This window comes from Carya illinoinensis, chromosome 3 (genome assembly GCF_018687715.1).
Source record: "Carya illinoinensis cultivar Pawnee chromosome 3, C.illinoinensisPawnee_v1, whole genome shotgun sequence".
Taxonomy (NCBI): Eukaryota; Viridiplantae; Streptophyta; class Magnoliopsida; order Fagales; family Juglandaceae; genus Carya; species Carya illinoinensis.
This window is the reverse complement of record NC_056754.1, coordinates 31,046,821-31,118,909: the sequence shown is the minus strand read 5'-3', so window position 1 is coordinate 31,118,909 and position 72,089 is coordinate 31,046,821. Positions and strand designations below refer to the sequence as shown.

Sequence of the window (72,089 nt, the reverse complement as noted above, 5' to 3'; positions counted from 1 at the left end):
TTGGGATACTCCTGAGCATTTTTTTTATATTTAATTTCAAAGTTTATAAAAGAGAAAGTCAAAGTCCAGTGAAATTCAAAGGAGGAGCTTCATGGGATTTGAGAGCAATTTGGATCAAGAAAAAAAAAATCACAAATGGAGAGACTGCAAGAAGTCCAAATTCAAAATTTGCTAGGAAACAGTCTGAACATATTTTAGTATTTTGACTGTAACTTTTTACTCACATATTAGATTGATGCGATTCTTGATGCATTAGAAAGTTATCTTAAAGGGCTATAAATTTGTCTCTACTAAGAATTTCCAAATTCGAAATCGTGAAGTACATACGTGGCTGCCAAGATGAGTCCTAAAATTTAGGCGATTATTTTATGCAGAAATTATGAATATATTATGATTTTTTTCCTACCCTATATAAGTATATCATTAGTATGAAAGAGGAGGGGAAGAAAGGCACAATAGGCAGATTTGAAGAGATGAGAAAATCATTTCTATGGCCGACTAAATTCTCAAGTAGGGCTAGCGGTCAACTTGCACATTAGATGGTATTTCTAATTTATTTTTAATTTATGTATTTAATTTTCAATTACTAAAACTCTTTTATTTTATCATTCTTAATTCATCATTGATGTTTTCTTCTCTGAAGAATCATAGAATTTATTCTGTTTATAGATTCAGTCATGTTTTTTCTATTGAATGGATTAGTTCTTTGATTATATTTGGATCAATTATTTATCTATATTGATTTAGCTCTTTGCTGCAATATCGTTCACTGAGTATATTGTCGTCGTTAGATTTTCTCAATTGGAATAGTAATTTACATATTTTAAAAGTGGTGAATGCTTTTTCAAAGGGTTACATTTGATTTAATTTTGGTTTATAAATCTATACCTTCCGATTGGGAATTTCGGGAACTGAGTTCCTAATTGAGTTATACAATGAATTAAAAATAATTAAAATACTAGAATTGTGCAAGGGATTCTTGAAACTCTACTATTCATCAAATTTGAGTATTTCTTCTGTTAGTAACTTTGCTTCATTTTAATTTGTATTTGAAATTAATCTTAGTTCTCCATTACTTATTTAATATTTTTTTTTAGTTTCTTTGTTCTTTTTGCTATTCTTTTAATTTGTCTCCCTGTGGAATCGACACCCTAAAGCTGTGCTACAACTATCGTGTTATTCTTTGGGCATAATTAAATTTTAGCGTCATTGCAGGGGAGACGGTAGAAGAATTGTTAGATAGTTTTTCTTTCCAGTCGTTTGTAAAGGCGGTAACTTCGTTCCCTCTTTTAGCTTGCTTCATCTTTATTTTCTTTTCTTTTCTCTTTTTATAGTTTTGGTTTTTTTTTTTTTTAGTGTTGTGTTTTTCTCTACCTTACATGCACAGGTATAGAGACGTCTTGGGTTGGTTTGTTTGTAGACCTTTGTTAGAGTTAGAGTCAGAGCCTATTTTTTCTAATCATTTGTTTGATAATTTTTTTTAATTCTGAGGAAATGAGTAAAAATGGAGATCAACCCACTAGGACCATTTAGAATTACCTCCACCCTACATGTACAACCACACTATCATGCATCATGTTTCCAGCTAATACTCGCCAATTGGATTTTAAAATAGGGATGATACAATTTCTCCCTACTTTTCATGGTTTAGAAAATGAAAATCCATATGTGCACATTAGGGAGTTTGAGGAAGTATTTGAGACTTTTCATGGTCAAAATTCAATTGATGACATTGTGAGACTTAAGTTCTTTCCTTTCTTTTTGAAAGATAGAGCTAAGAGTTGGCTATATTCACTGAGACCACGATCTATTGGGTCATGAAATGAGATGACTCTGATCTTCTTTAATAAATACTTTCCCCAATATAAGACCAATGCTTTAAAAAGGCAAATCTCCACTTTGGCACAAAAGGATAGTGAGACTTTGTATCAGTCTTGAGAGAGATTTAAGGAGCTATTGAGTACGTGTCCTCACCATGGGTATGAGAATTGGCGCTTAGTGAGCTATTTTTATGAGGGACTTACACCTAAAGAGCCCCAATTTGTGGAGATGATGTGTAATGGTGAGTTCTTACAAAAAGATCCTGATGAAACTATAGAATACCTCAATGAGTTACTGAAAAAGCTCACATTTGGACTAGACCTAGTGCTACTGAGAGCACAAATAAGTCACAACCTGCAAGAAATCTAAATGGTGATGGAATTTATTATCTCAGGGAAGAGGATAATCTAAAGGCTAAGGCTAAGATGCTCACTAGAGAGTTAGAGGTTTTATAGACTAAGGACTTAAAGCCAACACACGTGGCTAATCATGTAGAGTCTTTTGGACCATGTTTTGTGTGTAGCGGGGTAGATCACCTTGCCCAAGAGTGTCCCACATTTGTTGAGATGAGAGGGATGTATGAGGAATAATGTAATGCCTTAGGTATGTACAAGAAGCATTTTACACCTTTCTTTGATATCTACATTCCTGGGTGGCTTAATCACCCCAATTTTAGCTGGAAGTTTGAAACCCAACCACCTACACATCCCCCTAGATCATATCCTGCACCATATCATACTCCTTCATCTTCTAGGAACTTCATAAAAGATACTTTACATGCTTTTATTGGAGCACAGGGTAAAACTAATTAAAAGTTTGAATCTTTGATTATGCAAGTTGTTGAAGGAAACAAAGAGATCAAGAGTCATATATCCAAGATGATGAGCTCCTTGGGTGTGAATGAGCATGGCAAGTTCCCTTCTCAACCTCAATCTACACCCCAAGGTTAACATATGGCACAAGGAAATTTGAAAGAGGTTAATGCCATTGTGACAAGAAGTGGTAATTCCTTATACATCCCAACAACTGATAAGCCAGAGAATATTGAAGAGGGACAAAGTAATGATAATATCGAGTTGCCCAAGGAAGCCGAGGTAATCAAGAGCTCAGTTAAGGTACCATTTCCTCAAGCTTTAAAATCTAGTTTGCGAGCTTTGAATTCTAGTAGTGAAATCTTGGAGAACCTCAGGCAAGTAAAAATTAACCTTCCTCTTTTGCATGTTATTAAACAAGTTCCTACTTATGCAAAAGTTCTCAAAGATTTGTGTACTATTAAAAAGAAGCACCATGTTAAGAAGACAGCATTTCTGATAGAGCAAGTTAGTGCTCTAATTGAGCTGCGAATTCCTCCTAATTACAAGAATCCAGGTTGTCCAACCATTGCATGTAATATTGGAAATCATGAGTTTGGGCAAGCCTTGCTAGAATTAGGAGCTAGTGTTAATTTGATGCCTTATTCCATTTTTTTGCAGCTTTGTTTGGGTGAAATTAAGCCAACTTCTATTGTGCTTCAATTGGCTGACCATTCAGTTAAGAAACCGAGAGGGATAGTTGAGGATGTTTTGATTCAAATTGAAAAATTTTATTATCCTGTTGATTTCTTAATCCTTGATACCAGTTCTGTTGTTGACTCTAATTCTAAAATTTCCTTAATTTTAGGTAGACCTTTTCTCGCTACTACGAACGCTCTTTATAACTGCAAGAATGGTCTAATGAAGCTCTCTTTTGGGAATATGACTCTCGAGTTGAATATTTTTCATATTGAAAAACAACCAATAAAGGATGATGAGTGCCACCAAATTTACATGATTGACACACTCATAGACAATGGAGTTCACACAACTTATGATTTTGATCCCCTTGAATATTCCCTTGTTAATTCTGAATTTGATACTATTAGTGATTCATCTAATATTATTGATATTTGTGTTGTTTTTAATAAAACTCAGAATTATGGAACACAGGCATAGCAACCGAAATTTGAGGAGTTGCCTAAGAAAGGTGAAAGACAAATTCCTGTAAGTATGAGAGCACCAAGAGTTAAATTAAAATCTTTGCCTAAGTCAAAAATCTATAAGATTAAAATGAAAACGTTTCATTGTAAAAATATTCTTACGAAGAGGTTTGAGCCTAATGACCGAGTATACTTATATGATTTTGGACTTCACAAACACCAAGAAAAACTTCGGTTTAGGTGGACTGGCCCCTTTGTAGTGAAAAATATTTTTGAAAACAGGACAGTAGAAATAGAGGATCCTAAGAATGGCCGGATCTTTAAAGCAAATGGTCAACGCCTTAAAGTATTAATTGATAGGCAAGTTCAGGAAGTGGAAGACATTCCACTTGTGGATCCGGTCTATCAACCTTGGCCACACCACGCATATATGTTTTTCTTTATTTGTTTTGTTTGTTTTGTTTTATTTTCATTTTCTCTTATTTTATTTCTTTCCCTTTTTGTTTGTTGTTGTTTTCTTTGTTTTTGTTTGTAGGTTAGTTTTATTCTGTCATTTCAAGTTACCATCTTTGGTGTAGTTTTATTCTGTCATTTCAAGTTACCATCTTTGGTGCTTAGTGAGCTACCCACGTCACTCATCAGGTGTATTCCACCATTTTCAGTTACTCTCCATTCAATTTTGATTTTTAAACATTAAGGACAATGTTTCATTTAAGTTGGGGATGGTGATGCAAATTCAGTATTTAAAATACTTGTTGGAACTCTGCAGTATATTTTCATGTGTCAATTTTTTTAATTTGCATCACACGTGCACCATTTTTACATGTGTACTCATTCTCATTCATAGCCATCTTCATGAATTTACCAAACCCAGCATAATTATTTTCTACTGAAGCATTCACAAAATCCCTAATGCACTCATTTAAGCTTTGTGGTAAGATGGTGGTTTGACACATGTAGCTAGAGAACTCTTTTGCGCAAGTATTCATGTGAGTTTGGAGAGTATTGAGAGCATACAAATGTAATAAATTGTGATAAGCATTCATTGATCTGTTGAATTAGACACTTCTTTTGAGAATATCATTATATGGTTTGTGCTAAGATGGTGGATATACTTGGGATATAATGAAGGTCAACTTAGGATTAACATTTGAGCCTTTCAAACTAACCCTTTCCATCATAGACCCCTAGTAGCCAACTTTGAGCCAATATGTGACGACCCGCTTTTACGTGTTTTTTCACTGAAGGGTTGTTTTTAATTTAATTAATATATTGATTTATTTATTTTAAATTATTGTGTTTTAAATTGGTTTTTAATTTATTTGATGCGGTGTTTAATTTATTTAGTCGTTTTACAGTTTTTAATCTCGTTTTCGGTGGATCTGTTTTGTTTTCTGGAGTGAGGATTGAACCTCATTTCTTCCCTCCATCTTTTCTTTTTCCTTTTTCCTTTTTCTCTTTTCTTTATTTTTTCTGTTTTCTTTTTCTTTTTTTTCTTCCTTTTCCCTCCCCTCCCGCGCGACCCCCATCCCCCGTCCGTCTCTCTCTCTCTCTCTCTTCTCTCCTTCACGCTGAAAGCTTCATCTACCCAGACCCACTGCCGCCAGCCACCGTGCAGCACACCACCCCCACCAAAATCTTCCCCTCCCTCCAGTGAACCACCCCACCAAGTTTCATCCCCAACCGTGCCGCCGTTTAGCCGAAAAAAGCCCATCAAGCCAACCGGTTTTTGCTCCAATTTGCCGCCGTCGCTCCACCTCTGGCCACCACCTCTTCACCACTTCATCATCGACTCCTAGCCATCCTAAACCACCCATTTTCAGCCTCTAACAGTCACCGGAATAGCTCCCACGAGCTAGTTTCTGTTTTGGGCATTTCGGCCCTTCCTCCGCAGTTTTCGCCGTCACCCACGGCCAAACTCCACTTTCACTAGCTTCATAAACATCCTTAGGCTATTTCCTATCAATCCCGAGCCTTGGTTTGTCCCCGTTCAAAAGTGGGTATTTTACAACCCACGACCACAGTGAAATTTTACTGTTACGTTGCTTTCCTTCCGCCGTTTGCAACGCCGCGAGCTTTCTAAAAATACCATATAGTGCTGTAAGTATTTTCCAAACTCTACTTTTAGATTTAAATGTATTATACTCTTACAATATTTATTTATCTGCTGGTTGGTTGATTCTGGACTGAGTCCGAGGAGTTCGGAGGTCGGATGGATGGAGGACGGAGTTGCTTGTTTTATTGATTTATGGATGGTTGATTGTTTTGTGCATTGATATCGCATTTACATGGTGCATGCACGTGCGTTTTAATTAAATTGAGAAAAATCCTGTTTTATTGGCGTGAATAGATTTCGGGTGCGTGTGTCTCACGAGCCCAAGTTGGGATGGGTTATTATCTCGATGGAGCTCCTCTGGTCACTCGGGAGCGTAATATACTGAGTGACGTCCCCTGGGTTGTCGCTGGGCGACGACGGGAGTGGGGGCTAGAGGATGCTTGGCTACGAACGCGCCGGGAGCGGAACCGGGCATCGCTCTACGCACCGACTCTGTGGCCCTTCGCTGGCGAGGGCTAGAGGATGCTTGGCTATGAATGTGCGGGGCACGAAACTGGGTATCGCTCGTTTAAGCGTCACATGCGTGGTCGTTACATGCGGTGTGGCACTGGAGTCAGGGTGTGTGGATGACCCCTAGGGGAGGTCATGGTGCATACGGATTAATTGGTTAACGATTTGAGTTAATATGGGCCAAATGTGACTTTTGGCGTGATATTTGGAAAGTTTATGTTTTTGGGCCAAATGGGATTTTTGGCGTGTGTGGAAAAAATATGATTTTATGGGTTTTGTGCATTGGCATCCTTTCATGCATATTGTTTGAGTTTTATATGATTTTATAGGATGATGACCCGTGATGTCATCATCCGGACGTCTCGATTTCCCCGTGTCCGTGCATGGGGATTTGGGGCCGTCACAGGTGGTATCAGAGCGGTTTGGCTCTGGGTAAAACCACATGTCCCGTAGGTAGTACCAGAATGTTTTTTTAAGGTTGTGTTTTAAAAATTATGTTAAGTAAAGTTGCTATTTGATTTGTTTTATTTGTTTTATTTGTTTGAGCTTGTTTGCTTGTTTTTATTTATTTAGTTATGTTTTTGCAAGCTGGTTTCTTTTGTTTCTTGTTATGTGGTGTTGGTCTTTGGTTTTTATTTTTGTTTGTTGTTGGTTTTATGTGTTTTTGTTTTCTTAAAGGGGGTCAAAGGTTGTGGTGGCAGGAAAAAATGGTGAGACCAAGGAAATCTACTCAGGAGCCACAGGGTAATGCATCAAGAGATGACTCTATAGCCCAAGCAATACGACAGAAGACGGAGTTTATGCCGCAGAATTTTAGGCCATAGCAGACAGGGCCTTGGCCACAACCAGGAGGACCTTTGCCATAACAAGGGGGTCCCTGGCCGCAACAAGGAGGGCCTTGTCCACAACAAGGAGGGCTTTGGCCACAACCAGAAGGTCCTTGGCCACATCAGGGAGGGCCTTGGCAATACCCAGGAGGATCTAGTAGCATGGTGTAAGCCGAATGCACCTATGAGCACTTTCTGGCGCATAGGACACCACACTTCACTGGAGAAGAGGATCCACTTCAAGCTGGAAAGTGGATCAAGGATTTGGAAAGAACGTTTGACGTGTGTGGTTGCATCAAAGCGTAACAAGTACTCTACGTCAGCTATCTGTTGCAAGGCACCGCTTCTGATTGGTGGGATACCAAGAGGGTGATGCTGGAATCAGAATTGGGATCTTTCACCGCGGTGACCTGGCAGTGCTTCAAGAAAGAATTTAACGACCGCTTCTTTCCCGCTTCTGTAAGGAAGCAAAAGGCAAGAGAGTTCTCAAATTTGGTTCAAGGGAGCACGACAGTGGAACAGTACGCCCGAAGATTTATAGAACTTGGGCGATTTGCTCCCCACCTCATCGCCACAGAGGAGATGCGAGCTGAGCATTTCCAGGAGGGACTATGCCCTGATATACGCCGTATGGTGGTCAGTCACCGGATATCCACTTTTCAGGACTTAGTGGATGTGGCCACCCTTATAGAGCGAGAGAATAATCTGTGTATGGGCTCCCCTCCGGGTCATAAGAGGCGGAGTTTTTCTGGTGAAGGAAGCAGGTCGGATTCGACTCAGAAATTCATTCAGCGAACCGGAACTCGACCTCAAGCGTCCTCAGGTGTTCATATGGGAGGACGAGTGCCAATTTGTGGAGCATGTAATAGGGCTCATGAGGGCGAGTGTCGGCTGAGTGGTGGACCCTAGTGTTACCGATGCGGCCAAGTGGGACATATTGCTCGTGAGTGCCCCATCAGAGTTCAAGGAAGCCGTGGAGGTAGACGCGGAGGAAGAAAAAATCCAAGACAAGTAGTGCAAGCCCGGGTTTATGCTGTCACACTCGGAGATGTGGATGATGAGGCGCCAGTGACCCATGATGCTGGAGTAATTACAAGTATGGATTTAATTTAATTTTATGTTGGATTTAATTTTTGGTGTATTTGGTTTCTCCTTTGTTTTTTTGGATTTCATGGGTTAATGTGTTTGGTTCAGGGAGAGTCCATTTGTATGAGTTTTATGCTTGCACTTTGTTTAATTCGGGTGCTTCACAGTCATTTGTATCTTCCACATTTGCGCGGATGTGTAATTTGGTCACGGAACCTTTGCCAAAGTCATTGGTAGTGGCTTTACCCGATGGTGAAATGGTGTGGTGTTCCAAGGTTGCGTTGGGATGCCCATTAAATTTTGATGGAAGGTTCTTGGATGCTGATTTGATGGTGTTTAAGCTGTTGGGTTTTGATATCATTCTCGGGATGGATTGACTATACCGATATTCTGCGAGTATTAATTGTAGAAGTTGGGTAATTACCTTTCAGCTTCCAGATGGTGATTGTCTGGAATTTGCGGGGAGTAAGTTAAAAGAAAAGCCGGTAATTATATCGGCAATTCAAGCAATAAGAGAGATTGCATGGGGAGCAAATGCATTCTTAGTCCAGATGGTATCCATGCCATCTGAGAAGAAGTCTTTGGTAGACATTTCAATTGTGGAAGAATTCCCCGATGTGTTTGTGGATGACTTGCCTGGACTACCCCCTGTTCGATAAATGGAGTTTGTTATAGACTTGGAACCTGAAGCGGCTCATGTACATAAAGCTCCTTACCACATGGCACCAGCTGAATTAAAAGAGTTGAAGACTCAGTTGCAAGAGCTGGTGGATAAGGGGTTCATTCAGCCTAGTACTTCGCCGTGGGGTGCGCCAGTTCTGTTTGTTAAAAAGAAAGATGGAACCCTCCGTATGTGCATTGATTATCGGGAATTAAATAAGGTGACCATCAAAAATACATATCCTCTCCCGCGGATAGATGATTTATTTGATCAGCTTCAAGGAGCAACTGTGTTCTCGAAGATTGATTTGAGGTCGGGATACTACCAGCTGAGGATTAGAGACAAGGATGTGCCCAAAACTGCTTTCAGGTCAAGATATGGGCATTATGAATTTAAGGTGATGCCGTTTGGGCTAGCTAATGCCCTTGTTGCTTTTATGGATTTAATGAATCGAGTATTTTGACCTTATCTGGATTCCTTTGTGATAGTATTCATTGATGATATTCTGATTTATTCCCGAGATGTTGAAGAGCATGTGTATCATCTTCGTCTGGTACTTGGGAAATTGAGAGAACACCAGTTGTACGCTAAGCTCAGCAAGTGTGAATTTTGGTTGGAGGAAGTTAGATTTCTTGGGCATGTGATTTCCCGAGACGGAGTGGCTGTTGATCCTAGTAAGGTGGAAGCCATTTTGTCATGGCAGCGTCCGACTACAGTGCGCGAGATCCGAAGGTTCTTGGGACTTGCCAGATATTACCGAAAATTTGTGGAGGGTTTTGCTCGCCTAGCCGGACCTCTCACAGCTTCGACTCGGAAGAATACATAATTTGTTTGGTCAGATAAGTGTGAGAGAAGCTTCCAAGAATTGAAGCACAGGTTGACGACAGCACCAGTGTTAGTGCTTCCATAACTGCATAAGCCATTCGTAGTCTTCAGCGATGCGTATAAATTTGGATTGGGTTGTGTCCTTATGCAGGAAGGACGAGTTGTTGCTTATGCATCTCATCAGCTAAAGGACCATGAGAAGAATTATCCGACGCACTATTTGGAATTGGCTGCGATTGTTTTTGCTCTCAAGATCTGGCGGCACTTTTTGTATGGGGAAGCATGTGAAGTATACACTGATCACAAGAGCTTGAAGCATTTGTTTTCCCAGAAAAATCTGAACATGAGGCAGAGGCGATGGCTAGAGCTAATCAGTGACTACCAGTGCGAGATCAAGTACCATCCAGGGAAGGCTAATATAGTTGCTGATGCTTTGAGCCGAAAATCGCACTTGGAAGATGAAACCGAGCCGTCGGAATTGGATTCTTTGCTTTGTGGGATGAGAAGGCTCCTTATTGAAAGTTCACAGCAAGAAGAGATTCTATCTTCAGTTCTTGATATTCGGGTAACTGATTTTGAGGAATTGAAGACTCTTCAAAGGAAGGATCCGAAGCTGCTGAATATCAGAAAAAGAGTCAGAAAATCTCGAGGGCCGTTACACTATAGTATGGATAAAGATGGAATACTTCGGTTCCGAGATCGCAGAGTGGTCCCTAAAGATTCAGAATTCAAGGAGCGGATCATGGTAAAAGCTCATGCGGCCCCTTATTCAGTTCATGCCGGCAGTACAAAGATGTACCGGGACTTGAAGAAAAATAATTGGTGGGATGAAATGAAGAAGGATATTGCCTTGTATGTTGAGAAATGCCACACATGCCGTCAAGTGAAGGCCGAGTATCAAAGACCCGCAGGTATGCTCCAACCCCTCCCTATTCCTGAGTGGAAATGGGATGACATCATGATGGACTTTGTAGTGGGCTTGCCGAGGACGCCTAGTGGGAAAAATTCTGTCTAGGTGATTGTTGACCAGTTAACGAAGAGTGCTCATTTCTTGCCTGTTAATAACACCGATTCCTTGGGTAAGTTGACACGCTTGTACGTGAAAGAGATAGTGCGGCTGCACGGCATACCAAAGAGTATAGTGTCAGATCGAGACCCAAGGTTCACGTCGTAATTCTAGAAGAGTTTGCAGGCAGCTTTGGGTACTAAGTTGAAGTTCAGTACCGCATATCACCCGCAGACAGTCGGCCAATCAGAGTGCACCATTCAGACCCTTGAAGACATGTTGCGAACATGTGTCATGGAATTTCAAGGGAGTTGGGAAAACCATTTGCCGCTCATAGAGTTTGCATATAATAACAGCTTCCATGCGACCATTCAGATGGCTCCCTATGAAGCTCTTTATGGGAGGAAGTGCAGATCGCCCTTGTGTTGGGATGAAGTCGGGGAGAGTAGGATAATTGGACCCGAAATAATTCAAGAGATGCAAAGCCAAGTTCGGATCATCAGGGATAAAATGGCGGCAGCTCAGAGTCGTCAGAAAAGCTACACTGATACTAGGAGGAGAGAGTTATCTTTTGAAGAAGGTGATTGGGTTTATCTCAAAGTCTCTCCCATGAGAGGCGTTAAGCGTTTTGGTAAGAAGAGGAAGCTGGATCCGAGGTATGTCGGCCCTTTTTAGGTTCTAGAGAAGGTAGGGTCCGTCGCCTATAGAGTTGCTTTGCCAAAGTATTTTGGGGATATTCATGATGTCTTCCACGTATCATCCTTGAAGAAGAGCTTTGGACAACAAGACCCACGCTTTGTCAACCCAGAGAGTATTCAGTTGCAACCGGATCTCACTTATGAGGTTGTTCCGTTGCAGATCATGGATTGGAAGGAGCAACAGTTAAGGTCCAAGACGATACCTTTGGTTAAGGTGGCATGGGGAGATCCGTTAGCTCAAGACTTCTCTTGGGAGCGAGTAGCGGACATGAGGGTACAATACCCATACTTGTTTGAGTAAAGACGATAAGTTTCTTAATCTTAGTCACAGATGGTTTGTGTGATTATGTGGCTTGTTTTAAGTTGGTGGTTGATTTTGCAAATTTCGAGGACGAAATTTGTTTTAAGGGGGGAAGGATGTGACGACCCGCTTTTACGTGTTTTTTCACTGAAGGGTTGTTTTTAATTTAATTAATATATTGATTTATTTATTTTAAATTATTGTGTTTTAAATTGATTTTAATTTATTTGATGCGGTATTTAATTTATTTAGTCGTTTTACAGTTTTTAATCTCGTTTTCGGCGAATCTGTTTTGTTTTCTGGAGTGAGGATTGGACCTCATTTCTTCCCTCAATCTTTTCTTTTCCCTGTTTCCTTTTTCTCTTTTTTCTCTTTTCTTTCTTTTTTGTTTTTTGTTTTTCTTTTTTTTCTTCCTTTTCCCTCCCCTCCCGCGCGACCCTCCTCCCCCGTCTGTCTCTCTCTCTCTCTCTCTCTCCTCTCCTTCACATCGAAAGCTTCATCTGCCTAGATCCACCGCCGTCGGCCACCGTGCAGCACACCACACCCACCAAAATCTTCCCCTCCCTCCGGTGAACCACCCCACCAAGTTTCATCCCCAACCGTGCCGCCGTTTAGCCGGAAAAAGCCCATCAAGCCACACCTCTTTACCAGTTCATCACTGACTCCTTGCCGTCCTAACCCACCCATTTCCGACCTCTAATAGTCACCGGAACAGCTCCCACGAGTTAGTTTCCGTTTTGCGCATTTCGACCCTTCCTCTGCCGTTTCTACCGCCACCCACGGCCAAACTCCACTTCCATTAGCTTCATAAACATCCTTAGGCTATTCCCTATCAATCCCGAGCCTTGGTTTGTCCCCGTTCAAAAGTGGGTATTTTACAACCTACGGCCACAGTGAAATTTCACTGTTACATTGCTTTCCTTCATCCGTTTGCAACGCCGCGAGCTTTTTAAAAATACCATATAGCGCTGTAAGTATTTTTCAAACTCTACTTTTAGATTTAAATGTATTATGCTATTATAATATTTATTTATCTACTAGTTGGTTGATTCCAGACTGAGTTCGAGGAGTTCGGGGGTCGGATTGATGGAGGACGGAGTTGCTTGTTTTATTGATTTATGGATGGTTGATTTTTTTGTGCATTGATATCGCATTTACATGGTGCATGCACGTGCGTTTTAATTAAATTGAGAAAAACCCTGTTTTATTAGCGTGAATAGATTTCGGGTGCATGTGTCTCACGAGCCCAAGCTGGGATGGGTTATTATCTAGGTGGAGCTCCTCTGGTTACTCGGGAGTGTAATATACTGAGTGACGTCCCCTGGGTTGTCGCTGGGCGACGACGGGAGCGGGGGCTAGAGGATGCTTGGCTACGAACGCGCCGGGCACGGAACCGAGCATCGCTCTACGCACCGACTCCGTGGCCCTTCGCTAGCGAAGGCTAGAGGATGCTTGGCTATGAACGCGCGGGGCGCAAAACTGGGCATCGCTCATTTAGGCGTCACATGCGTGGTCATTACCTGCGGTGTGGCACTGGAGCCAGGGTGTGCGGATGACCCCTAGGGGATGCATACGGATTAATTGGTTAACGGTTTGAGTTGATATGGGCCAAATGTGACTTTTGGCGTGATATTTGGAAAGGTTATGTTTTTGGGTCAAATGAGATTTTTGGCGTGTGTGGAGAAAATATGATTTTATAGGTTTTGTGCATTGGCATCCTTTCATGCATATTGTTTGAGTTTTATATGTTTTTATCTGATGGTGTTTGGATTTTACTTACCTGCGACACCATTTTTGGTACCGTAGATTTTGGTGCAGAGATCGAGGATGAGGAGGAAGAGGCTGAGCCCGAGGATGCGGCTCCACCGGGGTGCTGAAGTTTATGTTTTGTATTTGGTTTAAAACTATATTTGTGTTTTGTAATATTTATTTATGTATGTTTTGAACAGCTTTGTATTAAACAAGAAAAATTCTGGTACTTAGTCATGACTTTTGTTATCCGTTACGTATTTCTTTTTGCATATTTGTTGCTTTTACACACACTTGACACTCGTCGATAGGATAATGACCCGTGATGTCATCATCCGGACGTCTCGATTTTCCCGTGTCAGTGCATGGGGATTTGGGGGCGTCACACAATAAATACATGTAGCTTTTTCTTTTCATATGCCTATCTCATCCATGCCTCTCCACATTAGAGTATAACTTATACACTAATTTTCTTACCCTTTTTACTTCCAAGTGTATACTAGGTGTGGAATTTTCATTTTCTTTCTTTTATTTTATCATCTTCAATTAAAAAAAAAAAAAAAGGAACTATATAAGTTGCAAAGTGTTCAATTGAGTGAGCTCTGAAAAAAAAAAAAAAAAAGTTTGTAGAAATGGCAAGAATACCAAAGTGGCATGTGTTTGTCCATCAAATTATAGGAAGAGAGAGAGAGAGAGAGAGAGAGAGAGAGAGAGAGAGAGAGAGAGAGAGAAGGGGAAGAAGAAGGAAAAGTATTATTATTTGATGATCTGAAAAGTTTGAGAGTACATCAAGTGAGAAGTGTGGTCTATTGAGATATTTAATAAAATTCCCTTTGTATGTACTTGGAACTTTTTGAATCCCTTTCATCCTTTTTTTTTCATATAACCCCGAATCCAAGTCACTTTACAACCTTTTGTGTTGACCGTTCTGATCCTAAGTAAGCTATTGGAAAGACTGGTGGTAGTCTCATTTGTTAGTGTTCCTATCATAAGATCAATGTTTGCTTGTTGTTTGTGCATAATTGCCTAATTCCCCATGAGAGTGTGTATACACCCCTTGTCAACTCCATAGAGAGAATCTTAACACAAAACACTTTTAAACCCGTGAGTTATGGAGTTGAACCTTTCACTTGAGATGTTCTTGATGTTACATATGTCAAGGTTAGTGGTAAGATGGTTATGACTTGAAAAACACACACACACTCTGTGGATCGCTATAAGTGGAATGCTTGTGGTAAGATTATTGGATTCCTTATATTGTTTTGATGTGTGAATCTGGAAAGTGTGACTTAGTGGCCTTTGTGTGTGATTTTCTTTGGTCTCTTTCATTGTTTTGACATGAAAATTGTTAGGAACTAGTAATGAGTAAGTTGGGGGGTGTGATGAGTAGGTGAAAGTGCACTCTAAATACCCTATTATTAGATAGTATTTTGAATTTATTTTAATTTATGTATTGGATTTTCAATTATTAAAACTATTTTTTTTTATTATTCTCAATTAATCGTTGATGTTTTCTCCTCTGAATAATCATAGAATTTATTCTATTTATGAATTCAGTCATGCTTTTTCTATTGAATAGATTAGTTCTTTGATTATATTTGGATCAATTATTTATCTATATTGATTTAGTTCTTTGCTGAAATATCGCTCTCTGAGTATATTGTCATCATTGGATTTTCTCAATAGGAATAGTAATTTACGTATTTTAAAAGTGGTGAATGATTTTTCAAAGGGTTGCATTTGATTTAATTTTGGTTTATAAATCTATACCTTCTGATTGGAAATTTTGAGAATTGAGTTCCTAATTGAGTTATCCAATGAATTAAGAATAATTAAAATACCAGAATTGTGCAAGGGATTCTCGACACTCTACTGTTCGTCAAATTTGAGTATTTCTTTCGTTAGTAACTTTGCTTCACTTTAATTTGCATTTAAAATTAATCTTTGTTCTCCATTACTTAATATTTTTCTTCAGTTTCTTTGTTCTTTATGCTATTCTTTTAATTTGTCTCCCTGTGGAATCGACACTTCAAAGCTGTGCTACAACTACCACGTTATTCGTTGAACGTAATCATCCTCTCTCTTGCAGTTACAAACAACTGGAACATTCGACAATTAGATGTTAAAAATGCATTCTTACATGGAGATTTATAGGATGATGTGTTTATGTCATAGTCATCATGGTTTGTCCATCCTCCATTCCCAATCAGCTCAAAAAGGCCCTTTATGACTTGAAACATGCCCCACGAGCTTGGTTTGCTCAACTAGATTAAACTTTAATTCAACTGGGCTTCCCTAATTCAATGTCAGACACGTCATTATTTATTTATGGATCTAGTTTGGATCGTATCTATCTTTTGGTCTAAGTGGATGATATTTTGGATACTGGGCCAAACTCACATTCTATCACTCATCTCATCAATAAATTACAGGTTGAGTTTGAGCTAAAGGATCTGGGCCCACTACATTAATTTTTGGGCATTGAAGCATCCATTCATCCTGAGGGACTTATCTTCTTATGAGAAGTATATCTCTGACTTGCTTCAAAAGACTAATATGAGCTCTGTAAAACCAGTCTCTACACCCATGTGCACCACTGGCCAACTCTCTCAATTTTTTGGTGAAGGTTTTCCCGATCTTGGTCTTTATCACAATGTTGTCAACTCTCTACAGTATTTGTCCCTCACTCATCTAGACCTCTTGTTTCTTGTAAATCAAGTTTGCTAATTTATGCACAAGCCTTCAGTTCACCACTAGACTACCCTAAAGCATACCTTACCCTACCTTTGCAATACTCCATCTTCTCAAGTCCTTGTCAAGCACCACTCCTTCGTCACTCGCCATGCATATTCTTAAATGCAGATTGGCCTAGTTGCTCAACCAATCGCTATTCTACAAATGGCTATTGTGTCTTCCTTGGCTCCAACCTCATCTCATGGAGCTCTAAAAAACAACCGAAAGTCTCTCAATCAAGCACCAATCGGAGTATAGAGCCATTTGATTGAGCTGAATTATTGCATTTTTAATGTTTTTGGAACCAATATATATTAATTCTTTCATTACTTTATCATTGGTTTTATATGGAAAAATGAATAAATCAAAGTTGTGATTTTAATTGATTAAAAGCATGAATTTCTGCTCTAATTTTATCAACTATTGATTAATATGGTTTATGGTACATATCGCTCGAGCGGTGGCTTCTGGCCGCTCAAGCGAAGTCAGGCAGATTCAAACGCTCGACTTCCGCTCGACAGTGGGCTCGAGTGAGTTGCTGGAAAAGAGATCGCTCGAGCGGAGGCATTTGGCCGCTCGAGCGAATTCAAGCAGAGTCGAACACTCGATGTTCGCTCGACACTCCGCTCAAGCGAACTTAGGCAGAGTCGAACGCTCGATGTTCGCTCGACACTCCGCTCGAGCGAATATCGTATTTTACAGATTAGGGTTTATTCCGCTATCAGAGTATATAAATGATTTTTTACATCTTATGGCCGACTCTTGGCTGGGAAAACTCGGTTTTGAGTAGAGAAACACTGAGAATTCATTATTTTCCATTGATTTTCATTCAGATTCGGAGAGGAGGATTCATACAATCGATCATTCACGCAGCTACACAATTTCCACTGGATCGTTCACTCACACTATAGCAGATTGAAGAACTCCTTGAGGGGTCCAATTGCCACTGCAGCTCAGCCTCCTCCACCGCTTCGAATCTTCATCTCCATTCAGTTGGCTTGATCTTTTCGATTCCCTACTTGCTATTTCATTTCAGTTTGAGTTTCTGAATTATTTTGGAGAATTTTAATTTAGACGTTTGAGTAATTTATTTGTTATTCATTTAATTCATGTTATTTATTTTTATCGTTTCGTTAAGCTTTCATTTTAATAGTGATTACAATTACTGTGGTTTAATTTGAGAATTTGTGATTTGAATATAATGATGAACCCTAGAACATTGATTTTGGGGCTTTTCAATTTCCAGGGCATGTTTTGTCAATTACTTCCTAATTTAGTTTAATTCTTAATTTAGTTTTATTAATTTCTGAATTTAATCTATTAGTCCTTTACATTCCAATCTGACAATTAAAATCTAAAAACATGAATCTAGTCCATGACTAGTACCCTTTTCCATCCATTGCACATACCATTATTTTATTTTCTCTTTGTGAAGTTTTTCACCCTTTTGAACGAGTTTGATTTTTAAGTAACTTTCCCTGAGGAGACGATCTAGGAATTTATTCCTAATTATTACACGACATCCTCCTACACTTGGGATAGCTTTAGTGCTACTCATTTTTGAGTGAGTCACCATTGCAAATGCCGCTTCCAAAGTCACATGGCTTCAATCTCTATTGCATGAACTGGAAGTCTCCCTTCAACAACCACCACTATTCTCTACTGTCACATAACCACCTCCAATCAAGGGTCATTCAAACCCATATCTTCCCCCTCCAAAAGTCTAAAGTCGTGCAAGCCACACTTCTTTCCCTTTAATCATTTATTCACCCCGTTCTTAGAGAGAAACCCAAAAGAGCTATCTCGAACAGATTTCTGGATATTTTTACGTGGAGATTTTCGACCCTTTTTAGGTATTTTCACATGATGACTCCTTATAAAAGTTATTCCAATTTGAGTATGTTTTCATAAATATTTTTTGTATCATTCCATGGTCATTTGGTTGGTCAAAAGTATATTTTAACCATACAAAGGTCATTCTGGGCGTGAAACTGGAGAATATGTTATGTTTTGAAATTTTTGACCAAGCTAATAAACATATCTTGGTCCGAAAATTTTATGGAGTGTTGTTAGCATGTGTTTAAAAGTGTTCATTTGAGTTTTTTTGCATGACTAAAGCTTTTGATTATGGAAATTTTTGGAATTAACATGTGAAATCCTTAAGTTAGGCGTAAAATGGTCATTTTCCCACATGTATAGGGTAAAATGGTAATTTTATTCTAATTTATCTCTTTTACACATTTCTAATTGTTAGTAATTAAATTTCTAACTTTTAGAATATCCTCTTACAGTTTCTCGTGTTTTGCACTTTATTTTCATTGAACGCGACAGACGAGATAAGTTAACTCTTAACTTACTATCAGTTTACTGTGTATGTGTAATGGGTGTGATGTCCCCAGATTTCCGTTTGGGATTGAACGGATATCCGAAGCGTCGGGACATGCAACACAAGGTTATCTGCACTCGTTCATGACATATAATATGCAATGTTCCTAACATGCATCTAGCATTATGTAATATTCGCAGCAGATAATTTTTATTTTATTTTTTGGCAATACTATGCACCAAACTTATAATATCTCAAACAGTTAAACCAAAATCCAAGCATACTTAACCAAAAAAAAATCTACAATTTCAGTACGAGTATCGAAAGGCTGTAATCTTAAAAACATGGGAGACCAGACTCCATATTTATATTAACAAAAAAAAACACTATAGAGAAAGTTCGTCGAGTAACTCGTGTAACTCGACTAACAAGGCTAGAATACTGTCCAAAAACTACCTATGGAAGTTGTAAGCTCCGCGTCGTGTCTGCGACATCTAATCAACCTCCTCCAGTCTACCAGTGTCTGCTCTCTGCTCTAATCCTGACACATCGCCTACCATTCAGGGGGAATGGTAGTTGGGACTACCACGGTGAGATTTGATTACAAATTTCAGTAAGTTAACAAGAAACTCTCACATAGGTTAATGATGCATGCATGACAGTAAAAGCATGAATGCATAATTAAAGTCGTAAGTAAGCATAACATAACTTGATATATAGTATGGCATAACTGACATAACCTAAACTGAAATATGAACCAAAATTGACCTAACATGACATGAACTTGAACTTAAAGCATAAAATGGACTAACAACATAACAAGAATGTAAACTTGAAACATAACATGGACTTGAAGCATAGCATGAACGTGAACATACATAACATAAACATGAACTTGAACTTAACATAAATCTGAGCATAACATGACATAAACGTGAACTTGAGATATAATGTGAACATGAACATAACATAACATGCACATGAGCTTGAACATTATATAAACGTGAACATAACATAATATGAACATGAACTTGAAACTTAACGTGAACATGAACGTAACATAACATGAACGTGAGCTTGAACATAACATAAACATGAGCATAACACGATATGAACATGAACTTGAAACTTAACGTGAACATAACATAACATGAACGCGAGCTTGAACATAACATGATATGAACATGAACTTGAAACTTGACGTGAACATGGAAATAACATAACATGAACTTGAATTTGAACATAACATGACAACAGATTATACTCCTTCACTGTAGTACCAGGCAGTGCGTATCATCCTTCTGTAGTACGGCAGATTATAATCCTTCACTACAGTACCTTGGCAGCGCATAACCTTGACTACAGTACCAGGCAACGCGTATTATCTTTGACCATAATATATTACTTTTTCTTAACTTTTTGACATAAACTTGAAATTTTGTTCAATAGACTTAATTAATAACGTGACCATATGGGTGCTACACGGGTCCCCTTGAGCCGTGTGTCCTTACCAATTACTACATCACAACACAGGTATTCACACCAGCTGTGAGTGTGTTACTACGTACTCCACAGTTGTTGTGGCCCCACATATTTTACGTGTTATAATTGATGTGTCTCACGTAGTGTATGCTCCACAGTTGTGGTGGTCCCATGTATTCAACATGTCACAATTGTTATGTCTCACGTAATGTATGCTCTACAGTAACTGTGGTCCCATACATCATGCTCCATAGTTGTTGTAGCCCCATGAATTGTTTATGCCACACTTGCTGTGAACACATGTAAAATAAAATATGGCTCCATCGGCATTAGTGCCCTGCTCGCTCCGATGACCAGCTAGGTAGGCCCTACTCGCAACCTGTTGACTGTATTTCGTCAACCCAGGGAAACTCACACCTATTTAGACACTCCAACATGAACAAAAGAGTTCCACTAGGATATTATCCCATCCTAGCACTGAGGGTCGTGATTGACATGAATAACTTAGCATAAACGTTATCTAAAACTTGACTTAACGTAAACTTGATATGACTTCTTTACTTAACACAACATATTTACAAATGGTAAATATTACATAATATGACATACATGTAATATGTGGCATACTTGACATAGCATACTTATAACATATAGCAATATGTGACATAATAGATTGTGTAACAGATAAATATCCATGATAGAATGAATCATGCATAATAGATAAACATGTAATTACATGGCATGGCATGGCATATATGATAACATACATAAATTATAGTTCCATTACCCATCATACATACACGGTAAACTGATAGTAAGTTAGAAACTAACTTACCTCAATCGTCGCGTCCTATGAGAATAAAGTACGAAATCCGAGAAACTGTAAGAGGGTATTCTAAGAGTTAGAAATTTAATTACTAACAATTAGAAATATGTAAAAGAGACAACTTAGAGTAAAATTATCATTTTACCCTCTACAAGTGGGAAAATAAACATTTTACCCATAACTTAAGGATTTCACATCCTAACTCCAAAACTTACATTCCTCATGTAAATTTTGTCCTAAACTTAAATATCAATTCAGAAAAATTTAAAACAAATCACAACTAAGGAAAACACACTATGGCCGAAACATCTATAGGTCATTTCTCTTGATTTTTGTTGCAATTCCTTACAACTTCAAAACTCATGCTTAAACCAAAATTTTGTAACAATGATCTTCCTATCCTAAATTTGAAACCATACTTAAAACATCCATTTAGAAAAAGCTAATAATCGACACCAAACTTTTTTCTAAAAATATCCAAACACTTGAATCACAAGCTTTGACCCTAAATCAAAACATCTCTAAGAATTCCAAAAAATCAAATCTTACTTCTAACATATTCATAACATTATCCTAAGATCAATCATACTTTAAATCATCAAACTAAAGTCACCAAAATCACAAAACAACACTTGGAGTTTTTGGTTTTACACTTAGTCCAAAAACAGAAACTTTTTTCTTAACTTGCTTTGATAAATCTCTTTATCAATGGTTTAAGAATGTGAGATATTTGAAATAAAGCATCACATGATTTAAAAATGTGTCCTAAATAATATCCAACCATAAAAATTAAAATCACATGGCTAAAACCCAATAAAACATGGATCTAACTCAAAAACATCAAATTTTAGACTTAACCGAAATCCTCTTGCATAGAAAAAATCATATCTATGAAAATAATTCTAAATATCTTCAAAATAACATCCTAACATTAAAATAAGAGACTTAGGATCATCATATAAAAATATCAAAGCCTTTAGAGTAAGATCAAATCTCGAAATATTCAAACTTTCTCCAAATAAAAACTGTTTTGCCACTTCCAATTTTCCAGTTTCTAGATCTAAGAAAATCTATCAACAAAAGATTTATTCATGCAACAAAACCTTAATAAAAACTCTTAAAAACATGCTAAAAACACTCCATAAAATGTCGGACCAAGATATGTCCATTAGCTTGGTCAAAAACTCCAAAACATAGCATACTCTCCAGTTTCACGCCCAGAATAACCTTTCTATGGTTAAAAATATTTTTAACTGACCAAATGACTATGTAATGATACAAATAATATATATACAGAAACTATACTCAATGAGGAACAACTTTTATGAAGGAGTCATCGTGTGAAAATACTTACAAAGGGTCAAAAATCTCCACGGAAAACGACTCAGAAATCTACCTGAAAGAGCTCTTTTGAGTTTCTCTCTAAGAACGGGGTGAAGAAATGATGAAAGGGAAGGAAGTGTGTCTTGCACAACTCAAGACTTCTGGAGGGTGAAGATATGGACTTTAATGATCCTTGATTAGAGGTAGCTATGTGACATAAAGTGGAGAATAGTGAGGGGAAATGACTACCTACAGAAGCTGTGAGGTAAGGAGGTTAATGAGGTGGGTTTTTCCATCTTATCAAGGCACTGTTGGGTGCAGCCAAGGGCAGTGGATGCTCTGCCATGTAGGGGAGGAAACTTCTCCAAGAAGCCTTGCCAAGGTGGCCAAATTCATGGGCCTTGGTGGGCCTCAACCAAGTGGGCTTCAATTTGGGGTTTAAAGGGGGTTTGGTTAGGTTTTGAGATGCTATCAAGCCAAAATTCAATTTTTCTTGGTCCAATCAAATTTCTAAGGTTTAAAAGGTTGGATAATGATATCATAACAAGGATTTAAGAAGTTAATAGTATGTGGAAGTGATTTAATTAAGTGATTAAACACAATGCTAGAAATTGGACCAAAGAAGGTTTGGAGGCCAACTTTAGGGTTTGGGGAAACCATTTAAGATTTTGGTTTCAACCAAGTTTTTGGGGTTTTAATTAGATTTCAACCCTTTAGGTTTTCACTAGGATTAAAATCCTCTTTGATCTGGCTCAATTTGGTTGATCAGATGAAAAAAAGTTTTGTTTAGGTGACATGATCTCACATCTTGATTTCCTTTACAAATCTATCTAATGGTTCCTCTTTATGCCAAGTGTCTAATACTATTCACTATGTGTAGCTAAGATCTTGCCAAGTGTCCAAATAAAACTTCTCTAACCTAATTTGAACATTCCACACTGTGATTTTGAAAACACTATACTTAGTACGCTTATCGAGGTTACTATTCACTCCAAAAAGCGTAATGAACTTAGTACTGAAAAATCCTAAATATTCATATTAACCTACAGTAAAAACCGTTTACCAAAACTCAACCATGAAGTTTTCCTATAAATAAATTCATAGTTTCGAACAACTGTTTCGTCCGAAATTATGAAAATGAGTTATTACACTATAAAATTCTAAATATTCAACTGAGGCTAGTGGTGTAGACTATAATGTATTCTGACACTTCTAATTACCTCAAATAATTAAAATATCATTTCTAACACCATAGTAAGTGATAATACTAATTATGTTGACAGACTAAAATCTCTACGATTAGCCGATTCGTAAAAACTTATGGAGTTTTCACGAGATTCCTAAAGTCCATAAAAATTCTACCATTGAATTTCTAGCAAGCTGTTACAATGGGTAAGGAAACTACAATTTATGTTTATATGTTGTCATATATGCCATGCCATGCCATGTCATCATATATTTATCTATTACATGAATTATTCTGTCATGAAATACTTATTTGTTACACAATATATTCTGTCACATGTTATGCCACGATATGAAATATTGTCTATTATATGTCATACCATGTTGTGAAATATTATCTGTTATGTTAATATCTCAAAGTACATCATGTCTGTCGTCTTACGTTCATCTCACGTTATGCAATGTCAGGACTTCTGTCTTTTCATATTCATGCCACATCTGGTCTCAAATACAGTTTGAGTATCTTGAGAATAGGCATATTAAGTTATTCATGTCAATCACGATCCTAAATGCTAGGATGGGGTAATATCCTAGTGGAACTCCTTTATTTATGTTGGAGTATCTAAATAGGTATGAAATTCTCTAGGTTGACGAAGTATAGTCAACAGGTTGTGAATGAGGCCTAACTAGCTGGTCATCGGAGCGTGCCAGGCACTAATGCCAATGAAGCCATATTTTATTTTATGTATGTTCACAGCAAGTGTGGCATAAACAATTCATGGGGCCACAACAACTGTGAAGTACGTATTAATGCACTCACATCTAGTGTAGATACCTATGTTGTGATGCGGTAATCAGTAAGATCACACGGCTCAAGGGGATCTGTGTAGCGCCCATATGGTCAATTTATTAATTAAGTCTATTGAACAAGATTCCAAGTTCATGTATTTCATGTTCAAGTCATGTTTCATGTTACGTTATGTTCAAGTTTACGTTCATGTCAAGCTTCAAGTTCACATTACATGTTATGTTTCAAGTTCACGTCCATGTTATGATTTAAGTTCATGTCACATCAAGCTAAGTTTCTGTTTTAGTTGAAGTTATATCAGCTCATGCCATGTTATGTCAAGTCACATTATGCTTATTATTTTATGCCATGTTATGTCAAGTTATATTATATTTACTTTTAACGTTGATGGTGCATTCATACCTTTATTTCTATGCATGCATCATTAACCTGTGTGAAAGTTTTATGTTAACTTGCTGAGATTTGTAATCAAATCTCATCGTGGTAGTCCCAACTACCATTCCTCCGGAATGGTAGGCCATATGTCAAGTTCAGAATAGGGAGCAAACACCGATAGGAAGGAGAAGATTGACTAGACGCTGCAGACACAATGCGGAGCTTTCAGCTTCTATTGGACAGTATTCTAACCTCATTAGTCGAGTTATGTGAGTTACTCGACGAACTGGCTCAATAGTGTATTTTAATAATGTAAATATGGAGTCTAGTCTCCCATGTTTTAATATTATAGTCTTCTGAGACCCGTACTGTAATCGTGGATATTTATCTTGTTAAGTATGCATAGATCATGTTTTAATTATTTGGGATGTTATAAGTTTGGTGCATAGTATTCAAAAAAAAGAAAAACTATCCACTGTGAATATTGCATAATGCTAGATGCATGTTAGGAATATTGCATCCTATATGTCATGAACGGGGGCAGGTAACCTTGTGTTGCATATCTCGACGCTTCAGATGTCCGTTCGTTCCCAAATGAAAATCTGGGGCCATCACATATAACATGTTTGATAAAAAGACTAAATAATCATTATAAATATATAGCACGGCTGAACCACAATTCTGTGTGGAAGCCAATTTATTTCTTCTCAATTTTATATTTCTACAGTTATTATCTAGATGACTTTTAGTGCTCTTGATGGCCAATACTTTTTTTTTTAATTTTTTTAATTTTTCATGAAGGTTAGATCTTAATTAAGCATACAACCTAATGTTTTTTTTTTTAAAACACTTCCCTACAGACCTCCCGTCTCTCCAATCCTCATGTTGCTAAGTGAGAAAATTGTTAACCAAAAGAGCTTGCTGGGAATTATTTAGCAAGGGGCACTCCAATATTAATTAAGTTGGTTAATTTTTTTAATTCTCTTTCAGATCACAAGTTTACTTGTCAAGATAACTGCTTTCCACCTTTATAAAAAGTTTCCATGTCTAGTTGTATTAGTTATTGTCTGTAATTCATCTTTGGCAAGTGATCCTTTCTCATCTTGGCAATTAACTCTTCTTCTAAGTTGACTAGCCACTTCAGCTCCTCATTCTGGTCCTCACAGTAGGTGGCTATTCTAGCTTGCCTACCATGGTTGAGTTCCTCATCTCTACCTTTCTTTAGGACATTTCAGGTGGATTCCCACAAAGTGCTTAGTCACCCAAATGATGGACTAGTTGCACTTGGTGTCTCCTACTACTAGTTCTGAAGACCATTTAAGTACTTCTTGTCTTTGCCTTTCCTTCAACTCCATGAATGGTCTGTCCCATTTTGCATTAGGTAGGGCCCTCACAACCACCCTCTTTTGATGGATGTAAAACTCATCATATTCATCCCATAGATATTTACTGGGGAAGCCACTCCACCATTCAAAATAGGAGAATTGTGACGACCTGCTTTTACGTGTATTTTCACTGAAGGGTTGCTTTTAATTTAATTAATATATTGATTTATTTATTTTAAATTATTGCGTTTTAAATTAGTTTTTATTTATTTGCTGTTGTGTTTTATTTATTTAGTCGTTTTACGGTTTTTAATCTCGTTTTCAGCAGATCTGTTTTGGTTTCCGGAGTGAGGACTGGACCTCATTTCTTCCCTCCATCTTTTCTTTTCTATTTTTCTTTTTTCTCTTTTCTTTATTTTTTTCTTTTCTTTTCTTTCTTTTTTCCCCTTCCCTCCCGCGCGACCCTCCCCCTCGTCCGTCTCTCTCTCTCTCCACTCCTTCACGCCGATCGCACCATCTGCCCAGACCCACCGCCGCCGGCTACCGTGTGGCACACCACCCCCACCATTTTCTTCCCCTCCCTCTGGTGAACCACCCCACAAATTTTCACCGCCAACGGAGCCGCCGTTTAGCTGGAAAAAGCCCATCAAGCCAAACGATTTTTGCTCCAATCTGCCGCCGTCACTCCACCTCCGGCCACCACCACTTCACCACTTCATGACCGACTCCTTGCCATCCTAACCCACCCATTTCCGGCCTCTAATAGTCACTGGAACAGCTCCTACGAGCTAGTTTCCGTTTTGGGCATTTCAGCCCTTCCTCTGCCATTTTCGCCCCCACCCACGGCCAAACTCCACTTCCCTTAGTTTCATAAACATTCTTAGACCCTTCCCTATCAATTCCGAGCCTTGGTTTATCCCCGTTCAAAAGTGGGTATTTTACAACCCACGGCCACAGTGAAATTTCACTGTTACATTGCTTTCCTTCTACCGTTTGCAACGCCGCGAGCTTTCTAAAAATACTATATAGCGCTATAAGTATTTCCAAACCCTACTTTTAGATTTAAATATATTTTTCTCATTCAATAAATATTTATCTGTTGGTTGGCTGATTCCGGACTGAGTCCGAAGAGTTCGAGGGTCGGATGGTTTGAGGACGGAGTGCTTGGTTATGTTTGTTTGTGATTTGGTTGGTTATTCGTGCCATGAGGCGTGCGTTGCATATTGCATATTTGTGCATTTTATTTTAATCGAGAAAATCCCGTTTTATTGGCGTAAATGGTTTTTGGGTGCGTGTGTCTCACGAGCCCAAGCCGGGATGGGTTATTATCTTGGTGGAGCTCCTCTAGTCACTCAGGAGTGGATAATACTGAGTGACATCCCCTGGGTTGTCGCAGGGTGACGACCGGATTGCACGATACGGTAACGCTGTCGTGTCGACTCTGTGGTCCCTAGAGTGGCGGGGACTAGAGAATGGCCTGGCCAGGTACGCGCGGGGCGCGAGTCTGGACATCGCTCGTTTAGGTGTCACATGCGTAGTCGTTACCTACGGTGTGGCATAGAGCCAGGGTGTGCAGACGATCCCTAGGGGAGATCATGGTACATACATAATCGGATTGTTTTTATGGTTTTCGGATGCGGGCCATTTTCGCGAGATTTGGTTTCGAGACTTATGATCCATTTTCTGGGAAAATGGTGGTTTGGGCTATTATCTGGGATAATGGCGAGGATGTACTGAGGCTTTTGATCCATTTTCTGGGAAAATTGTGGTTTGGGCCATTATCTGGGATAATGGCGAGGTTTGGTTTTAAGGATATATTTTTGTGGGCCAAATGGGTTTTTTTGGCGTGCGTGGAAAAAATATAGTTTTATGGGACATGTGCATTGGTTTTTCTTTTATGCATATTGTTTGAGTTTTATATGTTTTTATCTAGTGGTGTTTGGAGTTTACTTACCTGCGGCACCATTTTTGGTTCCGTAGATTTTGGTGCAGAGTTCGAGGAGGAGGAGGAGGCTGAGCCCGAGGATGCGGCTTCGCCAGAGTTCTGAGTAGAGTTTATGTTTTCTTTTTGGCTTTGATATAATATTTGTGTTTTGTAATATTCTATTCTATATGTTTTGAACAGCTTTGTATTAAACAAGAAAAATTCTGGTACTTAGTTATTGACTTTGCTTTTCGCTGCGTGTTTCTTGTGCACTTTTGTTGCTTATCCACACACTTGGCACAAGTCGATAGGGTGATGACCAGTGATGTCATCATTCGGACGTCTCGATTTCCCCGTGTCCGTGCATGGGGATTTGGGGGCGTCACAGGAATACTCTCCCGCAACCAACTTGCAAGCTAAATCACCTGTCTCCAAACAAGTCAACACTCACACATAGATATACATGTTGCACTAGGGAATGTCTACATGGCCAACCAACTTGAAGATACCACATGTCATAGGCCCCAGGGGATCCTCCTTCTAGTCTATCAGATAAGGCAAACATAAATTGTTCCAACCCAATCATCATGGGGGATTCTCCTTCCCTAATGAAACTCGTGGAAACACAATGCAGGAATGGTCTAGGGAATCCTCCATTCCATCCTTGTTGATCCTCACACGATAAGATTACTCACACAAAAATTGCATTGAAAATAATTGCATTCAAAATCTCATAAAAAATGAAGTAAGAATATTCATGAACATAATGTTGAAAACATTTATTAATTCATGATTAGAAAGTGAGAGATTACATAGTTGATCATTTCTTTATCTCCTTTGAAATCATTTACTTTCTTGCAAGAATCTAACTCCAAGGGCACTCAAGTGTTTATGATCTCAAAAGCAAAATTTTGGCTTATACCCTAAGCCTTTTATAGAATGGAATTGTCAGGTGTCCTTTTGACTCTAGACGTGCTTGAATATAGTCTCGATCACCCTACTACAGAATGATAGAGATAGACTAGAAGGGCACGGTTTGCTTATCCTTACAGCTTGCCTTAGGTCCAATCCTTAGTCTCTTTTCAAGTGAGGGTCTCCTATGTGTTGCTGGACCATACCTCTGGATTTAGATGATATAATTTGCCAAGTCGTGATATTTTTTGCATACTCACTCCAAGTGTGACTCTTCAAATGGAGTGTGGGCTTATGTATACGACACTACCACCTTCTGAGCATTTCTGTGTTATGTCAAAAAGCTTATACGTCTACAAATCTTAGGCTCACTCCTCACCTTTGAATAAATGGTGCCTTTCCAAAACTACAAGCTTTTTCAGATCCTCCTTCTAGGCTATGTGCACTGGGTGGCTTTTCTAGCTCACCTACAATAAGGTGAAAAGTCTTTTTATCACCTTACACCAAGACAGGTCAACCAGGCTTTCTATACAGTATTGCTTGTCCATATGTTAGATTAGCTGCATTTTGCAGTACCCGTGGCTATTTTTCACCAAACCAATGGTGTGACTCCCTTTTTTGCCTTCCACTCACACTCAGTTGCTGGTCTATCCCCTTGCCTAAGTGCAGTACTCACAATATGAACCTTAGAACTAAGCATACATAAGAGCATGAAACCAAGTATAGGTATGAGACTAAGCCATAGATTAGAGCCAAGTAAGTATAGTGATAGGAAAGGAAAGGAGGTTCATGCATGAAGTACTACAAGCCTAATGCATAATGATTTAGAAATTTAAATGATTGCTTAAATTATTATAGATTTCATTGAGCGGTTTAAGGAAATAAAAGATTAGCTTAAATTGCTTAAGGAATCGGATAAGTGACTATGATCATGTTATTTAAACACATCACTTTAGAGTAAACTATAAATGATCGTGCTACAAGGACCGACAATTCAACTAAAGAATTCGACCAATAGGTGCAAATGCACTTTTTAATTTTTTTTCTTGTTTTTCTTTAATCATTTTTATACATCTTTAAAAAAATTTTAAAAATAGAAAAAAAAAACCAATTTATTAATATTCACTTCTTTAACCATTAAGTAAAAAAATAAAAAATTCAATTGGTCACTTTTAACGGTTCAACTAATATTTTCAACTATAAAAATCTTATTTCAAGGATATATATATAATGCATGTTCTCAAAAGTATATATATGTATGTATGAGCCTTTCTTTGAGAGCCCTTTTTATGAACCCAAGGCAAGATGATAGATGTTAGAGTATGCATGATTGTCTTATGATTGAGTATTATGTTGCATGAATGGATGTTTATGAAAAGTAAGACAAAGGCTAACCGTAAAGGAAAGAGAAAGAAAGTATGAATGATGAGGTTAATGTAATGGCCATAAGAGGTTAAGGAAGCCACCATGAGGTTGGGATGGATGGCAATGTCGAAATGTATTACTAGCAGTGCACCTAGCGATCACTCTCGTCCTATTGTGGTAAGGTAGCAGTCAAGTCTTGGAAGCAAGCAACCTTTTGCCAGTCTGGTTGTCTGATTGAGTAGCCCCGCCGTCTATCTAGCCTAGTTTCCTAAGAGTGGTCGATGTGTCCCATTCTTGAGGTACAGGTTCTTAAGCCAATCGCTCCAGGAAGAACCATTGATTGCAAGAGTCACTAACCCTAACACGTGGGGATTAACAATATGTAAAGGGCCATAAAGATGAAATTGTGAATGCTTACAGGCTGATGATGAGAAATGTTTAAGCTTTAAGATGAGGTTAAGGAATGCTTTACAATTAGCGTTTATGTTTGACATACGTTTTCAAAAGAGCAAAGTTTTCAAAAGAAAAAACCTATGTTTTAATGTATGTTTACTACATGATGTGGTTCTTACTGAGTATCAACTCATTTCAATTGTATTTAAATGTTTTTCCAACCCAGATGAGGAAGAGTTAGAAGACGCTGCAAGTAAGGATGTTGTTCAGGAGGTTGACATTGGAAATGAGACTTAAGGGTACAAGAGATGATATCAACTTTTTACTTTACTACTTAATGATTATGCTTCCGTAATGCTAGCACAAGTTAGACAAACATATATTTAAATAAGTGCTATGGACAAAATGTGTTTTTTAAGAGGTTCTTAATAAAAGTATTTAGTTAGGCTTTTTAATTATGGGATATTTTATGTTTGGCGCAAAGAATGAATGTTTTAAGAACGTAAGTGACACCCGGTTGCTCTAGCTCAACGAGTCCAAGAGGGGCAGGGTGGTCACAATACTAGTTGAACTACAAAAAGAGGAAATACCATAGGTTGTAGATTATTCACTATTGACATCTTGTTATGAACTCAATGAAAAATGAGAGAGTTTCAAGAGATTGAGAGAGAGCGAGAGAGGAGATTCTCTTGATCTGTATATCATATAACATCAATATACCCCTATATATAGGGTTACAAAAGAGACTATACTTTTGACGACTAGCACTATGCATTTGACGGCTAGCTAACTATGCTTTTGACGACTAGCACTATGCGTTTGACGGCTAGTTAAATGTGGTCATACAATTCAAGATGGTTTATAACACTTCCCCTTTGGATGACCATATTTAAAGAATATGCCTCATTAAAACCTTACCAAGGAAAAACCCTATGGGAAAAAACCAATGGCGAAGGAAAAAGAGTACAATATTCATGTGTATCACCGAGTGCTTTAGGATTGCCTCATTAAAACCTTGCAAAGGAAAACCCAGTGGGATAAAACCTTAGCGAAGAAAAAAGAGTACAATTAGCACAAGTATTCAAAACATTACTTTCCCTGAAAAGTGCATGATAACAGGTCTTCAAACCTCCGCATTCCAATGTTCTGCATAATCTTCTTAAATGTTGCAGTTGATAATACTTTAGTGAATAAATCTGCCAGATTTTTACTTGACCGTACCTTCTTGATATCAATTTCAACTTTCTTCTCATGAATTGCAATGATCTTCTTGTGTGTATCTGAAAGATAACTCGCATCTGTATATCCAACTAACTGTGGACTTGATCCATGTTGATAAAATAATCACAACTGGATCTTTCTGCTCATCACTACTCTTCTGGAGTTGTACTCTTCTGGAGTTCTTGTAAATAACACAATTAGTGGAGAATTCATCAACACTAAAGCGCTAACCTCATTTTTTAATAAAAACGGTGGCCAGCCTTTTTAGATCAGACAAGCACCGCAGATTTTCAACTCCTCTGTAGGTGTCAGGAGTGCTGTCAGGCGCAGCAGCTGTCAGGCGTGCTGTCAGGCGTCGCAGAGCTATGAAGCTATATTTCGTCTCTTTTCTCTTGCTTCACGAGAGATGCTGTATCATAATTTTCTCTATAAAAGAGATATTCAGCTCATCTTCATTCACATCTCATCTTTTTCACTTTTCTGTAATCATACTGCATTTTTACTCTGCAATCTCTTTCTGCATTCTTATCCTACAATGGCTCAGCGATCTTTTCATGGCCAATATATGAGGTACTCTGCACCTCGTTCATCAGCTGTTCCTGCTTCTACCATAGGTGCTATCATGCAATATAATGATCTAACTCATAGGTCAGATAATGAAGCTATCTATGAGCTTGTGAGTCTCGGTACCCGATACTCATCATCCATTGTCGCATTTTCTCAGCGACTGCAATCCAGAACTTGTGGAGTTGACAATCTCCACGAGAATATTGTTATACTTCAGCGACTTCTTCTGGAGTCCAACATCACGATAAAATCAATAAAGCAAGAGAATAAGAATTTAAAATCCTTGCTTAAATCTTCTTTTCGATTGCCCACCCCTTTAGATAGGGATGCCATGCAGATTCTTGAAGAACAAGAGCGTTTGAAGAATGAGGCAAAGTGCCTCAAATTTCTGTAATTCTTGCTTCAAGATAATAAAATAATATTTCACAAATATATTTGTGTTTCTATCTTTTGGTAGATGTTCTGTGTGCTCCATTTTATTTCTTCTTTAATAATGCACACTTCATATCAAACCCATAATATGAATCTGAAATATTAATTATATTAAAATATGGTATTTCATGACTAATAACATCATCCATCTTCCCCTTGAAGCCGCAAGGGTTTCAGATTTATATTTCAAATATGTACAGTTTTCATGAGCTTTTCTGGAGCCTCAATGACATTTAAATCATATATATAAACTGCAATAATAGCTTGTTTCCATTTGCGTTTGGATTGCTTTAGATCATATAAGGATCTTTGAAACTTGATAGAATACATATTTTCAGATGTATTCATATTAGAAGCTTCAGACATTTTCTATCCTTCAGGGATTTTCATATATTTATATATATCATGATCCAATGATCCATATAAATATGCAGTTAATCATGCATATCCAAACTCTCGATAACTTTAAAACTAATAAAAATCTCAATATGATTTCAACCACTTTAAAATCATATCAATATTGTTTCTTCGAGAAACTAACTTGTGATTTCTATATCACATTTTCATATTAAAAGTTTCAGGCTTTTTATATCATGTATATAAATATCCACTGATATTTAACAAAAATCACATCTTTAGGTGTTTGGACTTCAAGTCGATATTTATCACATTTTACTTAGTGATATCAATTCTGCAGGAATTGAGAAACTGACTCGTGATTTATATATCACATTTTTATTTCCTTTCCATAAATACCCACTGACATTCAACAAGCATCACCTCTTTAGGTGTTTGGACTATAAGTCCCGATGCATCATATTTTATTAGTGAATCAATTCTGCAGGAATTGTTTCTTTCAAATTTGGCCAATATTTTACGTCGTATTTTTCGACGGTTCTTGATTCACTTTCATCATTACTTCTGGTAATGTCAATTGCCATCTCATATGGAAATACGTTGTCGACAACGATTTTATTTCTATCCATAATTTCTCCAATATTCATGAAATGTATCGAGATCTCGTTATTTTCAGGTATCTGTCCCTCTTCAAGGGAAGACATTTTCATGAAAAACCTCTTCAGAAGGTACTCTTCGGAGATTTATATAGGAGAATTTTATATAGAAAATTTGGATGGACTTTATTGCTTGTTCTGTGGGTATGGCCTCTTCAGGAGCACCAAATTATTTGTGTTTTTCTCTTTTGAGATGCTCTATCTTTTGTATCAATAAGTCTCACATGCTTTTAGACATGTCTTTAGACTGCTGAATTTCTTAATTGTCCTACAGGGACTTCAATCCTCGCTGAGATTTTAGCAGCTAGAATATGAGACATTTTTATCTTATTGCATCCAAAATTTAATTATCATCTGAACTTCTGGTTCACATATGATAATCAAGATAACGTCGAATAATTTCATCTTATTTGCTTCAAGCAAATTTTTTCTTTCCACTTCTGGTGGTAAGACTTTATGGTAAAAGAATCTTCTGGTTCTTTTATGGACGTCCATATGAAAATCATTCGACTTATCATAATTGATTTTAGATGATCAAGATAACCATGAAAAGATACAAATATTTTGAATCATATCACTTTTTGATGCATCATAATATTTGATTCAATAATTGTATAATATCATCTCAAAGAGAAAACTTATAACTTTTCCAATACGAGCTTCTGACTCGAAAAGATATTCATTATCACGTCCAATCTCTTAGTTTCTTTGAATGAAACGCATCATTCTTTTCACTTCAGGGAATAGAATGATATAAATTCATTATCATTCATTTCAGGGAATGATGTAGATCTAGTAAGACGTGACTAATGATTCTTATCAAAAGCTCATTATTTTGCTCAGTCACTGAAAGACCATATATAAATTTAGAATATATTGTGAACGTTTGCATTTCATATTGCTACTTCAGGAGCATACTCGATATTGCTACTTCAGGAGCATACTTCAGGAGCACATTTGAGACGTTCATTCAAATATATATTCTTTCCACAATTTCAATTATGCAACTTCAGGTGCATAAATCATAATGAGCTTGGGGTACAAGTATCACCCATTTAAATTATGAGATACTCAAAAGCTATTATTGATTTAGGGCGATCTTTCAGGGATACTCCATTTCCATTCTCAGATAAATCATATCATCAATAATTTATAACAAGTATAAAAGAACAAATAAAACTTGTATCTTAGAGATTTCAAATAATATATTGAAAAACTTACTTGAAATAGAAGACTACTATCTTTAGTATCATCATAACTTTCGTGATATTAAAGCGGACTTTTCTTCCATTTTCTTTCACATCCTTTCACAGTTCCCACTCACTTACCATTCACAGCCATGATTGACAAGCCTCTGGATCTCGAATAGATGAAACAAATATCAATGATGCATACTGGAACTGGTAATTTCATGCTTTATGATCTGTGCTCATCAGAAAGCTAGCCATATGCATTTTAAAATCAATAGAACCTTGTTCATTAGCATGGCATAGCTCAATTGATAATTTAAAATCCACAAACGCCCTCTTTGCTGACTTTGTTGCATAAAGCCGAAATAGTAAGGGTCCCACCCTTGTAAGTTGTACAATGCCTGCAGGTCTATTGTCAGATTTGAAAAAAGACATCATAGATAATCATGATCTTTTCAAGATTTCCGTCTCTCTTCTCTCTTTTTTTACAACTTTTTTTTTTTATTTCCTATTTGAAGTGAGTATATATACATCAGCGGCCATAGATATCAATCTTTCTTTATCGTACGTAAAATCTTTAAACCAAAGTTAATTAATATATGAATTCTCGTGGTAAACTGATAAGGAAGGACCCAGTGGGTAGAGCAGCAGAGTTTTTCTGTCTAGCTCGAACGAAAGGACCCCGTCCAGATCTAGAAGTTTGTCAGAGAAGCAGAGTTTGAGATTAAACTGCAGATTCTTGTTCTCATCAGGTGATCGATCTCTTGCTCTTTCACGATTGGCTTTTGAAGCTGCTCTGCCAATCGAAGATCGTTCTTGTGCAAGTCCCTGTTTCAAGTTCCTCATATCTTCTGCAGCTTAAAAAAAAATTAGAGATAAAAAAAGTTAGCTTCTCCTCAGCGTGCTTGTACACCCTTCTGTGCTTCTTGCCTCCATCGTTGGAGGAGCTCTACAACTCTTTCCTCATAAGGGAAGTCTTCCAGGTCATGACCCATTAGATCCATCCTGATACTCTGTTCGGTCGCCGCGCAGATCTTGCATGAAGCTCACACGGAAACCTACATCTCTCTCGGCTGTTGGATCGTTGTATCGTTCAGCTTGTTGGATCGTTTCGCTTGTAATTAAAAGACAAAAAATTGAATGAAGTGAGTGATAATATTATCGCTTTACAGATCATGTGATAATAAGCAAAAATCGAAAACATGAGAGTATAAAATCTCAGCAATTCTCTCCCTCCGTAATCGTTCGACGACGCTGTGCACGAGAACGTCGGTAGCCGCCTCACTATAGGTTCGACCGAGGAGATCCTTCTTGAACGTCCTAGAGCTCCTGGTAGCAAACCAGAAGAACCGAAAGCTTTGGCAGCATGGATTTCAGAGTCGGCAAGAGAGAGAGAGAGAAGAGGGAGCAAGAGAGAGAGAACGGAGAGTGTCGTGCTGATAACGTGTTATGAACTCAATGAAAAATGAGAGAGTTTCAAGAGATTGAGAGAGAGCGAGAGAGGAGATTCTCTTGATCTGTATATCATATAACATCAATATACCTATATATATATGGTTACAAAAGAGACTATGCTTTTGATGACTAGCACTATGCATTTGACGGCTAGCTAACTATACTTTTGACGACTAGTATTATGTGTTTGACGGCTAGTTAAATGTGGTCATACAATATAAGATGGTTTATAACACATCTCTCTTTTTAGATTTATTAGCGACGAACAAAAGTACATGAACAAAGAACAAGAAGTCAAAGTCCGATGTAGAAAAGTCTCAAGTTAATCCAATCGAGTTTAGTGGAAAGAACAAGCACAAGTCAGAATAGGTCAGAAAATTATTCAGACAATCAATACATTTTAAATGGAAAGGCACAATTATATCTCTCTTCGTTTTAGAATTTTATCATCCATAGTCACAATTGTAGGTATATTCGTGTCACACATTTAACTAGATTCATGTCTATCACTTAAAATGTGATATAGTGAAAGATAAGATATAATTAAGATGAAAAAATTTAGGGTTAAAAAGACATTTTTCTTATTTTATATTCGACAAATTCCTCTAAATCTTCCTATTACTTCCAAGCTCAATAAAAAGAAAGAGCTTAGCTACTCAGCATCTCACACACTAAACTTGTTTTTATTTTTTATTTTTATTTATTTTGGTTTTATTCAAACTAAAGTAATTTAGTTCTTCTACTTGTCATTCATACAATACCACATAATTGCTAAGAAAAAAAAAAGTCATGTATAGTGTGTGATGTAGGAATGATGGGTATAATTTTTCAAAAACAAAACATATAAAAGCAAAGCAAATGGGACTGCTCAACTAGCCCAACAATACAGGTAATTTGAGAGCATTTGAGCATGAGGCTGCAATGGGGCTCAATATGCTCGTAAGGGGCCATTCCAATTTGAAAACATAGAAAGTCCAAATCTTATATATTAATTGAGGAGTTTGTTTTGCTATGTACAAGTAAAATTATATACTAATCTATATATCAATATTATTTTTTTATATTTAAAATTTAAATTAACATTGTTTTTAATAAAACCTACTTTTTGACTAATCACATTAGATTGGTGCATATATTAATGTGCAGTTGTGCTTGCAATTAGATTTTTTTCTTAATTGAGTTCTGTTACATAAAATTATTTTTGTGTATTTTACTGATGTAATTGGCCAAATCAGTTATTTTTTATTAAAAAAAAGTGATGTAGTCAATCACATTAGTGGAGTGCGTAAAAGAGTATGTAAAAGTGACTGTATATAAAATTTTTGATATTTTTTAATGTATGGTTCAAATAGTAATTTTAGATATATCAACTCAAAGTGTTACAGTGAAAGACTCAAAAAATTATAAGATACACTGAACTAAAGAATGATATTGATGAACGGCATTGAAGCTGTGTGGATTACGTTGTCAATTTACCGTACAAGTTAACCCTACCAGTAGTGGACAAACCAGTAGAAACGCTATGATGCTTTCAGAGGATTAAACAACGTTTATCCAACATTGTCTCTATTTGTGTTCAAAACATTTCTTTCACAGATAAACGTAACGTTAAGTTCAGCTGTTTTTTTATTGTCCTGATATTAAATAGATGCATGTAGATCAAGTTCAGCTATTTAGAAATGTTGATTCTGATTTGAGTTTTTGGGGTTTGGCTAATATGGCTCGGGAAAGAGGTTCTTAAGAGAATTTGGCTACTTTCATTGCAATTACATGGGCTGTTTGGTATACAAGAAACAAGTCTATATATGAACAGATTCTTCTTGGAGCACATATGGTGGTTAATAATGGCTTTATCTCTGAAATTCGAGTTCAAATAGACTTAGATATTTTATTTTTAACAATACCAAATCACGAATGTTGTATCTTGGAATTCTCCGCCAATAGGCTACCTTAAGTTGAATGTTGATGGGGCAATATTTTATTATCAACATATAGCTGAGGTAGGAGTGCTTCTTCGAGACCATAAATGTGAGGTTCTAGTCGCTTGCAGTAAAGTGGAAAGGGAGGTTGTGTCCTCTGAATTTATTGAAGCTACGGCAATGCTAAGAGGATTGCAATTTTACTTATTATATTACTAATTTTGATTTTCTACTCCAAGATATTCAAAGAATGCTGACTTGTTTTCAAGAAGTTCAAGTGTTGCATGTTAACAGACTTGGGAACACTCTTGCACATCAATTGGCAAGACATGATTGGAAAGTTAGTGATATTGAAATGTGGTGGGATTTTTGTCTTTTGTTGTAAGTCAAGATGTTTGATTTGACAAAAGCAATCTGTTGTAAGGAATTATTTGTTTCAATGAATGAATTGTTGGTTATCAATAAATAAATAAATAAACGTAACGTTACGCTTGGACCTTTTTGGTTTCATTTTATGGGTGAGACACCCCAGTACCAATACAAAAATGCTTGCTATCAATTTATGATTTCACACATAAATATAGATCAATATGATCATGAAGAGACGAGTGTGTAACAGCAAACTCCAAAATGGCAATTCAAAGCCAACCAAATTAAATAACTTTATGGATCCAAATAGGGAAATTCACTCGGGTACGCTGTTGACGAATTCTTCCAACGTTTCCATAGACTAGCATGCAATTCAAGGAGGATTGTCTATATAAAACCCAGGAGCAAATATCCTAGTCATTCATTCAATTCATCAAATATTAATTGAAACCATTACAAATTATGGGGTTCACTAACCATGGCCAATGCATTTGTTTGGCTTTAATCCTCACTCGGGGAGTTTTGGCATCTCAAGCTGCTGCTACCCTCCAAGATGTAGCAATGCATGAAAAGTATGAAGAATGGATGGCTCATTATGGACGTGTATATGAGGACACTCATGAGAAGGAGAAAGAAATGAGTTGTAACACCCATCAAAGACCAAGGCCAATGTGGTAATTGCGTACTTCTGAAATGAATTATACTAACTTTCAGAGTGTTAACTCCTTTTAGTGATGAAATGTAGGATGTTGATGGGCATTTTCAGCATTGGCAGCCATGGAAGGAATTACGAAGCTATAAATTAGTCAATTAATCTCTTTGTCTGAGCAAGAATTGGTTGACTGTGACGTTAAAGGAATTGATCAAAGTTGTGGTGGTGGTTTGATGGACAACGCATTCCAATTCATCCAGCATAATCGAGGACTCACTACAAAAGCCAACTATCCTTACAAGGGTGTTGATGGAACTTGCAACACAAAGGAAGAAGCCATCCATGTAGCCAAGATAAATGGCTTTGAAGATGTGCCAGCCAACAGCGAAAAGGCACTTCTTAAAGCTGTAGCTAATCACCCCGTTTCTGTTGCTATAGATGCTGGAGGTTTTGATTTCCAATTCTATTCAAGTGGTATTTTTACAAGGGAGTGTGGCACTAGCCTAGACCATGGTGTTACCGCTGTTGGTTATGGGATCACTAATGACGGGACCAAGTACTGGCTAGTGAAAAACTCGTGGGGTACACAGTGGGGTGAAGAAGGGTATATATAAGGATGCAAAGAGATGTTGATGCGAAGGAAGGCCTGTGTGGTATAGCAATGCAAGCCTCTTGTCCAACCGCATAAAGTTTAAAAACTAAAATCAATGTCCATTAACTCGTTTGAAGTACAAGGCAAAGCTTGTTTTAGTCCTCTCAATTCCTATCGTTCAATATCTATATATGTAGATTGCGGAGGTCATATATTACATTTCTATAAAACTTTGCCATATTATAGTACTATTGTGGAGAACACCGACAATAGCTGCTATGGAAAACCCTTCCATCTCCTATTCCTTTCTTTTCAAAACTCTATACCACCTTTACACTTCTTAATAGAAGCGCCTATTTCCATTCCTTTCTATTCCCATTCTTCTGGGAATTTGAATGTCTTAGAAGTTAGAAGAATTGAAATGAATGTTTTTGGAATACCTTTAGGAATACCCATTCATGTTCTTTGGTTCCCATTAAGACACAAATGTCTCAGCAGAACACCCATCTCCTCCTCGTCGAGGCAGACATCATACCGGGAAACCGAGAAAGAACTTGGGGCGTTTTTGTGGCTACATTTTCTTTGACTAAACGTAAGAATATTAACAGTGGGTTGTCCTCTCTTCGTTAATCCTTCAGCCTTAGCAATTAAGTAGGCTACGTTTTTTGTGACACAGTGAAGGAAATCATTTTTATAAGGCACGCCAATTTTTCTTTGAAGAGTGTCTCGAAGAACTTGTTCTTGAAATTAGAAGGAAGATGTAGCAATTCTTGTTGTCCATGTGGCTTTAACAAGACTCTTTCTGTATCAGGATAGATGGACTTGACGGAAAAGACTATCCAATTGCCTTTTAAGGTACAAAAATTGACTCATCACCAAATCCACGCTAATATGTTACCTCCACTGAACTATTGTAGGAGAATCCAGATTGTAGTGAAAATTCGGGCGCTAGGCTGTTTCTTGCAGAGGTAGATGCTGCACAAACCCTGCGAAGTCTCAAAGAGAAAATCAGTACTTTCTATTCTGGGTTAGAGCTGGAAGATGAATCTTTCGATCAAAGAGAGTATGGGATACGTTCCTCAAGACTGTTAGAACAGAAATTAAGTGAACTGTTTGTCACTCTTTGCAAATTTGAAATCAGAGTAATTTCACATAAATAACAGGAACTGATGTAACCATAGCTTGATATGAATAAAATAATAATAAGCATATATTAAAGAAGAAAAGAAAATATATGACAAAATTTTCCCCTCGATATCCATTTGAGTTTTGATCGTTTCATTGATTTTAATAATTTAAAGTCAATAAATGTGTCCTAAGCTGCCTTCTCGTTCATCACAGTACCTAGTGTTGTGACAAAAAAATGCAAATTGTATGCCAGATCACAAATGCTTAGTAAGAACTAAGAAGTCTGAAGTCGCTGAACTCCAAAAAAATTGTGAATCAGATTAGACCGTATAGATATCATGAACAAGTAACGAAAATGTTTTCAATGACAAAGCATAATTTGAAAATTATGGAGTTTTAAAACTCTAAAATAAAGCATGAGGTTACCGACTTGTATAACGTGGGGCAACTATTTTCCCCAGAAGGAAACTATCATACAAGGCAACCGATTATTACCAAGAGAAATGTACAAACATCACAATTAAACCACATGCGTTCATATAAAACTATTATTCTATTCCTGGTTGGGTTATTGGCCATGCTAACAAAATTGGAAGCAAAAATACATACCCATAAACCTTTTATGAGTGACCCAAAATATCACTCTCCGGGTGGATTGAGCTATACCCAATGAGATCAAGTTCCCTGAAGCCAACCCGCTAAGAAATCAACTTATATCCTGCTCCAAACTTTGAGTTGAACAGGTCCTGATAAACCTTGCACTTTCATCGCACAATTATACTTGGTTGGTACAATAATGCCAGCCTGTGCGCACAGATCCACCACTGCTGGTGCATGGCCATAAAAGTCTCTATGGGCATCCAAAAGGACAGGAGGATCCTGAGGCCGCCGCCTCCATACAATCTTAGGAGGCACCAAATCATCTACTTCTGCCTTCTTCCAGAAGTGGCCTCCACGCCAACTCTCATACTTAAATACTCCACAGAGCCTAGCCTTGTGCCCAGATGGCCCAACATGGACTTCTGAACAGTATTTACAGACTTTTGCCGGATAAACCAACAACAACTTCAGTACACCACTTCTGAGCATCTCCCATGCTTTCAAAGTTCTATTGGCAACCATCATTAGTTCATGAGGCGACAATGAGTCTGCTCCTTCAATTCCAGCAGGTACATGTTCAATTGTACTGCTGGAGTGTAGATTTTCATCATTAGGATAAGCTCCAGCCTGCAAGCACAGTTCAACAACTGCAGGAACACGGTCAAAATCGAACCTCTGGTGGTGTTTAATAACGTCTTGGAACATGTTCTGTAGATGGAATGTTTCTACTGGAACAAGTATATCATTCACACCACCACTGATCCATTCATGAACACGATTCTTGGCACGACGCTTATAACCATGGCAAGTCTGAATTAAGTGACCTTTCTCACCGATATATACTTCTGGACAGAACCTGCAAGTATATTTTCAAGAAATGCGGACTCAATTTCCTCTTGGAGGAAGAGAACATTTAAAAAAAACTGAGAAGAATCACATCCAATTCACATGAATTATCTTTTGGAAATAACTAGCCTTCAAGTAAACATGCCAATGACTTTTGGACTGAATAGAATCTTCACTCACAATAATGGATTGGTGGTTGGGTCACGGATTCATGTCCCCTGTGGTGTGCAACTTATTTAGCATATAAAAACAATGTTAGACCTCCACTGAATGTTAAGAGACAAATTGCACACAATGCTCCCCTATTAGCTGTTGATTAATAACAGCTAATTAGTAGTGAGAGGCATAGAAATTTGGGGAGGGGGCATAAAAACCCAATTCACCTATGAAGTAGCATCAAATCAGATAGCATAAGTAACTACATCTTCACAAAAACACTAAAACAAGCACTCTAGAGTGTTAACCTCACCACTCATATATATCAATAAAATCATACACGTAAATCATGAAACAAGTAGAAATTTGGAACCATACATCACAATCAATTACATAAAGTGGAACACCCACATTCATCATACGGAAAAAGGCTAACTTTTTAAGGTGCTGGACTTACTTGCAGGCCATGACGGGAAAGACTTTGAGAAGAGTGGACACGCCATGGAAGAGGACTGATCGAGCCTTAAGGACCTCCTGGGCTACCGGCACCATGCTGCGCACCGGGTATTCCTTGGCCCGGCTCTCGATTCGCTTTAGAATCATTGGCCTGAGCTTGCTTAAGTCCACCTTGGAGCTGTAAAGCCTCGCATGGATAAGGAACCCAATGAAGTGCCCAAAATCATTCTGCCACGGTCTCTTCCACAATGCCATGACCTAAATCTTTACCATTTATAAAGAAAAATAAAATAAGTAATAAGTTCTCAAAGAGACTTTAGATCAAGCAGTAGGTGAGTGACAATGATTACGCAAGGTTTGGGTCAGTGGAGCATTTTGTTGTTTAGGTTCTGAGACAGTGAAAATGTCACCTTATTCGCAGGTTCAGAAGAAATAAATTCCATGTTTCTAATTTATCAAATCAATAAACATAGAAGCTGAAGATAGAGAAAACCATACCAACAACGAGCCTGAGTTTAGAATTTTTCTCGTCGAAAACTCTGATTTCAGGAGAAATTGATTTTGCGCGTAACGAAACGAACGAAAAAAAATGCTAGCATGTAGAAAATTGAAATAGAGCAGCTCCAAGTTCAATAATCCCCAGTTCCTTTCTCGAGAAAAATAATAATCCATAAAAATTGCTCTTCTATGGTACATCGAACACTGGTCGAGGGAATCCCAAAATGTTGTTTCATAATGTTATGGTTCCAATTGTAATAAGGAAAGTAGAGTAATGGATGGAGGAATATTTGTAAGGAATTGGGAAATTTGCTGTAATGAAATTGATAAGGTTTACTCGACGCAGCCCTAACCCCCTGATTACAAAGGAAATTCTTATAAGCTTTTTTAGAGGATTTCTCCTTCCTCGCAATTCACTCGTATTAACATCCGAAAACCCCCCCGGGGGGGGGGGGGGGGGGGGGGGGGGGGGGCATGGGGTGGCGTAATTGGGTGTCCTATACCCAATCCGAAAACCGAGTTAATATCCAACTCGAGTTCTGATCCAAATTTGCCCCGTAATGACTAGGGTTGAGTTCGGTCCAGTCGGGAGAGATTTTCCAGACCAGACCAAACCTATTCGGTTCAAAGTTTTCTTACTCTGGACCAGACCGAACTCCCAAAGAGTTGGGACGGTCAGGTCTCATTTAATCCGGTCGATCTATTCGATCCACGGTTGATTTTTTTTTTTAAAATCTTATTACATTTTGTTTAATACTTATGTAATTATATTGTGATATATTTAATATATATAGTATACTATTATACATATTAATATATATTAATAATATGCCAATACTATTAGTCTATTAGTATATAGTAAATTAGTAATAATTATTAACTTATTTGCTATAACTAATAATACACTAATACTAATACTATAACTAATAACTATATATAAATGTGCTGGAATAGTCTAGATAACATGACCTCCGGCGATTGAGGAAACGGTTATTTCCAGGAAGTTTTCTCTCAAGTTCTGCTATAGTTCCTTGAGGAGAAGTGTATGCCTTCACTTGGTGTGGTAGGCGATTCTATCATTGGATGTTACCAATTTGTTTCGTTTGTTTTGTTTATTATGGCTGAGGATTTTATCAAATAGTGGAATTCCCTTAGTCTTACCCGTATTGAACAGGAAGTTATTACTATCTCAGACTCTGATGTTGAACAAACATTGACAGAGGGTCGATTCTATCTTGTGGGGAAGATCATCACGAAACGTAGGATTAATTGTGAGGCTTTTAAGTTAACTATGCTCAAAGTCTGGAGGTTGGATGCTGGTTTACATATTGTGGAAGTGGGTTTCAAACCTCTTCCTCTTGGACTTTTGTTCTGAATAGGATCTACTAAGAATTTGCATTGGCCAACCCTGGCTTTTCGATCAAAACTTGCTTTGCTTGAAGTTTTTTGATGGCCTTAAGCCACCTACTAGTTAAGTTTCTCTCACGCATACTTCTGGGTGCAACTCCATAATATGCCTTTTGGCTGCATGAATCAAAATGTGGCTTCCCTACTTGGAGGTTTAATAGGGAATGTCCTTCATGTTGAAGTGGATGATAAAGGTACTGGTTGGGGGCAATATATGTGTATTCTCATTGAACTTAATCTTTCCAAGCCACTTGTTAGGGGTTCCAAGTTAGCATTGCAGGATCTTCAAGCCCTGGTGATTTTTAAGTATGAGAGATTACCTCAAGTCTGTTTTTCCTGTGGTGTTATCATGCATGGCAGTGGTGGTTGCTTGAATAGGGGAGTGGCCTTGTCTACCAAGCCATATGGTACATGGCTTCATGCCTCGTTTAGTCCAACTAGAGGGGGGGTTGGGAGATTCATTCCTGGATCTTCCAGAGGGTCTTCCTCCTCGATTGATCCGGAACACTTACATGTTTCTGGTCCTTCGTGTAATTGTCATGACAGTTATGGGTCAGTTGGTGTCATGGATCCCACGTGGCAACATAATCTTGGTGTGGCTGAGTCTCTGATTGGCTGTGCACCCGAGTGTACTAATTCTGTTATTCCTTGTAAGGAAACTGCTACTATGGCCATAACTGATTTCCCTTCCCAGATTCTTCAAGGTGGGGAATCTCTTGGTGATGGGGTGCCTCCTCTGGCCCATGGCTCCCAATTACAGGTTGCTCTTGGTCCTGCCTCTTCCCTCCATCATTTGAAGCAACAGGTTAGAGCCATTTCTAAAAGTGGCAAGGATTATGATCCACGTTTGGCATCTAGAAAGAGGAAGTATGGACCTATTGGTAAACACCATTCCGATGAACAACTGTTGTTTAAGAGGAAACTTTGCAATGTGAAATTATTGGAGGAGGCTGATTCTCAGCGCCGCCAAGGGCCATGAGGCTTCTAAGTTAGAACTGCAGAGGGCTTAGCAACCCTCGGACAGTTCATGACCTTAATCTCATGGTTAAGGTCCATAAGCCAACTTTCTCATGGAAACTAGACTCCATAAGAATAGGATGAAGAAGTTGAAGTATTTGTTTGATTTTCCTAATATGCTCACTGTGGAGGGGATGGGGCGTGGGGGTGGTTTAGCCTTGTTATGGAAGGCTGACTGTGTTGTTGATATTCAGAGTTATTCTCAGAGACACATTAATTGTTGGGTTGATGACATTTCTCCAAAACCACCATGGATGCTCTCCTGTTTTTATGGTCATCCCATTACTGACAAAAGGGTTGAGGGTTATAATATTTTAAGGCATCTTCATTCTTTTAATCCTAAGATGTGGCTGTGCATTGGGGACTTTAATGAGATATTATTTCAAAGTGACAAGGAAAGAGGTGCACCTCGGCCTGTGAAACAGATGGCTCTCTTTAAGGATGTCTTAGATGAGTGTCAACTCCATACTTTAAACTTTGTTAAGGGGAAATACACGTGGTCTAACAATAGAACTGATTCCTCCTTCACTAAGGAGAAACTTGATAGGGCAGTGGCATCTTCTGCCTGGTGTGAGGAGTTTGGCTTGGTTGAGGTCAGATTACTATTTTCTGTTTCATCTGATCACAACCCTCTTCTACTATCCACTCCATCTAGGCATTATGTGTCTAGCAATTTGAAGAGGCCAAGTCGATTTGAAGCACGATGGGTAGCTTATGAGGATTATGGTGAGGCCATTCACTCTAGTTGGTTGCAGTCAAGTGGGGTTTCGGGGGATCTGGCATCCTTGTCCTCAAAATTGGCTAGTTGTATGCTATTTCTTCGTAGATGGGCCTCTTCCAAATCTCCAGTTTCTAATAAAATTTTCTAAGAAAAATTGTCTTTATTAGAAAGCCATCAAACCAACCTAACTGCAGCCTCAATTTCAAAAACAAGCAAGTTACAGCAAGAAATCTCCCTTTTACAGGAAAGCCTCTACTTGACATGGAAACAAAGGGCCAAAGTTCACTGGTTACAGCAGGGGGACAGGAATACAAAGTTTTTTCACCTGAGTGCTAGTCAAAGACAAAAGAGGAATAGGATTTCTCTGGTGAAGGCTGAGGATGGGGTTGAATGCAGATCTGTTGCTGCAATTGGACTGGCTTTTACTACTTTCTATTGACACTTGTTCACCTCATCTAATCCATCTCACATTTATATCTATCTGCAGGATCTCCCCTCTAAAGTTTCTGCATCAATGAATACAGACATGCAGCAGGCATTCACTGAAGAGGAGGTTAAAACTGTTGTCTTCCAAATGGGACCCTATAAAGCCCCAGGTCCTGATGGTTATAGCCCCTGTTTCTATCAATCTCACTGGGATATGGTGGGTAAGGAGGTTTGTCATGCTATCCTTTCCTTCCTCAAGTCTCCTTTGAATATTGCCACCATAAACCATATTTTTCTGGTGTTAATTCCTAAATGTAGTAACCCTGAAAGTGTTTCTGATTATAGACCTATAAGTCTATGTAATGTTATCTATAAGATTATCACCAAGATGCTTACTAACAGACTGAAATCTATTATGCCTTTTCTCATTTCACCAAACCAATGTGCCTTTGTACCTGGAAGACAAATTTCTGATAACATATTGGCTGCCTATGAAACTCTCCATACCACGACCACACAACTCTCTGGGCATCAAGGCTTTATGGCTCTAAAGTTAGATATGAGTAAGGCCTATGATAGGGTGAAGTGGAAGTTTATTCAAGTTGTTTTATTGAAACTGGGGTTTAATGCTCCATGGGTTGACTTAATCATGGCTTGTATTTCTTCCTCATCTTTTTCAGTTTTAGTAAATGGTGTTCCTCACCATTCCTTTAGACTTGGTAGGGGCCATAGGCAAGGCTGCCCCCTTTCTCCTTACCTATTTATTCTTTGTATCGAGGCCTTGAGCTCTCAATTGCTTGCTGCTAAACATCATAGGCAATTGACTAGTGTGCCAATAGCTCTTGGTCAGATTAGGCTTAACCATCTATTTTTTGCAGATGATAGCCTTTTATTTTGCAGGGCTTCTTTGCATGAATGGGTTCACTTGAACACCATCCTTTCCATCTATGAAGCTACCTCTGGTCAGCAGCTCAATAAAGATAAAACTTCACTATTTTTCAGCAGGAATACTAAGGCTAAAACAAAGAGGTACCTTATGGAGGTGTCAGGTCTTCATGCTTCTACTAATCTAGACAGATATTTGGGGCTCCCCTCTGTTGTTGGCAGGTCTAAAATGAGGGCTTTCATGGCATAGTTGACACGGTGATCAAAAGGTTGGATAATTGGAGGAATAAGTTTCTATCTAAAGCTGGGAAGGAAATACTTATCAAAGCTGTTCTGCAAGCTTTACCTACCTACAGTATGAGTGTCTTTTTACTTCCAAAGGCCCTTTGTTCCAGATTGCATTCATGCTTTGCCAAGTTCTGGTGGGGACATCAAGACAACCGCACTAAGATACATTGGACAAGCTGGGATTTCTTAAGTTCAGGCAAAGCTGTTGGTGGGTTAGGTTTTCGGGATCTTCATAGTTTTAACTTAGCCTTATTGGCCAAGCAGGTTTGGAGACTAGAAATGTGTCCTGAGTCCTTATCAAGTAGAATTCTCAAGGCTAAATACTTCCCTCACACCTCAGTTCTACAGGCTGGCCTTGGTTCAAGACCCTCTTACCTTTGGAGAAGCCTGTTTCTCTATATTCCTCTAGTTGAGGAAGGCCTCATGTGGCGAGTGGGGGATGGTACCAAGATTCGAATATGGAAAGATAAGTGGCTGCTGAGAAATTCTTCCTACAGGATTCAATCATCTGTGGCTGTTCTTCATGAGATGCTGTTGTAGCTGAGTTGATTGATGTCCACACCAGATGGTGGAATATGGATCTTCTTCGAACAGTGTTTCAAGAGGATGATGTCCAAGAGATTCTCAAGTTACCTCTGTGTTTCCTGCCACAACCTGACACACTGATGTGGAAAGGAACTGTCAATGGGCTTTTTTCAGTTCAAAGTGCTTATCATTTACATAAGCAATCCCTCTCCGGAGCTTCTGGTGAATCTTCTCTAACTGGGCCTAGAATTTTTGTTTGGAAGAGACTATGGTCTTTACCAACTACTAATGCAGTGAAACAGTTTGTATGGAGTGCTTGCACATATTCACTGCCTACTCGAGCTAATTTACATAAGAGGAAGGTGATTCCTGATTCCTCTTGTCCCATCTGTCAACTTGAAGACGAAACACCATGCCACATTTTATGGTCCTATCCATCAGCCAAAGGTGTTTGGATTCTGTGTTCTAAGTCAATTCAGAAGGTTAACACTCAATCTCCCCACTTTTTTCATGTCTTTGAGCTGCTACTCAACAGACTATCATGTCAGGAGATTGTGCTATTTGTCACCTTAGCTCGTCTCATCTGGTTTAGGAGGAATGCCTGGCTTCATGATGGTCCATTTCAAGATCCCAATGTGCTATATAGAACTGCCATTCAAGCTATTGATGATTACACTACAGCCTCTTCCACTCCTGCAAGTTTGGTTTCTCATCCTGCTGGTGTTGCTTCTCATTGGCAACCACCTCCATCAGCTTGGGTGAAAGTCAATTGGGATGTTGCTGTCAGGTTTGCATCTTATAAGCTTGGTGTGGGTGTGGTGATCCGTGATTCAAATGGGTCTGTGTTGGCAAGTCTGATGCAACCCTTGGCATATTGCACTAATCCTGTTTTGGCAGAAGCTCGAGGTCTAATTTCTGTTGTGTTATTTTTCCAGGAATTGGGCCTTGATTCTATTATATTTGAGGAGGACAGTAGCCAAGTTGTTCATGCTGTTTTGCGAAAGGCAACTCCTGTTGGGAAATTGTAGGGCCTGGTGTCTAATGTTTGCAGTCTTTTGCGCCATATGCAGTGGAAGATTTCACATGTTAAGAGAGAGTTGAATGAGGTTGCTCATTGCTTGGCCCAATCTGCAGCTAATCTAGATATGGAAATAATCGATATAGATTGTATTGCTGATTGTATATATTCTCTTGTACTGGCTGAGTGCCATGTTTAAGTTCAATAAGATTGACTATGTTCCTTTCAAAAAAAAAAAACTAATAACTATATATAATAATAGTAATACTATATGTAATATACTAGTATTACTATATCTCTTCAAACACTACACATTTATTAATACTCTATGTCATACTATATTAAATAATAGTAATACTTTTATTACTAATACTCTACGTAGTTATATTAAATACTATATTACTAATACTCTATGTAGTTATAGTGATTTAATAATAACATATTACATATTAAGTTAACTATACTAATACATTATAAATTTATACATATATGATATATTATAATTTATACCATAACTATTATAATGTGTTAATATATTAATATATACTAGTACTATATATTATAGTTAATAGTTATATATTAAATAGTATAATAATACATTGATACTAAATATATATAGTTATAGAAAAATCGTAATATATAGACTTTACTAATAGACTTTACTATATATGAATTTAGTTATTATGAATTTACGATTAGTTATAGACTATTAGTAAAGTTTATATATTACGATTCGTCTATAACTATATATATTTAGTATCAATGTATTATTATATTATTTAATGTATAACTATTAACTATAATATATAGTATTAGTATATATTAATATATTAACACATTATAATAGTTATGGTATAAATTAGTATAGTATTACTTATAGTATTAGTATTATAATTTATGATTAGTATAGACTATTCGTATAGTCTATAAGAATTTATAGACTATTATTCTTATAGACTATACTAATAGTCTATAACTATTAGTAATATATATAGTTATAGACTTATACTAGTATTAGTAATATTAGTTATGTTGAATCAATCAATTAGTATAGCTATTAGTAATTTGTATTAGACTATTAGTAATTTAGTATAGCTATATTATATCAGCAGTATTAGTTATGTTGAATCAATAAGTTAGTATAACTATTTTCTACAATATTAGTATTAATAATATTAATATTAGTTATAACCATATAGCCTATATTAGACTTAAGAGCCTTAGACTATATAATAGACTAATAGTATTAGTACAACTGTATAACTATATATTAATACTAATTATAGTGAAAAGTATAACTATATAATAGTATTAATAGTAGACTAATAGTATAGTTATATATTAGTATTAGTTATATTGTTATAGTGATTTAGTATATTATAATTTATATATTATAATTTATAATATAACTCTTATAATATGTTAATATATTAATATATAGTAGTACTATATATTATAGTTATACATTAAAGAATATAATAATACATTTATACTAAATATATATAGTTATACAATTATACTTATAGTATTTAATATAACTATATAGTCTATATTAATATAAGTATAACTATAGTAATTATAATATTAGACTATTAGTATTATTTTTTTAATACCATATTAGACTATTAGTATTAGTATATAATTATAAATATTAGTATAAGTAAAAAATTATATAATTAATTTATAAAATTACTTATATAAATTATATTTTTATTTTTTATCATTCTATTCGGGCCGGTCCGAAAAACCCCTAGATCGGGACCGGACCGAATGAGTTCAGTCTTTCTAAAATTGGACCGGACCAGGCCGAATTGGGTCATATCCAATCCGGTCTGGTCCAAAAATGGCCGGTTCGGACCAGCCAATTCTCACCCCTAATAATGACTCTATCAGAAGCCAGATGAATCCAAATTGTTAAAAGAGTAATACTATATACAGTCGTAAAGTAAAAATACCGCGTAATCACTTTGAAAAAGAGTAGGATCTACGATTAAAAAGTTAGTTTTTTTTATATGGGTTTTGTATTAATTTATTTTTTTCAAAAAGACTGCGCAATGCTTACACTACTATGACTGTAAATATCATTTCTCTTGTTAAAATTCAAAAATTCAACTTCCAGGCTATTATCCAGGTTGGTTGGTTGGTTTTCCCTTTTTTTTTTTTTTTCTGAAATAAAAAATCAATAGCTTATATGTTATTTATTGTTTTTAAGAAAAAATAGCATTGAGAAGTATTTTTTTTTTTATATCCAAAAGCCTATATTTTATAAAACTAAAAATATATCAAAATGGAAAACTAAATTTATGTCAAATAATTATATCAAACTAAATTTATCTATAAGCCTATAAACAAATAATTAACTTTTTAACTAAATACATGTAAAAAAAAATATTCAATATTCATCATGTAAAATACTTGCAACATATACGATAATCTATCATATATTACATTGTTTGAACTAATTTGCTAAGAATATTACAAAATATATATATTGCTTTAATCAAACTCTAATATACAACAATTTGTCTACAAAAAACCAGAAAATTTTCCTTCAGGGTATTTCTCCCTAATTCTTGCAGCTTAAGCACACATCTTCTCTGCAGATAAAGGAACCATGAATTAATGGAATTGTTATCACAGGTATAGAAATTAACAGTAGTTGGTTAAATGGTCATAAACTAGTGAAAACCACGAAGCAAAACTAGAGTTGAGAAAGACTATAGAAAAAGCTCCTCATTATGTTCGAAACTATTACATGTCTTCATAGCCATGCGCTTAAACTGCTGAGAAGTGAACTATCAATTTACTTGAAGGTCAGATTATGTTCAATCCATCAACAAACCAGAAATTGAAAAAAAAAAAATACAAATTATAAACAAGATCGAGCAACAAATAACAGTTATACCATACAAGAAATGGATCACTAGAAATTTCAAAGCTTCCATCATGAGAGGATTACTAGCAAGACACAAAAGGATCATCACTAACCGAGGCAATCAATTAACCAATTGACGCACAAGGAAGAATACATAACCAGTATTAGTGCATATTTGAGATTATGGTGAAAAATATTACTTTTAGCTTAAAGCTTATAGCTTAGAGCTTAACATAATAAGCTCTATTATTGAAAAGCTATTTACTGTTTGGGATCTATATATCTAAAGCACTTTCAAACATATTAGAAAAAAAAATAAAAAATAAAAAACCTCTTCAATGATACATAAGTGAAAGAACAATATAATCACGCTAGACTCTCTCTCTCTCTCTCTCTCTCTCTCTCTCTCTCTCTCTCTCTCTCTCTCTCTCTCTCTCTCTCTCTCTCTCTCGATAAGACATAATTTGGAACAAAAGTCTGCATTAGAAATTTTGAAGGAAGAAATAAAAAAAGATCACAGAACATCGATTAGAAATTACCATGCTTTCAAAACACCAACGGAGGAGAAGCTCCTTAAACTGCTATAGGAATATACTCATGTATCCAGTGAAAGAAAAAAAAAAGAAAAAGAAAAATCACCAAATATTAATGAGAAATTACCATGCTTTGAGAACACTTAAAGGAACATCTCCTTAACACGCACTACAAGGAATAGAAGATTATTGAGGGAGTTGGACGATTTGGGTTATACACACTTTCTAAGAGAGCTATTTGCTCTGCATTTGGAAACACCATTAAAGGGAGGAGAGAGAAACAAGAGTGAAACTTGCAAAGTTTCAAGGAACCAAAGGTTAAAATATGTAATTACTAGAAATTATAGAAGTAATTTCATCTTTTGACTAAACTATACCCACATTTTTCAGTATGATGAAAAGTACGTTGCATCAAAATCATGCTTTTTTTTTTCCAACATAGTTTCTAGCTTATTTGGACCTAAAAATTACTTTTAAATAAAATATCCAAATATTCCATTTTTATTATTAAAGTACTTTTAGTGCTATTTAAGCACTTTTCAAATCTCCCACCGCAACCCTATTAACTAATTTCATAACTATCTCATGTCCTTAATTAATATAGACCCCAAGAGGATTAGAAGTTCAAAGGAAAGTAATCTGCAATGTTACATTTTCCATTTTTTAATTAGTTTTAAGTATATATTGAGTCATCAAAACAACATAAGTTATATATCTATTGTGTCGCGTTGAAGACCTCTTCAACCCCGCTGACAAAAGTGACAATGATTTGGGGATTGTGGTCGGTGTTTGGTGCCTCGCCCAAATCCTAAAAAATACAAACAATAGCCTTTATATATGGGCTTATCACCCATGTCAAGTTATAGATTTGGGCAAAAAATTATAACCCAAATAGAAAATAGCAAATCTAGCCAAACGATAGCCTCACCTAGTCACCAATGACGATGGCTAGGGTTTTGGCTTCCCCAACACACTATTGATATGAAAGAAACCTCTCCCCCATAGAGAAGAGATCTAAACGGCTCAAAACAGAGAGAGAGAGAGAGAGAGAGAGAGAGAGAGAGAGAGAGAGAGAGAGAGAGAAGTATTTGAAGGGTGAGTGAGAGAGCTAAGTCTTGGTATTTGAAAGTTTATATATATATATATATATATATATATAACTTAGGTATAGGGTTTTAAACCAGGAACCCGGGTTTCATAACTCGACCTGGACCGGATTGGTCTGGGTTTTGTAATATTGGTTTTGGCCCAGATCAATCCTAAAACTGAAATCTAGTTATCCAGGTTCCAAACCGGGTTAGGAAAAAACCTGGCTCAAATGAACAGTCCAAGTAACTAACAAACCACTTCTATCACCGATGCTTACATGGCAAAAAATAATAGAAAATAAAAATAAAGGAAATAAAAGCAATAACTTCTAAATAATAGTAAACTGATTCCGATAGACACAACGATCAAAAATGGACTTGGGCTCAGGCTGAACTTCCCTTGTTGACTAGCGGCAGAGAGGGGGTCAGTTGGATCTATTCTCCAAGTTTCCTCTTGAAGCAGGAAACATGGAAAACAAGGTGGATTCAAGAGGTTTGCAGCAAATTAAGGAGATAGGCGACTTTACCCAGTTTTTGAACTACTTGGAACGGTCCATAAAACATCGATGCCAGCTTGAGGTTTTGACAGGGTGCTATACACTTCTACCGATATGATTGAAGACAAAGGTAAATCCAATCTCCAACCTTGAAATCCCTTTCAATTCTTCGTTTATCAACATATATTTTCATGTGTTGCTGGGTAAAATTTAGGTTTTCCTTCAATAGCTCCTTAATCTGTTCCCTAGTTTGTAATAGGCAATCTACAAAATCATTAGTTGCAGTCCCTGGTATGTAATATGTGAGCTTTGAGGGAGGGAAGTCATACAAGGCTTCAAAAGGTGAGATTTTTGTAGAATTGTGATAGGAACTATTGTACCACATTCGCCCATCAATAACCACTGAATTTGTAAAAATCTGCTAGAAATTCAATAGTGGAATTTTTATAGGCTTTAGGAATCTTGTAAAAATTTTGTGAGTCTTCACGAATTAACCAATTGCATATGTATTAGTCTGTCAACAAAATTAGTGTTATTACTCACAATCGTGCTAGAAATGTGATTTTAATTATTTGAGATAGTTAAAAGTATCAGAATGCATTATGGTCTGCGCCATTAGACTCAATTGAATATTTAGGATTTTATGACATAATAAGTCCATTTTGCATATTTTTGAATGAAACACCTAATCGAAATTGTGTTTTTATTTTTATGGGTACTTCGGGGTTGAATTTCAGTAAACGAATTTCACTGTTAGGTTTGTATGAATATTTAAGATTTTACAGTATAAAGTTTATTGTTTACTTTTTTAGAGTAAATAGTAATCTCGATAAGCGCACCAAGTGCAGTGTTTTTAAAATCACAGTGTAGAATATTTAAATTAGGTTAGAGAACTTTTATTTTGACATTTGGAAAGAGGAAAGATCTTAGTCATATATGGTAAATGGTATGAGACACTTGACACCAAGAAGAACCATTTAATAGATTTTGAAGGAATCATGGTGTGGGATCATGCCAACTAAGCAAAACTCTATCCCATCTGACCAATCAAATTGTGCCAAACCAAGGAGGATTTCCACTCTTGTAAAACCTATATGCTTGGAATCCAACTAAAAACCTAAAAGTATGGTTGAAACCGAAACCCTAAATGATTTTATCTAAACCCTAAAGTTGACCTCCAAACCTTATGTGAATCGGTTTCTAGTATTGTGTTTAATCACTTGATTAAATTATTTCCACATACTATTAATCCTTAAAAGTTAAATTATAATATCATTATCCAACATTTTTAATCTTCGATATTTGATTGAGCTAAGTGAAATTAGTTTTGAGCTTGATAGCAACCCAAATCCTCTTAAAATCCCAAATTGAGACCCATTCAATTAAGGTCCATTACAGCCCATGAATTTGGCTAGACCAACACTCAAACTCACTCTCAGCCTTACCATCTTCCCTCACTTGTGAAAGAAGCCTTCCAATCCATTTCACACTTATCACATCTCTTTTTCTCACTTTTCTTGAAAGTAGCTCCTCGACAAAATAAATAGATACTACAAAAAAGGGTCACCTTGATGAAGTCCACGAGAAGGTTTGAAAAAACCTTTACAACAACCATTCAACATAACTAAAAGAACAGGAGAGGAAATGGCATTAAAAATCAAAGAGCACCATTTATATGAGAAACCCTACCTCCGCATCACCTGCAACAAAAATCTCCAATTTACACGGTCATATGCCTTTGCCATATCGATCTTCAGCATGACATTACTGCCCCTTGTTTTACAATTCATACCATGCAGTAGTTCCTGAGCAAGTGCAATATTTTCAAAGATGCTACGCCTACGAATAAATAATACTTGTTCCAGTGAAATAATACCCCCAAGAATTGGAGCCAATCAAGAAACCATGATTTTAGCCATGATTTTATAAACCACCGAACATAAACTGATTGGTCGAAATTGCCTATAACCTGCTGGAGAATCCACCTTCAAAATCAATACAAGATTAGTAGCCCCAAAGAAATTAGTCAACATAATTCCCTTAAAAAAATTCCCTAGCCATGTCTAGAATATCCTGCTTCACCACATCCCATGCTAGCTTGAAAAAACTCGCCGAGAAACCATCTGGTCCAAGACTTCCATCCTGTGGAATAGACCACAAAGCCACTCTTATTTCTTCCAAAGATGGCAGGGTACAAAATGCCTCATTTTCCTAATTTGAAACCACTGGCGATAATAGGCTTAGAGCCTCCTCATCCCAATTAACCTCCGACATTGACAAGAGCTCTTGAAAAAACCGAACAACTTCATCATGCATGACTTCAATTGAATCCAAGACCTGGCCATTACTCAAAGTCATACAATTCACAATCAAACTCTTCTTTTAAACACGCATAGATGCATGAAAAAAAGCTGTGTTTGAATCCCCTTCCTTCAACCATTTAATACAACATTTTTGACATCTCAAAATCTCTTCTCGTTGAAGCCATTGAATATGATTTTGTTTACAAACCAGTAGCTCACTTTCCAGTTCCTGGGAATAATCAATAGCAAGTATCGTCTAGTTCCACCATCCAAACTTACACCTTAGTCAATTCTAATACAACCCGCCCAAAAATATCAATGTTTCGTTTCCGCAGCATGTTTTTTAAATTCTTAAGTTTTATACTGACTCTCACCATTGGAGATCCATCTGCATTTTGATTCCAAGCCTCCCGAACCAACGATAGAAACCCCCTCACGGGATCCCCACATACGCTGAAATCTAAAATATTTAACACATCCCCTTCTCTCCCTCTTCAAATGTAGTAGCATAGGACAATGGTCGGAAGATGTCTGCGGAAGATACTCCATACGAGCCTCCTAAAAAAAATTCATGAAACTTGCCAAAACCAAAATACGATCTAGCTTCGCCCAAATTTGTCTACCTCCAAGCCTCACATTACACCAAGAGAATTTATTCCCATCTGAAGGAAGATCAATCAACCCACAATCATGAATACAACTGTTGAAATTTAATTTTGCACACATAGCTCTCAAAAAGCCTCCCACTTTTTCATCATCCCCACGAACAATATTAAAATCCCCCCAACAAGAGCTGGCCAACTACCTGCATCTAAACCACGAATATGATCCCACAACTCCAGTCTTTTCACCAAGAAACAACTCGCATAAACAATAGTAACTAGAATTCTGACACTTCCGCAAACAAACCACCCAGGTAGTGCTTGATCTGACATAGTAACAAACTCAAACTCTAGATCATCATCCTAGAACAACCATATTCTACTTCAACATTATTTATAAAATTAGGCCGGTGCAACCACCTAGCCCATCGCCTACATTTATTAGCAACAAGAAAAGGTTCTAACAATGCCACCACAGATGGAGGACTTTTATTCAAAATACGCCGAAGCCTACCCTTCGATGAAAGAATACCCATAATATTCCAAACAAGAATCTACATAAAAAATTAAAATGATTTCTGGGACCAGGTTTTCCTTTCCAGGACTATCATCGGATTTTTCTTCTTCACTCCTCTTAGACGCTTCAATGGAACATTCAACTCTGAATCAGAGTCAAAACATTTATTGGTTAACTCCTCCAATTCATCCTTAGGTTCACCCTCAGACAATAATCAGCTCTGTTTGAATACCCCAACCCTTGTTTCATCTAAACAACTAAGCTCAAGCTCCAACACTTCATCCAACACTTTGAGCAAGCTTTTCAATGAGACACTCTTCTCAAACATATGATCACCATCAACCTCATAATCATAATTCTCCTCAAATACTTCAAACCAGCTACACACTGATTTATTAGGAGAAATCACTGTATCCACCCCTACCTCATCAACCATAGTCTTCTCGTCAGCCATTTCGATGGTTCCGTAGGAGGACAATAATTCAGCATGGAAGGAACTACCCCATCATCCCACATCTTAGACTAAGCTTTGTCAAATATCTTACCCTTCGAATCCACAAACATCACCTCTAGCTTGTTCGAGTGCACCTCACTCTGCCTGTTATTAATAATAGCCAACAATTCGGCACGTCGAGCAGCTAAAAAAATTCCCATATCCTCTTGCACCATTGGATTCTTAATACCAACAAATTTCCACATTTTCTTAGCAACATCACCTCCTTCCTCCTTCCGTGTTCCACCCACTAGTCCTTGTTTCACTAGCTTTTTATTTCATCCATAGTTTTTCGCCTGATGACCTTGCTTACGACACTAATCATAATATTGAGGAATCGATTCATAAATAACCTCCTGAAAATGACTATTAGGAAGCCCCAGAGATCCCAACCAAAACGAATGTCTCAATGGCTTTGAGATGTCCATTTCAACACATATCCTAGCTGCTTCTGGACGAGACACAGGCCATAGCATTGTTGGGTTTCAAGAATCTACCAAATCCCCCACCAATACTTCTCAACGTTGAAACATGAAAGAAATTCGGAGGGAGTCCTGGAAGTGTCAACCAAAAGGGAACAATAGGGGAATCCTCCTCCTTAGCAAAATCTGGTGTCCAATGGGAAATTTAATATGGAACACCTGCGATATCAACATTACCCCTAGCCATGATCCCAACAAAATTCTCTTCATTAATAATTCAATCTAGACCCCTTCGAGGGTTTCGAAGCTATCCCACAACTGGCATCATCTTCAACCCCCATTGGTTCTTGATGTACCCTTACAGATGATCTAGAATGACCTTTGATGTAGGAACTTTAAGACCACTACAAACCAAAAAGGCTCAATCAATTTGTTGATTTCGGCTTTTGAGAACAAGAAAAATATCTCCCCTTAACAAAATCACAATTCCTTCAATGGGATTTCGACCTGAAGTAAAATCTGAGGTCTCTCCATCACTAAATCCATTAACACCTTCTCTCTCAACCCCCCTAAAGGGCCATCTGAATTGCCCATCTTCATCATCGGTTGCCTAACCTCAAAGCCAGGTATAAAAGGAAACCCCTAAGTATTGATAGGGGGTTATTCTATAAACTCGATATACTTTTTGAATTCTCTACTTCTCTTTTCTCTCCTACATACATTCCAAGAAACATTGCTTAGGCGTAAGAGGCTCTCCCGGCCATTCAAGGGTCACCTCCCATTGATCTCTTTTTGTGTTCGCAGGCCGATTAGACCGAAGATTTGGACTTTTGAGAGCTCGGCTCATAGGTGTACAAAACATGATGTCAACATCAGTTTTATAAATTATTATTGTATGCACAAAAAAAGGTGGACCGTTTGTTGACCACTTACCACATTGTGATGTTGGATTTCATTGAACTTCTTTGCTAGAGTGAGGTCAGCTTGAGTGTTGCTGCAAAAGTTGGTTATTTTTTAATATCGTGTATGGATGTTAACAGCCTTGTATCTCTAGACAATCATGAGGTTGCTCGTGCATATGTCTTGTGTATTTGGATCATGTCTATTTTTCTCATAATAATATAGGCAGTAATACCCATGCAACAAACGATGAAGAGGCAAAACCTAGAAAAAGCATTTAATACAACCATGTGATTATTTGAACCATGTCCAATAGCAAAATTTTCTAAACAAGTAGACCATGTTTCATAGAACTTGGATGTACAAGCCACAGACTCAAACGTGGTCTACTGTTTACTATTAACGGCTTCCCTTGTTGCTGTCGATGTAAAACCTCGCACACAGGGTTAAGTATATTAGCCACTCAGATTAGTCAATTAATTCAGATAAATCAGTCGTGCATAGCATAAGCATCAATATGATCATTCATGATTTTAATTGTCAGCATGAAATATTTTATAATTTTTTTTTTTAAGTATGTTTACGTTAAGATTAGTTTCTTACTAAGTCATCGACTCATTTTAGTTTATTTTTATGTTTTTAAACCACTCAGGTCAGAATATTTATGAAGGTTTAGCTGCAAGACAGGACTTAATCTAGTGAGATGTGACTATGGTCTAGATCATGTACACAAATTTTAAGTTATGATTTTAATAGCACATATTTTGAAAAATTATAATAAATATTTCCATGCATTCTCATTTATGATTTTAGTATTTTAATACAAAATGACTATTTATTATAAGTAATTTTTGTACTTAACACTTCATTTAGAATAAAAGAAAATATTTTTAGATCAAGTTAAGCAGTAGCACTTCAGCTCCCATGATTTTCTAAAAGAATTGAATTATTTTTTATCCTTGAGGAGCGGGGTGTTGCACCTATGTAAATGCCAAATCATTTTTATGAATTATTATTGTAAGTGGAAAAATACATGGACTCTGTTACACCTACTAATTCATTGTTATGTTGGATTTCATGGAACAACTTTGCTAGAGTGAGATCAGCTCGAGTGCTGCGGCAAGAGTTCGTTGATTTTTTAGTAACCGTGTATGTACGTTAATGGAATCTCTAGACAATCATGAAATTGCTCGTGCATGTCTCGGGTTATGCCTATTTCTCTCATTAACAACATAGACAGTAATACCCATGCAACAAACGATTAAGAGGCAAAACCCAGAAAAAGCATTTAATACAGCGATGCAATTATTTGAACCATGTCCAACAGCAAAACTTTCTAAACAGTCAAGACCATGTTTCATAGAACCAAATCAAAACAAACGTAGCCAACTCCAACAACATGGCTAGAATAATTTAGTCGCACCACTAAGGCAACATGCAGTGCCACGTCTCATTCCTTCAACAGTCGAGGAAAATAAACATATAGTGGCTCTAAATATAACATAGAATAACTAAGCCAACCAGATTAGATGATAAAACCCACAGTGCGCTCCTAAATTTTTTCAACTCTTCACCCTGAAACACCCTTCAAGAAGATTATACTTGCCATCTCAAGGTACCCACTTTTAATTGCTAGATTGGCGCAATTCTGGTCGGACAAAGTCTGCATCTGGGGGCACTGAAATGTCTACTGTAGGTCTCAGTTGGGCGCATACTTCAATGGCTCCATGCACTGGGTCTGACAGGAAGTTGCTGATGAGATCGTGGTTTATGGGTGTACCATTGTCCACTGCAACCAAAGCCTGTTGAGTGACGATGTAATCAAAACGTGGAGCCCATTTTCTTGATCCCAATCGCGCTGTTGTTGAACAATTATCAACCATAAAGGAAACTCCACGTGCATGCATAAAGGGGTTCAAGGAATCAACCGACTCAATCACACTTTCGTTAATGATCTCGGAGTATGAGTGTCCTTTCTTCCTCAATATCTCAATCTGGATTTTTCAAAAAGAATATCGAAAATAAATTTGTTAGATAGAATGCAGGTTTGGCAACGCCAATGAAAAGGAAATTAAAAAGGAGGGCTCAACTCCAAAGGCATGATTGCCGCGAGAATGTCTGAAGGACTAAGGTTAAAATCAGTTTAACCAAGAGAAACCCATCGCTCTTGTCATGCTATATTACTGAAAATGTTATATAAGAAAGCTTCAAAACTACAGCATTGTGCAAGGTAACCATATCCTATAATCTATAATCATATGAATCATATCCATTCAAGGGAAACTTAATGATACCATCTCCTTAAATAAGGAGGCTCATACCTGTGCCATCATTAATGCCACATAAACACCAGCAGTGAAAGGATATAATGGGCCAAGGTCTCCTGCCGGCCGAGCTGATCGGACACGTTCACCAACCTTCCACATCCGGGTCTGATCAATTTTACCCATTGGGAAAGCTGGTAGACCATCCTTCTCCTGCAAAATAAAGGAATATCCAGGTTACTTTATATAGAATCAATATTACCTGAATCAATTTAAAGATTGAAAGAACCGATACGATCATAAAGTTACAAAAGTTATCAGCTTCCGTTCTATGATAGTATCACACTGACATCACATATCAATTTCCCAAAAATAGATGAGAAAACATACATAAAAGCGACGCCCAGCCAAGACAACACTGCGGATCTCACTACCACTGGCCACATCTTCATAGCATTCATACAGGATGTCCATGCAGGGATAATATGATGCACTATATGCAGTCTCAAATTCCCTTTTGGCCTCTTCTGACAAGGAATTGTACACAGCCAACATGCCCTTTTATGAAGAGCAAATAAACCATTATCAATAAAGATATCCATGCATAATATATATACATGGATGCAGGAGGAAGGGAATGAGTTCCAAAATTTCAGCACTAGAATCCAACCTTGGTTGAGATGGTCTTTGATATTATCCCTGTGATGCACTCAACAGTATTCTTGTATGCCAGATCTTCACTCATTCCATTTTCTGTATACCTTCTAAACAAGGACTCCACAATTCCATGAACAGCACCAAGTAAAATGCCTACAAAGAACAGGAGCAAAATTTAAATTCAATTATTAAGAGAAAAAGAAGTAAAACTGCAGGAAGCAACTCTTACCACGTTCCCCAAATATGTCACTCTTATACTCCTGCTCTAGTGTTGTGGCAAATGTGAAAGGAGAGCCAAGAGCAACTGACCATCCTAGGGCAACATCTGTGGCTCTACCATCAACATCCTACAGAGACAAAATAATCAAATGAGAGAGAGAGAGAGAGAGAGAGAGAGAGAGAGAGAGAGAGAGAGAGAGAGAGAGAGAGAGAGAGAGAAATGGGGGGAGAGAGAGAGGGTGGGTACCTGGTGGACTCCAAAACTGGAATTAATCCCCGCACCATTTATCTCTTTGCCTTGGACATAAAGTCTCCTTACAGAAGGACCCATTCCCTTGGGACACACAGCAATCACACTCATGTCTTTGGGGAAATCCAGTCCCATTGACTGCAAATGGCCAAGAAGAAAACCATGGGAAAGCCCAAGTATACTGTTTGGCTTCATGTGGGAGAATACTTTTTCATAATTATCAGCCTGAAAGTAATTATGAAAATGCATCCAATTAAGTGAAAAATACTAAGCTTGGAAACAAAATTAGGAAAAATCGTGGAAAAGACTTGATAAATAAAATATAACTCCAAATCCTATAACAGCCATTAACACCACACAGAAGGGGAGCAGATATAAGTCTAATCAGTATTCAAGAATAAAAATTCCAGTGTGCAATCAACTGACCTGTGCAGAGTCAGATATCAATAGCAACACAAGATCACTGCCTGAGACAGTTTCCCATATATCACCTAGAGTGCCATTCTCTTCAGTGAAACCAGCTGAGCGAGCTTCAGCAAAGGAACGGGAACCTTTCCTAAGTCCAATCTGTCAGAAGCAATAAACCACAGATGAGTAAAATCCTAGAGTGAATAAACACCTAGAGTGAATAAACACAATAAAACATACAAAATAATAACCACCTTGACCACGATATCAGATTTCACTTCGGCAAGAGAATCTCTTAAATTCTGGGCTTGAGCGGGTCCCTAAACAGAAGAAACAGAGGTTAGTATATCCACACCTTCTGGGAACAGATGTCCAAACTGTGTCCAAAATTTCATTCAAGAAAACAAGGGTGAGAAGGTAATGAATTTACAGGGAGGAAATAAAGTATCCAAGCATAAGAAGGTGCCAATGGCCTTTAGGCAAAATGGCACCTCCAGCTTCATAAGCATGTGGTGCTGGTGGGTAAAGAGTTCAAAATTCATGTTCCCATGGGTATGCAAGTAAATTACAAGGTTAAGCAAAAATAAAGGGTTGGTCAGGCCTTGAATTTGCTCCCCAATGGTCACCAATTCGAGTCCCCTCAGGCCACTGGAGGTTTACTTGACAGTTAATTCTAGGGCTCTGTAGGATCAGTCGAGATGCATGCAAACTAGCCCGAACACCCACAGATATAAAAAATAAATAAATAAATAAATAAATAAATAAATAAAAAATAAACAACAATGGCAGTAAGCAAGAGACACGTTCTATAGGACAGCTAGCATGTGGTAACTTTAGTCTTTAGTAGAGAAAAAGAAGTAGCCAGTAGTGATTGATAATCAAGTACTGCAAATTTTCTTCTAACCAACTTGCACTAAAAATAACAAGATGCCACACTACTTATAAGCAAAATATTTTCTCCATGGCCATTTATAAGCAAAAAACCTTTGAGAAGTTTGAAAAGACCTACTAGTTCCCACATCACTGACATCTCAATTTTTCTTTTATCGAGAAATAAGATTTTATTGATCATAAGAATAGGTAAACAACTCAAATCTCTTGTAGAAATTAATTTTTTGTGCAAGTACAACTTGGACAAAAAAGTGCACTCAATGGATATAAGATACACTCTTTTTGAGAAAATATAAGATACACTCTTTTCCAATAAAAAAAGTGATACCTCCTCAAAATTTATAACAAGTCACATAAAACTACTCAAGTAATTGCCTAATGATCAAGATATAATATTGAGCTCAATTAATTTACCTGGGAACCCCAGCCAATAACACCAATCTGCTTAATCCCCTTGAACGCATCCGGCAGCAAAGGGAATAAATCCCTCCCTCCTTTCACAATATACTGCATTAACAATTATATAGCACTAAATTATCATTCATCGTTCTGTTTTACGTATATATAAAGTAAAACTATCATTCACCATTAAAACAGAGAATGCTATACATTCATGCACACGCAGCCACATATATAAGTAGATGTCTCTGCTGCAGAGCAGGATCGAATTTTTATAATTTTAATTTACATCCCTCATACTCTATGTATACATCCAACGGACCAACAATCTTATTAAGTCAAGAACATGTTCTCCCAAAGATTTTTCTTTTTTTCTATTAGTATGGTAATCTCCCCTAAGAAAATGAATAATTCCAAAAAAATTTTTGGTTCCCAAGAAAGAACGAGAGAAAATCAACACGAGTATTTACGCAAATCAACGAGAAATGTACACATCTGACTCATCCAGGAAAATAAAACGAACATTAGCTATAACTTTCCCACGCTTTCCCTCATACATTTCCTGAGAACAAGACAGACAGAGTGAGAAATCTATGTACCTCGTCGTGACCAGCGAGGTTGACCTTCTCCTTCTTAAAGACCTTGGTCTCGAAATCAAGCGAGGTCAGGGGCTTTATGGCTGGCATCGAAACCATTTTGGCACCGAGAGCAGACGCGCCGACAAAACCAGGGGCTTTAGCTCTGAGAGCCCCCAGGCCCTTCGAAACCGACGTCGCGAAACCTAGACTGAAGGTTTTAGAGACGGGTTTAAGGGTTTTAGAAGACGACAATGATGAAGGCTCAGAAAGAGCCAGAGAGAATGAAGAGGTAGCCGCCGCCATAAAAGAACGAGCTAAGTAAAGAGCGGCGCTGAGAGAGAGAGATGGAGAAGACAACTGAAAAGGCTGAATGAGAGTGAATGTAACCCAAGGGTTTCAAGTTCCCACTTAAATTGGGTCAAAGTTTGCCCCTAAAGGGCCTTTGAGACCATCTTTCCTTGAACGTGTATGGACTCCTCCACATTATTTCAAGCCCACCAACACCCGTTTTCCCATTCACGTTGTCTCGCTTTTCCAGCCCAAATTCTCTCTCTCTCTCTCAATTCATGGTGTGTCCAATTGTCTATGGATGATTATTTTCTTCTTATCTTGTATGTTTACAAAAGTTTCCATCGTTTTTTGTTTCCAATAAAATATTGGAATATACTTCTTATTTACTAAAACTAGAATTATTAAATATTTTCATAATATAGATGATATGATACTTTCATCATGTTAAATTATGTGATGTGATTAAAATTTTCTCTATAATCATTAGTTTTAATTGACATAACATCTTATAATAGATTATAGAATGAAAATATCATGTATCCGTACTTTGAAAGTAGATAATAGTTACTCCTAATCGAACAAAGGTAAACTAAGAACTTATCCCGAAACTAAATACAATTGCAAAAGAAATTTTATAAATTTGACCTTCTTTCTCGAGGACTTGAGAAGGGAGGGTTGTTCTATATCATAAGCTAGTTTAGTTCCTTTTTGTACACATTTGATGAAAACAAATCGGTCATGGACTACACGGATTGGACATTTAAGTAACTCATGTTCGAAGTTAATAAAAGTAATTGGGTGATGAGTTAAATGGGTTTCATTTTTAGGCCGTTCACTTAAGTAGATTTGAGGGTTTGTTGTTTTGGTAAGGCCATGTCTAATTTCTTGTCCAATTATAGCAAAGTTTCGAAGCCATACCCCTTCTTATATTCTCAAACCGAGAACCCTTTTGTCCGATTAGGATTTTATAAAGCTCCTATTTATTATTAGGGCTTCGAGCGGAGAGAGATAAATATATTAAATATATCTTTTGATATTTGTATGGTACTTGAAAATTTTGAAAGGTTAATAATTATTATATGGCTTACTCATATGCCTGTCTTTCTTGCGTAGTACTTTAGGATTTAAAAGTTTGAAAAAATCTTTAAGTTCACATGATGTTGGGATTGTGAAAGTTGAAAAGTTGTTTACCGAATAGTACATAAATGAAATTAAGAAGAAACTTATAATTTTTTGTCAAAGTTGTGGGCCTAACCTTAAAAACATATTTCAATAATAAATTTATTGTTATGAAACTAAAAGAAAAATGATATTGCAATAGAAAGAATTGTTATTCAATGTAAAAACTTGATCATATACAAGTGAATGATACCCATATATATAAGAGTACAAAAGAATAGGTATAGCTTAAATCTTAATTAATGGCTAAAGATAGGTCTTAATTGATAGCTCAATGGTCTTAATTGATAGCTAAATGGTCTTAATTGATAGCTAAATGGTCTTAATTGATGGCTATGTATGGTCATACAAATAAGTTTATAACACTCCTCTTTTGGATGACAATACATAAAGAATATGCCTCGTTAAAATCTTACCAAGGGAAAACCTAGTAGGAAAAAACCAATGGCGAAAGAAAAAGAGTACAATATTCATATATATCGCCAAGTGCTTTAAGATTATCTCATTAAAATCTTACAAAGGAAAACCCAGTGGGATAAAACCTTAGCGAATGAAAAAGAGTACAATCAGCACAAGTCTTCAAGACATTACTCCCCTGAAAAGTGCATGATAATAGGCCTTCAAGTCTCCACATTCCAATGTTCTGCAAAATCTTCTTGTTGCAGTTGGTAATACTTTAGTGAATAAATCTACCAGATTATCACTTGACCGTATCTGCTTGACATTAATTTCACATTTCTCCTCATAAATTACAATGATCTCTCTGTGTGGATCGGAAAGATAACCTGCATTCGCATATCCAATTAATTGTGGACTTGATTCATGTTGATTAAATAATTACATATCAATCGTACCTCGGAGGTAACGAATGACATGTTTAATACCATTTCAATGTCTTCGAATTGGTGCGGAATTATATCTTGCAAGTAAATTAACTGAAAATGTAATATTAGACTGAGTACAATTTCCAAGATACACCAAGCTTCAATTGCACTGAGATAAGGTATTTCAGGGTCAAGAATTTCTTCATCGTCTTTACAATGATGAAATGGATCTTTCTGCTCATCAAATGATTGAACAGCCATTGGAATACTTAGGGGATGGGCTTTGTCCATATAAAAGTGCTTCAAGACTTTATAGTGAAAGCTCTTTGCATTGATGCATCTCAATATTGTGTACCAACTCTTTAAATGATGCAGTTGGTAATGTTTTGATAAATAAATTCACCATATTGATTCAAAATCGTTTTAATACTAAATTCACTACTCTTCTAGAGTTGTACTCTTCTGAAGTTCTTGTAAATAACATAATTAATGGAGAAGTCATCAAAATTAAGCCATCAACATCCATCTTCAACAAAAATGGTGCCCACCTTTTTAGACCAAACAGGCATTGCAAGATTTTATAGATTTTTTAGAGCTAGCAAGCGCTGCAGAGTTATAATACTACATCTTTTGTCCCTTGTAGAGAGATACTTCACGAGAGACGCTGTAAAGCAATAGAGATGCTTTGTCCTTCCTTTTATTCACTGATGATATTGCTCTTATATTAGGAGCAGAGATTCATTTTCCTAGAAGGAGTTATTCTGATGTCATTTCAGAATCAAGATTTCTTAGTGTTCAATATTTTGCCTCTGTTACGATCATGTCTCGGAAGTTATTAGATAAAGTGAATGAGGTCAACCAACTTAATAATCAGATATCTTAATTGCGTTAGAAGCTCTTTGTGAAAAGTCATAAGAACAAGAAACTGAAAGAGGAGAATAAGGCGCTAAAACTGTATGTCCATGATCTTCAGGATCAACATCAACGGATATTTGAAGAAGTCCAAATACTTAGAGAATAAGACAAGCTGCATTTAATCTAGCCGTGGATATCTGAAAGTCTAACTTCCAATAGAGTAGGGGCAAGCTGTTTTTAATTTTACGGCCTAGTAAATAACTGTAGGATATCAGTGTTTAGCGTATCCTCTATCAATATATATAATTTTGTCTTGCTTTCATAATTTTCTCTATAAAAGAAATATTCAGCTCATCTTTCTGCATTCTTACTTTTATGTAATTAGTCTGCATTCTTATTCTGTAATATCTTTTAGCATTCTTACTCTGCAATGGCCCAGCAATCTTCTCGTGACTAATATATGAGGTATTCTACACCTCGTTCGCCTGTTGTTTCTACTTCTACCGTAGGTGCTATAATGCAATACAATAATGATATGACTAATAAGTCAGATGATGATACTATTTACGATCTTGTGAGTCTTGATACTTGATACTCATAAACTATTGTCGCATTTTCTCAACGACTAAAATTCAAAACTTGTAAGGTTGACAAACTCAACGAGAAAATTTTTATCCTCCAACGACTTCTTCTGGAGTCCAACATGAATATAAGAGCAATAAAGTAAGAGAATATAAATTTAAAATGCTTGCTTGACTCTTCTTTTTTATTGCCTACTCCTTTAGACATGGATGCCATGTAAATTTTTGAATAACAAGATCATTTAAAGAATGAGGCGAAGAGTCTCAAATTTCTGTAATTTTGTTTCGAGATAATAAAATAATATTTCACAAATATTCATATTGTATTTCTATCTTCTGGTAGATGTTCTGTATATTCCATTTTATTTTTCCTTTAATAATGCATATTTATTACAAAACTGTAATATAAATCTGAAATACTAATTGCATTTAAGAGATGATATTTTAGAACAAATAATTTCATTCATCTCCCCCTAAAGCCGAAAGGGTTTTTGATTTATATTTCAAATATGTGTAGTTTTCATGAGCTTTTCTGGAACCTAAATGACATTTAAATCATCTCTATTAACTGCAATAAAAACTAATCTAGATACTGAAAATATATGAAAAATAGCTTGTTTCACGTGCGTTTGGATTGTTTTAGATCATATAAGGATTTTTGAAACTTGATAGAATAAGTACTTTAGCACTATAAGCTTCATGCATTTCGTATCTAGTGATACATATAAATATGCAGTTAATCATGCATACCCAAAGTCTCGGTAACTATCAAGCTAATAAAAATCTCAATATAATTTCATCCACTTCAAAAGCATATCAATATTATTTCTGCGAGAAACCAACTCATGATTTATTTATCACATTTTCATTTCCTTTATACAAATACTCACTGATATTCAACAAGCATCACTTCTTAGGTGTTTGGACTACAAGTTCATATGTATCACATTTTACTAGTGATATCAATTCTGCTGGAATTGTTTCTTTCTATTTTGGCCAATATTTTTACGTCGGTATTCTTTGACGGTTCTTGACTCACTTTCTTCATTACTTCTGGTAATGTCAAATGCCATCTTATATGAAAATACGTTGTCGACGACGGTTTTATTTCTATCTAGAATTTCTCAAATACTCATGAAATGTATCGATATTGTTATTTTCATGTACCTGTCCCTCTTCAAGAAAAAATATTTCATAAAAAATCTTTTTAGGAGGATTATACTCTTTAAGAGTTTTTATTATGAAAGAATTTTGTACAGAAAGTTTGGATAAATCTTATTACTTGTTTTGTGGGTACGGCCTTTTCAGAAGTACCAATTTCTTTTCTTTGTGCTTTTCTCTTTTGGAATGTTTTATCTTTTGTATCAATATGTCTTTTATGCTTTTAGACATGTCTTATGTTTATTAGACTGCTAAATTTCTTAATTGTCCTACGAGGACTTCAATCCTCGTTGAGATTTTAGTAGTTAGAATATGAGACATTTTTATTTTATTACATCCATAAATTAATTATCATCTAAACTTACAGTTCACCTATAATAATCAAGATAGTGTTGAATTATTTCATTTTATTTGTTTTAAGCAAATTTTTCTTTCAGCTCATGGTGGGAAGACTTTATAGTAAAAGAATCTTCTGATTTTTTTTATAGACGTTCATATGAAAATTATTTGACTTATCGTAATTGATTTTAGATGATCGAGTTAATCATGAAAAATATAAATATTTTGAATCATATCAGTTTTGATGCATCATAATATTTGATTCAATAGTTATATAGTATCATTTCAAAGAAAAAGCTAGTAGTTTTTCCAATATCAGCTTCTGGCCCGAAATAAAAAAAGTACTATAAAGATGTTCATTACCACGTCCAAACTCTTAGTTTCTTTGGAAAAAATGCTCCATTCTCTTCTGAGAATGATATAAATCCAATACCATTCACTTCAAAGAATGATGTGAAACTAGTAGGACGTGACTAATGATTTCTTAACAAAAATTCATTATTTCACTCAACCACTAGAAGACAAGATATAAGTTTAGAATATCTTGTAAACTTTCACACTCGATATTGCTACTTTAGGAGCACATTTGAGGCATTCATTTTAAACAGATATTCTTTAGTGGCTTTTCTCTACACAATTTCAATTATGTAATTTCAGGTGCATTAATCATAACGAGCTTTTGGGAGGATCCTGATCTTTTGGTACACATATTACTCCTTTAAACTATCTTATAGAATCAATAGATCTTTTATTATGAGTTACTTAATAAAATTATTGGTTTAGGGTGATCCTTCAGGAATGCTCAATTTCTATTCCAAGACAAATCTTATCATCAATAATTCATAACAAATAAAAAAAAATAAATAGAACTTGTATATAAACTATGTGAATAAAAATTGACCACAGATATAACTGAAATGTAAATTATGAAAATTTTAATTCACCATAGATATAACTGAGATGTAAATTATGTGAATAAACGTAAAATTTTATCAAGTAATAATAAGGAATATAATTTTTAATACTCACTTTGGGGATTGCAAATAATATATTGAAAAACTTACTTGAAGTAGAAGACCACTACCTTCAGAATCAATAGAATCTCGTGCTG

The 72,089-nt window shown here is 36.8% G+C and overlaps 3 protein-coding genes, 1 non-coding gene and 1 pseudogene across 5 annotated transcripts; 2 read left to right on the top strand and 3 right to left on the bottom strand.

Moving 5' to 3' along the window:
• Positions 1-1,874: 1,874 nt before the first annotated feature.
• LOC122305894 lies at positions 1,875-1,982 on the bottom strand. The gene has a single exon (XR_006241324.1). It is a non-coding gene; the product is annotated as a small nucleolar RNA R71 (small nucleolar RNA).
• Positions 1,983-39,099: 37,117 nt separating this feature from the next.
• LOC122304102 lies at positions 39,100-39,977 on the top strand (annotated as a pseudogene).
• A 630-nt stretch (positions 39,978-40,607) lies between these two features.
• LOC122304101 (APO protein 4, mitochondrial) lies at positions 40,608-44,010 on the bottom strand. 2 transcript variants are annotated; one of them, XR_006240913.1, is made up of 4 exons: positions 43,566-44,010; positions 43,069-43,331; positions 41,619-42,465; positions 40,608-40,867 (listed from the first exon to the last, which is right to left on the bottom strand). XR_006240913.1 is itself a non-coding variant. In XM_043116145.1 (3 exons), exons 2-3 carry the CDS (start codon positions 43,320-43,322, stop codon positions 41,721-41,723), a joined length of 999 nt encoding a protein of 332 aa, XP_042972079.1. In that variant the 5' UTR covers positions 43,323-43,331; positions 43,566-44,010; the 3' UTR covers positions 41,308-41,720. The 2 variants fall into 2 exon arrangements, 1 of the variants encoding a protein (XP_042972079.1); XM_043116145.1 differs by lacking the exon at positions 40,608-40,867 and having other exon boundaries at positions 41,308-42,465.
• A 2,059-nt stretch (positions 44,011-46,069) lies between these two features.
• On the top strand, positions 46,070-48,849 carry LOC122304728. The gene is made up of 4 exons (XM_043116996.1): positions 46,070-46,796; positions 46,905-47,095; positions 47,198-48,185; positions 48,272-48,849. Exons 1-4 carry the CDS (start codon positions 46,070-46,072, stop codon positions 48,847-48,849), a joined length of 2,484 nt encoding a protein of 827 aa, XP_042972930.1.
• Positions 48,850-61,343: 12,494 nt separating this feature from the next.
• On the bottom strand, positions 61,344-66,138 carry LOC122304099 (ketol-acid reductoisomerase, chloroplastic). The gene is made up of 10 exons (XM_043116144.1): positions 65,770-66,138; positions 65,186-65,278; positions 64,135-64,200; positions 63,899-64,039; positions 63,470-63,697; positions 63,233-63,350; positions 63,017-63,156; positions 62,737-62,904; positions 62,404-62,559; positions 61,344-62,076 (listed from the first exon to the last, which is right to left on the bottom strand). Exons 1-10 carry the CDS (start codon positions 66,049-66,051, stop codon positions 61,708-61,710), a joined length of 1,761 nt encoding a protein of 586 aa, XP_042972078.1. The 5' UTR covers positions 66,052-66,138; the 3' UTR covers positions 61,344-61,707.
• Positions 66,139-72,089: the final 5,951 nt, after the last annotated feature.

Bases quoted from the DNA above. Each gene is read 5' to 3' on its own strand.
- LOC122304101 (XM_043116145.1), bottom strand. From the start codon at position 43,322: ATGGCATTGTGGAAGAGACCGTGGCAGAATGATTTTGGGCACTTCATT. The intron at 42,466-43,068 runs GTAAGTCCAGCA...ATATACTTGCAG, and splicing joins TTTCCCGTCATGGCCTGCAA to GTTCTGTCCAGAAGTATATA.
- LOC122304728 (XM_043116996.1), top strand. From the start codon at position 46,070: ATGAAGAAGTTGAAGTATTTGTTTGATTTTCCTAATATGCTCACTGTG. The intron at 46,797-46,904 runs GTATGCTATTTC...ACCTAACTGCAG, and splicing joins GTCCTCAAAATTGGCTAGTT to CCTCAATTTCAAAAACAAGC. The intron at 48,186-48,271 runs GTCTTCATGCTT...TTCATGGCATAG, and splicing joins GTACCTTATGGAGGTGTCAG to TTGACACGGTGATCAAAAGG.
- LOC122304099 (XM_043116144.1), bottom strand. From the start codon at position 66,051: ATGGCGGCGGCTACCTCTTCATTCTCTCTGGCTCTTTCTGAGCCTTCA. The intron at 64,201-65,185 runs GTAAATTAATTG...TCTTCTGTTTAG, and splicing joins TTATTGGCTGGGGTTCCCAG to GGACCCGCTCAAGCCCAGAA. The intron at 63,351-63,469 runs GTACCCACCCTC...TTGTCTCTGTAG, and splicing joins CCAGTTTTGGAGTCCACCAG to GATGTTGATGGTAGAGCCAC.